General features: G+C 37.5%; 8 protein-coding genes and 1 long non-coding RNA gene across 10 annotated transcripts in view; 2 read left to right on the top strand and 7 right to left on the bottom strand.

Annotated features, from left to right (window-relative positions):
• LOC103423768 (uncharacterized) overlaps window positions 1-921 on the bottom strand; it is a 3,520-nt gene extending 2,599 nt beyond the window's left edge. The window contains exons 1-3 of the mRNA XM_029099866.2: window positions 597-921; window positions 448-488; window positions 290-353 (exon numbers count right to left, since the gene is read on the bottom strand). Of these exons, the coding sequence (XP_028955699.2) occupies window positions 290-353; window positions 448-488; window positions 597-734 (243 nt within the window). The 5' untranslated portion in view covers window positions 735-921. The remainder of the gene's footprint in view (window positions 1-289; window positions 354-447; window positions 489-596) is intronic.
• Window positions 922-1,888: 967 nt separating this feature from the next.
• LOC139194191 (NAC domain-containing protein 71-like) lies at window positions 1,889-3,446 on the bottom strand. Its single transcript, XM_070818581.1, has 2 exons — window positions 2,046-3,446; window positions 1,889-1,916 (listed from the first exon to the last, which is right to left on the bottom strand). Exon 1 carries the CDS (start codon window positions 3,408-3,410, stop codon window positions 2,139-2,141), a length of 1,272 nt encoding a protein of 423 aa, XP_070674682.1. The 5' UTR covers window positions 3,411-3,446; the 3' UTR covers window positions 1,889-1,916; window positions 2,046-2,138.
• Window positions 3,447-5,049: 1,603 nt separating this feature from the next.
• On the top strand, window positions 5,050-8,075 carry LOC139194664 (uncharacterized). The gene is made up of 2 exons (XM_070819561.1): window positions 5,050-6,693; window positions 7,012-8,075. The coding sequence occupies exons 1-2, from the start codon at window positions 6,255-6,257 to the stop codon at window positions 8,073-8,075; spliced, it is 1,503 nt and encodes a 500-aa protein (XP_070675662.1). The 5' UTR covers window positions 5,050-6,254.
• Window positions 8,076-12,481: 4,406 nt separating this feature from the next.
• LOC114825421 (uncharacterized) lies at window positions 12,482-16,133 on the bottom strand. Its single transcript, XM_070819560.1, has 6 exons — window positions 16,122-16,133; window positions 14,732-16,020; window positions 14,444-14,637; window positions 13,532-13,768; window positions 13,291-13,391; window positions 12,482-12,817 (listed from the first exon to the last, which is right to left on the bottom strand). Coding segments are annotated over exons 1-4 (1,497 nt in total). The 3' UTR covers window positions 12,482-12,817; window positions 13,291-13,391; window positions 13,532-13,766.
• A 4,341-nt stretch (window positions 16,134-20,474) lies between these two features.
• LOC103418881 (uncharacterized) lies at window positions 20,475-25,159 on the bottom strand. Of its 2 annotated transcripts, none has more exons than XM_008356990.4 (9): window positions 24,931-25,159; window positions 24,654-24,766; window positions 24,426-24,494; window positions 24,226-24,255; window positions 23,659-23,691; window positions 22,503-22,573; window positions 21,895-21,976; window positions 20,774-20,866; window positions 20,475-20,685 (listed from the first exon to the last, which is right to left on the bottom strand). In XM_008356990.4, the coding sequence occupies exons 2-9, from the start codon at window positions 24,729-24,731 to the stop codon at window positions 20,644-20,646; spliced, it is 498 nt and encodes a 165-aa protein (XP_008355212.3). In that variant the 5' UTR covers window positions 24,732-24,766; window positions 24,931-25,159; the 3' UTR covers window positions 20,475-20,643. The 2 variants fall into 2 exon arrangements, with proteins under 2 accessions (XP_008355212.3, XP_028955698.2); XM_029099865.2 differs by having other exon boundaries at window positions 24,935-25,157.
• Window positions 25,160-30,333: 5,174 nt separating this feature from the next.
• LOC139194434 (uncharacterized) lies at window positions 30,334-31,319 on the top strand. Its single transcript, XR_011579261.1, has 3 exons — window positions 30,334-30,558; window positions 30,642-30,739; window positions 30,915-31,319. It is a non-coding gene; the product is annotated as an uncharacterized lncRNA (long non-coding RNA).
• A 5,116-nt stretch (window positions 31,320-36,435) lies between these two features.
• On the bottom strand, window positions 36,436-40,231 carry LOC108171517 (uncharacterized). The gene is made up of 6 exons (XM_017327717.3): window positions 40,021-40,231; window positions 37,979-38,169; window positions 37,727-37,876; window positions 37,477-37,587; window positions 37,064-37,130; window positions 36,436-36,971 (listed from the first exon to the last, which is right to left on the bottom strand). The coding sequence occupies exons 2-6, from the start codon at window positions 38,138-38,140 to the stop codon at window positions 36,679-36,681; spliced, it is 783 nt and encodes a 260-aa protein (XP_017183206.3). The 5' UTR covers window positions 38,141-38,169; window positions 40,021-40,231; the 3' UTR covers window positions 36,436-36,678.
• Window positions 40,232-56,295: 16,064 nt separating this feature from the next.
• LOC139194663 (uncharacterized) lies at window positions 56,296-57,114 on the bottom strand. The gene has a single exon (XM_070819559.1). The coding sequence runs from the start codon at window positions 57,112-57,114 to the stop codon at window positions 56,296-56,298; it is 819 nt and encodes a 272-aa protein (XP_070675660.1).
• A 5,170-nt stretch (window positions 57,115-62,284) lies between these two features.
• LOC103423856 (uncharacterized) lies at window positions 62,285-69,586 on the bottom strand. The gene is made up of 9 exons (XM_029099860.2): window positions 69,107-69,586; window positions 68,762-68,948; window positions 68,517-68,653; window positions 68,322-68,434; window positions 66,692-66,935; window positions 63,540-63,692; window positions 63,346-63,425; window positions 63,183-63,232; window positions 62,285-62,715 (listed from the first exon to the last, which is right to left on the bottom strand). The coding sequence occupies exons 1-9, from the start codon at window positions 69,491-69,493 to the stop codon at window positions 62,579-62,581; spliced, it is 1,488 nt and encodes a 495-aa protein (XP_028955693.2). The 5' UTR covers window positions 69,494-69,586; the 3' UTR covers window positions 62,285-62,578.
• Window positions 69,587-70,092: the final 506 nt, after the last annotated feature.

Raw genomic sequence — 70,092 nt, 5'->3', positions numbered from 1 at the left:
AACTTAAATAAAAACTGAACAAGACATCACTGAAACTTGCTTTTTAGTGCACATAGTAAAGGCGTCTTCAAATAAGATCATGCCCCATCAGCATGATTTACGAAAGCATAATGCTTCCCCCCAAAAGGCTAATATTACTATCAGTTAGTACTACTTACCACCCCAATTCCAAATTATGAACAAAGAAAAAGGAATTGCCTTTCGGCATGACAATGTACCTGGTTGATCACCCCTAACCCCAAATGAATTATGGATGCAAAATCATATTAAAAAGGTAATGTTTCCTTACCTTCCCACCATGTTTCTTAAGCTCAGACATATCAGCAAAATACCCCCTATTCAACTCATCTGAACTGCCTTACATTACATCAACAATGCATTGATATTGATACATGCCCTCCAAAAAAAAATTGAAAAAAAAAAACAGAAAATGGTACAAGAACTTACAGCCGGGCACGCTCTTTCTCTATAGCTGCTTTATTTACAAGCTGCAAAATCAAATGGGGTTTCCCTAAATTCCATTAACAATACTGGGTATTGGCTAATTTCGAAAAAGAAAAAAAACTAAAAACTGCACATTTAAATGGGTATGGTACCTTGTAAATGTCGAAGAAGCGATTGGAGCTTCTTTGAGCTAAGAAATGCTGGGAAGCTGGAAGCAGCTGCTGCTTCTTGCTCTCATTGGGCCTCAAGATTTGAGAAGCGAATATGGAAGATCGGCTGAATCGGTTCATAATTTCTATCTCACTGTGCAAAACCCTAAATTCAAATTCAAAGATTTTTTAGGGTTTTTGTTGTTGTATCAGAATTTGTTACGTTGTAAACTTGCCAGTTCTCCGACCGTGACGATGGTGATTTGCAGAGGCTGTAGGCCAGGTGATGGGCCAAAGCTCAGTCAAAATGATGGGCTTCTACTTGTTAATTTGGTTGCGTATAATGGATCTATGCACCAAGTACTTATTTAAAATAAAAAGTGCTTTTGACCACATTTAGAAGAAAATATTTAAAATGATTTCGGGCTATAGAGAAACACTTGTTAAGTACTTTTTAAGAAGCACTTTTTGAAACTCCAGTGTTCTATTTTCTCACCCATATTATAATTTCACCCATCATAAAAGGTTAAAAATTGAAATGTTATTTCTCCACTCACTATTATTCCTAAAATAACCTCTAGAATGTATCTAAAATTATAAACTTGTCTCTTAGAAAAAACGAATATAAACAAATAATATATAGAACTAAAACTAAGGACATGATCTTAATAGAATTTCAGTAGTTTCATCTAACATAAGAAAAGTACATGATTGTTTCATATTAATAAGAAAAAGTTTACATCACATGCCACAAAGTCAATACCGTTTATTTTGGACAACTTGTACTCCTCCACGACCATATATGGTGCACTAATTGAGACAGAACCGCGAAGTTCCATAAAATTTATGAACGTCTAAAACCATTATGCATCAATATCAAACTTTTGTCAAAGAAAGCCTTGATTTCAGTGTGCTGCAACTCAAGCAGACCATGCATACTTCCCCATGAAAATATTTGGTTCTTTTAACCTGATGTTTTTTTCCTTTATTTTCAGTTTCCCTGTAGAAACTTTTAGAATAAATGAGCTCAATGTTTATGTCAGAGTTCATGTCTTCTGGAGACTCTCTGCTGGAATCTGCGGCAGACTGTATTTAAGGTTAGTTGAGAGATGGAACATATCTTATTGATTTACATAAACTGTTGTGTTTGTGTGTTTCTGAATTGTGTTTACTCATATATTGTCGGGCGCAGTTCCTTTCACTCGCTTATCAGAGCCTAGTTGTCTGGCAATTCTTGTGTGCTTTTCCTAATGACTTTTTGTTGTGCAAACTAAAAAAGGTAACCAGATTAACAGTAAATTTGACAGGCTTCGTTGTTTGAATCTTTATCGATGAATTTGCATGTAGAAATTAACTAGAAACATGAACAACTTAGAAACATTGCATATATACGAAAAGAAAATACATTCGTCAAAATTTTATTTCAAACATTCACTATGCACCAAGTTCTACAAGCAGTAGTGAATATTACTGCTGCAGCAATGATTACTTTGACAATATATCTTATCCTCCATAATCTCCTATACAGATCAGTACTCCTTTTGTTCAAAATCCCATTAGCTCATTGATAAATGTATCGGAACAGTAGTTGTAGGTGCTGTCTTCAAATGGTTGGTTTAACAAATTCTGAAAGTAATTGCTCGGAATCTGATCGTTTGCTTCAATTGGTCCTCCATCTTCAACAGCAAGCTGGGCAGAACCAGCAGTTGGCAAAGGCAGTTGCTGCTCTTGGTTTCCATCCTTCTGATCATGATCAAAGTCAAGCGTTTCGAAGATATCTTCAGAATCAAAGGTAGGAATATGACTACTACGCAGCATGTTATCGTCTAAGAATAATATATCAATGCTCTCTTCGCCATTGTTGATCACATTCACATTCTGATCCTTCGGTTGATGATCTTCCAATGGATAGTAATGACTTGGAATTGGATAGTAAGTTTCAAGTGGTCCTCCATCATCAGCACCAGGCCAGGCATAGCCAACAGTCGGCAAAGGCACATCTTCTTGGGTTTCAGCCATTTGATCAGGTGACAGATTTTCTGATGATGCTAGCGCAGACTCGCTATCTAGGGGCGCCAATAGTTCCTCAATGCTGAAGGTATCAGTAGGACTAGTAATTAGCAAGTCCTCATTAAAGAATAATGCGGGATCATCATCATAAGCAATATCGGTCATCCTCTTCCTCTTATTGCTCTCATCAGGCAGTGGCAGCACGAGGTGATCAGTGTTAGTAATTAGAGTAGAGCAGCTTTCTTGCGGTTCTTCAACATTATTCGTATTCGGATCATCCGAACTCTTTCTCTTATTCTCACCGGACTTCCTTCTCATCTTACATATCACGAAATCAAAATCATAACGATTCTTTGAGGCCTTGGTGTCACTACAATCATGAGCCGCAGCATCGTAAAGACTATACTCTTCTAAAAGCCACCTACCGTGGTCTTCTGACTTCCATTTATTCTCGAATCGAAATTTCCTTTTCCTACCGATAGGATTAGGGTTTCTATGGCCCTCAATCTCTTTCGACCCACTTTCGCTCCAAGTACCAGCATGCCCCATCTTGCGACTGATGTTCTTACGGTTCCTCTTGAGCTCGGACAAGAAGAAGAGTTGTTGGCCATGGACTTGATCTCCTCCGTAGCGCTCCCAGATCTCAGATGGTTCCGAGTTATGCCCAAACAAACTGCACTTGTGGATATGGCTGTCGTATCCCGCCATCAAAGGGTCTTTCTCTACCACGATCTTGCTGAGAAGGACGACGATTTCTTGGTCTGTGGGATCGAAGCGGAAACCCGGCGGAGGACGGAATTTAGGCATTGCAGACGTTTGATATGTGATGTGATGGATCAAGTGGAGTGCAGCGAAGTAGTTGTCTAGTGTTTGCTCGAGTACTGTTCGATCGGAATAGGAAAGTGTATATTTATAGGAGGGTAAGGTTAGGGTTTCCGGTTTCCTTGGAGACAAAGGAAAAAGAAACTAGCCGTTGGACCAGCCAAGTCGGTTACCCTCAATATTTGTCGTTTTCTGAAATTGTACGCACATTTTTTTTATGAGAATTACTATTGACACTTCAAAAATCTCAATTAACACTCTAAATTTTTTATAATTAGAAAGAAAAATACACTTATAAAAAGTGCAGAATGAGATTTTTGAAGTGCTAATACCAATTCTTTTTTTTTATTATGGCGTGCGCCGTGATTTTGGCCGTTCACTAACTTCACCTTGATTTTGCCGTCCTATGTTTTATTACTTTACTTTTTGTTTGATTGAAATTAAATTTAATTCCAAAGAATATCTAACCTACCTATTAATAAAACTTGGTTGTCAATCAAAACACTAGAAAATTACCATTTTAACCCCTCATCAAAACTAAACTCAAATAAAAAATATGAGCAATTTAGTAATTACGTGAAAATAAATTTGGCTTTGTTTACCGCAATCTCACAACCAGATTAGTATAGCATGCCCTATTTAAAAAAATAATAAAGTAAAAAATAAAAAGTATTCACACGTTAGAAGAAAATGTTCATCATCATCCCAATTTTCATAAAGGAAAACTAATCAAAAGGGCTTGAAAAGTTTAACTTTTAACCAAAAACCACATTAAAAGTTTATTTAATGGTTAGTACAAAGCCCATTATTATATCAGCCCAAATACAATAGTCCAGATTAAATAATATTATGGTTTGTCAATTTTACCCCTAGCGGATGTGGTTAACCTAATTTAACTATTCTGTTAGATTACTCGGTTTGGGGTTAGCCGAACATATAACCTAATTGAATTTTAATTGTTGCCGACCAGTTTCGGTGGGATTTTCAATTTTTTATGAATCTCGTTGAGTGATTTGAGTAATGCGCATTTTGAAATCGTGATCGCCGTTGTTCTATTTTTCCGGAATAAACATTTGTTTCAGAACAGATTCGCAGTGGTTGCATATTTTGAGATTCTATTGAATCGTTGTCATCGGTGTTGTTCGTTGTGCTTGAATATTGTAACTGGAGTGATCGTCTTTCATATTTGGTTAGATTTTCGTTTGAATTCGATTTTGAATTCGATTTTTTGTTTAATTCGAATTCGATTTTGAATTCGTTTTTGTATGTAATATGCTTCGCTTTTATTTGACTTTATATATTGTTGTTGATTTGTTTTCAGATTAGCAGATTGATTCGGTTTGTGAACTTTTCAATTAGGAGTTTCGAAGAATTTATGGTAAGTTTTGATTTGTTTGTTTGTTTGTTTTTTTTTTTTTTTTTTTGAATTGGAATTCGATTTTGAATTCTTTTTTGCATGAATTATGCTTAGCTTTTTGTTTGACTTATATATTGTTGTTGATTTGTTTTCAGATTAGCAGATTGATTCCGGTTTGTGAAATTTTCAGTTAGGAGTTTCTTATTTAGAAGAATCTCAGGTAAGTTTTTTTTTTTTTTTTTTTTTTTTTTTTTTTTTTGTTTATATTGTATGTTGGTCATCTTGATTTTGTTTTCTTTTTCAGAAATTTATTATGAATTAATTCGTGTTATACACATTTTGATGTTGTTAACATTTTTTCAGAAATAACGTTCTTTTTTTATGAAACAGTGTATGAAAAGAACTATTTATCAAACTGAACCATTTAGCAAACTGAACTATTTATCAAACTGAAACATTTAGCAAACTGAACTATTTAGCAAAGTGACTAGAAAACCACATTTTTTTACCAAAGCAAACTGAACTATTTATCAAACTGAACTATTTAGCAAACTGAACTATTTATCAAACTGAACCATTTAGCAAACTGAACTATTTATCATACTAAAGTAGAAAACCACACATTTTTACGTGAACTATAAAACCACACTTTTTTTGTTTTGTTTTTTTTTTGTGATTGTTGTGTTTTATAAATAGTGTTATTTTTGTTCATTTTATATGCATATTGTTTAATTATTAGGTATTGATTTGTTTTACAAAGATTTGAATTTAGATTTGCAACCGATTAATAAACAGTTGTTGTTTATTAATAAACAGTTATGGAGAATGGTAAACTAGCTCGGTTTACATATGGTGGTTTATGCGTCGTTAGTTCTATTTCATCATCTTCTACCTTCAATCAGATTTGCATTGATCTTTGTTCTAGGTTTAAGGGTTTGAGAGTTTGTTGTTTTGAGTTGCGATATGGTTTGAATGAAAATCCTAATTGCGTGTTAGATTGTGATGCCGATGTTCTAAACATGCTGATGGTTCTTGATGTTGTTGGGAAATCGATTGTAGAAATATTGGTTATAGACAAATGTGATGGTTCCATAGTTCAGTTACCTTCGGAAAGCACATCTTCTTCTTGCCGTACATTAGACTCTATGATTGTTTCTAGTGAAAATGATCATTTAGGAAAGTATGGTTCTTACGGTGTGCACAATTATATGTCATGTGAATGAGACAATTACATAGAATCTGAGGGGCAAGTCTTTAGGGGAGGTTGTGTTGATTTCCGAGATAAGTTGAAGAAGTTTTCTGTTGAATGTGGTTTTGATTTGAAGTATTTGAAGAACGATAAGAATCGCATTAGTGCGGAGTGTTCTAGGAAGGAATCTGATGGCTGTCTTTGGCGTGTGTATGCATCCAAGTGTGATATTAATAACTTTTTTGTTATTCGAAAGTTGCATAATCTGCATACATGCAAGGGTATGATTCGAAAGAAGAAAAACAAAGTTGTTGGCCGACAGTTTGTTGCTTCTCTCATCAAAGATAAGGTTCAATCAAATCCTCTTATTAAACCGAAGGAGATCATTTCAAATTTAAAACAGTTTTATGGATTAGATATCGATTATTCTACTGCCTATTTTGGCAAACAGAGGGCAGTTTTTGAGTTAACTGGTGATGATGTTGATGCTTACAAGTTCTTGCCTTGGTATATTGAATCTGCTCGTTCAAGCAATCCTGGATCTGTTTTTGAGCTTGAAGTTGTACCAGAGAGCAATAGATTTCTTCGTTTGTTTATTGCTTATGATGCATGGATAAAAGGTTTCATGTTTTGTCGCCCGATGTTATTCATTGATGGTACTTTTATCAAGAGCAAATACAAGGGAACACTTCTGTCTTGCTGTGCAAAAAATGGTAACGATGGTGAGTTAATAATTTTAGACTTTTATATTGGACATTATTTGTTTCTGTTTTCTTACTGTGCAAAAGAAACATATCCAGAACTAGTTGAAGAACAGTTTAAGAAATAGTTCAATCAGTCTCATAAATAGGTGATACTTTGACTGTATCTGTTTTTATTATTATTATTATTATTATTTTTTTGTGCATTGGTCTTTGATTTTATGTTCAAATAAAGAAAAAAGGTTGCAAAAGTAGTTGAAACAAAGTATACTAAATAGTTCAATTACAGTTTCAGAAGTAGTTGACATTTGACAGTGCATTTTCACTTTTGCTGTGCAGAGATTTTTGAGGTTGCTTATGCTATTGTTGATTCAGAAACGATAGCAAATTGGAGATGGTTCTTGGCAATATTATCTGGTATATTGAGGCCTCAAGGGAGGGTGATCACATTTATGTCGGATAGACATGATGGTATTTTGAAGAGCATTCGAGAATTCTTTCCCGAGTGTCCACATTCATTTTGTATTGTTCATTTGAAACAGAATGTGAGTACTTTATTTCCAAAGGCTGCCGGTGAAGGACTAAAGAAGAAAATGATGAATTTGTTGGCAAATTGTGCGTACGTATGTACCCCATCTGATTTTGATGATTGCATGGCTGAATTCAAGGATAATGGGCAAGGGCATGTGAAGAATTTTTTGTGTGATTTGCCAAAAGAGAACTATGCTATTGCCCATTTTCCTGGTAAGAGATGGGGATCGATGAGCAATGCACTTTCAGAATCTTTTAACGCCATGGTGTCGAATAGTCGTTGTATGCCACTTATGGATCTTCTTGAAGACATTAGAGTTCGGTTGATGGGTAGTATGGCTGAGAAAAGAATATTTGGTCAGAATATTCATACGATTTTGTGTCCAAAGAAAGAAAATGAGATGAAGTTGATGTTGAAGGAGGGCATGCATTGGAGGATTAGTCGTTCTGATGCGGATGTTTTTGAAGTTAGGACAGAGTGGAATCGGTTTGTTGTTTGTCTGGATGATAGGACATGTTCTTGTGTGCAATGGCAACATAATTGTTTCCCATGTTCTCATGCTTTACAGGTGTTGCAACATGATAATCGTGATGTTTTCGATTATGTTGATGATTACTGGAAAGCAAGCTTTTATCGGAAAACATATCAATTTGTCATGCATCCATTTTCAGATTTGGAAAAGCTGAATGTTGATACTATCATAAATGGTGTGAGGCCTCCAATTACAAAGATTCCGTCTGGAAGACCAAAGAAAACTAGGATCAAATCTGCTGGGGAAATCAGTGGGAGTAAGAAGACTGTCACTTGTAGTAGGTGTGGTTGTTCGGGACATAACAAGGTTTCAGGTAAAGTTGTTATACAAGAGGGTTGATTTTTGTTCTTTTTTGTTTTGAGAGATGGGAGTTTTTAGTGATATGTACCAGATTTTCATTTTGGATATTTTTTTTTATTTTGTTTCACTTGGTGTTTGGGAGTATGTAATTGTTGATTTGGAATTATGTTCGAGAAATAAATATGAATTCAATGTTTTAGTATTTCCAGTTTTACGAAACAGTATGTTGAGTTTGATAAATAGTTCAGTTTGATAAATAGTTGAGTTTGATAAACAATTCAGTTTGATAAATAGTTGAGTTTGATAAACAGTGAATACATGTCTATGTTTATGGCTTTGTGGTTTCAATATCTGTTTCGTAGGTTGTATGTAAGTTTGTGTGTTGCATTTTGTAGGAGGCAAGGATGTTGGTTTTCATTCTTGATCTAGTAATCATTTTAGGTAAGAGAAAATGAAAAAAATAGTGAAGCTTTCAATTGGTGTTTGGTTTTAAACCACACTACTTATGAAAACTAGGATCAAATCTGCTGGGGAAATCAGTGGGAGTAAGAAGACTGTCTCTTGTAAAGTTGTTATACAAGAGGGTTGATTTTTTTTCTTTTTTGTTTTGAGAGATGAGAGTTTTTGGTGATATGTACCAGATTTTCATTTTGGATATTTTTTTTATTTTGTTTCAATTGGTGTTTGGGAGTATGTAATTGTTGATTTGGAATTATGTTCGAGAAATAAATATGAATTCAATGTTTTAGTATTTCCAGTTTTACGAAACAGTATGTTGAGTTTGATAAATAGTTGAGTTTGATAAATAGTTGAGTTTGATAAACATTTTGTTGCCAAAGCAAACTGAACTATATATCAAAATGAATTATTTATGATAAGTGAACTAGAAAACCACTTTTTTATCAAAGCAAACTGAACTATTTATCAAACTGAACTAGAAACCCACACTTTTTAAACAAGCAAACTAAACTATTTATCAAAATAGATTAAAATTTAGATTAAGTCATGAAACATATATATATATATATATATATATATATATATATATATATATATATATATATAGAGAGAGAGAGAGAGAGTTGTGTCAAACATGTTTGACAATGACATTTGTAAATCATAGCAAAAGTAAGCTTGAACATGTAAGTATTGCTTCAGTTTAGACCAATACTTTCCACCATCTTTCAGATTTTCATCTTGAACCTTAAAAAGTACATCCGAATGAAAATTACATATAATGCGTATTTTTTATTTTTTATTCTAATGTCCAATGCTTGTGAGTTGTTGTGAGATTTCGATATATGCTTCTTGTTCCCTTGTCCAGCTGAAATCATGGTTCATCAAATCCACGAGGATATGTTTCCTTGCTTTCATTACTTGATGATCTTTGATACATCCTTGAACCTTCCGGTTAGTTGATAGTTGGTCAATGAAGCTCATCATGTATAAGCCGCAATCTAATCTGATTTACAAAGAAATTCATGGAATGATTATGAGTATTAAAATAGGAAAATTAATGAAATGTGTGGTACAAACTATTTCTATAACTGTATCAAATTATTCATATTGTTTCTGAAACTGCAGTAAGCACAAACTATACATATATATAACTAAAATGCTTATAAATTTATAACGTACGATGTTGGTTTCTGTTGTGCACATGTTCTGTCTTCTTTGACTTGGAATTCAAAGTCACTTTTGATGGAATTAATTTTCTTCGTTGTGGCTTGAGTTGAATCCATATCATTTGAATTGCTTGTTGATTTTCTTGCTTTATCCAGCCAATATTGAACAAAGTGGCCCTGCAAAAATTTATAATGTAATAATAAGATGATTGTTTTTCTATAAATATGACAGAGTTTTTGGTTGTGCGTTTTTGCTTACCACAATTTCTGCATTTTCCCAGTAGCAATCAAAGTCCAGATCTTCATCTGTTGTGCTTTGCCGAAGAGAATTGTAGTGAATCATTTCTGCATTTTTTGTGTCCAAAACTACCAAGGAGAAATGGTTGTAATGAAACAATGGGAAGAAAATCTTTGATACTATTCCATATTGGTCCATCAATTGGTTGTAGAGCCTTTCCTTGTTTTGCAGAGTTGTTTCAATGCTTTGTTCATTGATGTTGTGCTGTTGAAAATGAAAATCATCAAACATCATAATTACAGATTAATTGTTCTAATTTTTATATGTATATGTAAATTATTTTTTGCAGAATATTAGTTGTTTTGTTTGCTCACAAAGATTGTTGTGGAGACATAGAAGTTCTTTTGTTTCGTCATGTTCTCTTTTTCTCTTTTCATGTAGCATAAAGAATCAACAATCTGAGTTGATGTAGGTCCATTTGCAATCAAACTGTGCAGGTCTTCTTTCAACACCATTATTCTGTAATAGTTGAAATCTGTAGTTTCAGCCGTCCAGTATTCATCGCTGCAGGACAGTGAAAAAGTATTAGTTATACAATAATTCGTCAGTGCTTATAAAGTTATGGGAGTGTGTAAAAACTTCAGTTAAGAGTTTTGTTTTGTATTACTTACCTGCTGTCTATTGACCAGAATTGAGTTATTCTTCTTCTATCATCTGGTTTCAGCATCTTGTACACTTGAAGTTGTGTCCAATTCACACTGCTGTCTATTTGATTTGTTGCTGGAAGGTCATCCGGTTGTGAAGAAGGCTCATCTTTTAAATCCAGGTTGAATGATGGAATTTCACCCAAGAGTTTCTTTCTGTTTTTTGTCGTTGGCTTTGCTGCTTTTTGGCTGAATGTTTGCTTTTTGACTTGTAGATCATTCTTGTTGAGAGCATTGTTGCTTTTTAGAGCTTCAATATCTGTTTCTTCAATTTGTTGCTTGTTTGATTCTGAAACTGGTTTGGCATTTTCCTTTTTCTTTCTCTTGATTGTTGTTGGTGGTTGAAGTGTTTGGCATCTTTTCTTCTGCATCATTGATTCACAATTGTTCTGTTCTTTAGGTTGTGTCTCCCTCTTCCTCTACCTTTGTAGTGGTTGTTTTTTTTGCACCTTTTTCTTTGCAATTTGCATTGGTTCTCCAACTTCTTCTTCAGTAGTGGTGTCAATCTGTAGATGAATTGTCTCCTTCTTCGTACGTGATCTGTTTTCTATTTTTCCAAGCATTTTCCTTTGTTCTGTCCTCTTTGTTGTTTTGGATATCATTTTGACATTGGCTTTGGTTGAGTTTGACATTTGTACAGTTATTCTAACTGAAACCATCTGTCAATATAGTTTTTATTAGAATGCAACTTGATCGTAAAAAAAAAAAAAATCAGTATGAGTACACAATTAAACTTTAAAAAACACAAACTATTTACTGAATGTAAAAATTATTAACAGACAATCACACTAGTTTGTGCAATAGCGTAATATATGTTTATACTACTTGTTCGTGAATGCATCCCAGATTTTACTATTTCCGTACATTTCAATTCTATTTACAAATGAAGCAAATTGTAAACTATTTCGTAAACAGTGTTTATTAAACTTAAAAATCGTGAACTATTTTACTCAAATATAAAAATTACAAACAGAGAATCACACTAGTTCGTGTAATAGCATAATGTATGTTTATATATTGAACGATTAGCTAGTAAATAGTCTTTTCTTGGGTAGATCTGTGATGGATTCGTACTGATAGTAAATAACAAAATAAATTTAAGCAAATAGTATAATCTGGGTTTTGTTTAAGTTGATGCATATTATTCTATATGCTTGATTCCAGTAGATGTTTGTTATATAAACAATGAACCGTATGATTTTGTGAAATATGTTGAGAAAAATTGTAAGATTGTTACCTTTTGTTTATTTTCTGGGTATTTCTGCGACCAAGTTGCTCAGCGAAGTTGAAATTTGCGTGAATTCGTCCGTAAAAGAACTTGAATGATGTACGAAATCGGGAAATGAGGATTGATGATTTGAGCTGGGGGCTGAGTTTCTGGTTTTTTTTATAGTGCATGCAGTTTCTTCATCGTGGCTTATCTGTGCGTGAAAATGGGAGTGGTGTTAGGGAGAGAAAGTGAAGTTAGCGCAAGAGTGAAATGATGATTTTTACTGGGCGTTAATTATGCGTGAAGGATGGGGTGCTGATTTGGAACTGAAAAAAAAAAAAAAAAGCTGTTATTTTTCATTTTTAAGATATAGTGTGTACATATATTTCAGAAACAGTTTAAGTTATCTAGATTTTTGTTTTGCATAAATTTATCTAATTTGGTAACTATATTTTTTGGATAATAAAAGGGAACTTTAACAAAAAAGGAAGTGTCAAAATGTAAGCATGTGAAATTTTTTAATATAGTTCTCATTCTTACAAGTTATAACTCAAAGAATCAGGTATGTGAAGTTGATTGGCTTCATACTAAACTTCTTTTTCATTTTTATATGGTTTCTTTAGATGAGTAATGGTATTAGGCCCCCTAGGGCAAAAAATTATAAAACGTACGCAAGTATGGGATGGGCACCAGCATACAAGCCCACCTGAGCTCGGTGTTTTGTATGTATATGTACATTGATATAAAATGTAATTTGTAAAACTCAAGCTAATGTAATAAAATCCTCATCAGGAATGTCATCATATTGACCATGTTTATTTTGTTGTCTTCTGTCTTCAAGTATCTTCTTCATTCCATTTGCATAACTATTCTTGTGATTCACAAGTGTAGTTGCAATTTGAGCTCTTTTCGCAAATACTTCTTCCTTCTCAAAGGTGGCTTCTATCGGTTTGCCCTCTTGCACTTGGGTTGCAAATTGAAGGATAAATATGCCACAATCCAATCTGCATTTTTTTTTTGGATAAACAAATAAGTATGACAGATAATGAGATTTTTATAACATTCGATGAGATATTAAAAGTGAAAAATGAAACTATTTCTTGTTCGTAACACTGTTATGCAAACTGGAACTAAATCTGAAACTATATTATGACACTGTTTTGCAAAGTCTAAATTTATAGTATATTTTCCTAGAATGATTTTGTTTTGTCTTCATTTCCATATATTTGTAGTTAGATGACATATAATTACTGAAAAAATGGAATATTTGTTGATTTGTAATACTGTTTCGTATAGTGTAAAGAGTGAAAAATCAACTATTTCTGAAACTTCTTATGACATTATTTTGCAAACTGCAAACTATTTTTTCAAGTATGAGTCTTGTGTTTGTATATATGATTTTCATGGTCCTTCTTATGTGTTTGAATGTATAAATTTGATTGAAAAATATAGAGATCAACTTGTTGTTTGTACTTACGAGTCCTCCTTTTGTTGGGCGCAAGTTAAGCATCTTTCAATATCTATTGTGAGATTGCTGTCTCCTTTGAAATATTTGTAAAATCCTTCAATTTTGTCTCTCTGCCAAAAAAACAAAAAAAAAACAAAAAAAACATAAAAAACAAAAAAAACAAAAAAAAAAAGAAATTGTATTATGAAGTTTGATTTTTCCTATCAGCATAAGAATATAGTTTGTAATTGAATTATAGTTTTGTTCTTACCACTTGAACAGCATGATCAAAGTATATGTCTGTATTCCCATGTACCCTTGGTAGTTTTGAATTGTAGTGTGTCATTTTTCCATTTTTAATGTCCCAAACTACCAAGCTGAAGTGAAAGTAATGCTTGATCAATATGAAGACCTTTCCTACTTTATCCACATTATCTTGCAAGACTGTCTGCAATGTTTTGTCAATATGCTCCTGATCACTCTTGCTTTTCTCAATCTCCATATCATTCTGAACCAAGAATACACATGTATTTATTAATCTTAATTAATGAGCAACACTAATTCTTAAACTGAAGCAAAAAATACACATTTTGTTTTCAATCTCCATATCATTCTAAACCAAGAATACACATTTAAAGTTTCAAACTGAACTAGAAAACCACACTTAGAAAACCACACTTTTTTTACCAAAGCAAACTGAACTATTTATCAAACTGAACCATTTAGCAAACTGAACTATTTAGCAAACTGAACTATTTATCAAACTGAACTATATATCAAACTGAACCACTTAGCAAACTGAACTATTTATTAAACTGAAGTAGAAAACCGCACTTTTTTATCAAAACAAACTGAACCACTTAGCAAACTGAACTATTTATTAAACTGAAGTAGAAAACCGCACTTTTTTATCAAAACAAACTGAACTATTTATCAAACTGAACTAGAAAACCACACTTTTTTACCAAAGCAAACTGAACTTTTAGCAAACTGAACTATTTATCAAACCGAACCATTTAGCAAACTGAACTATTTATCAACATTAAAGTTGAAAACCACACTTTTCTACCAAAGCAAACAGAACTATTTATCAAACTGAACTATTTAGCAAACTGAACTATTTATCAAACTGAACCATTTAGCAAACTGAACTTTTTTGTAAACAAAACTGTTTGGCACTTACAAATATGAATGAAGGAAGATACAGATTTTTTTTGTTGCCTCATTTTTGATTCGTTTTCTGCCATTGTGTAGAACGAAGCATCAATTATGTTGGCATCGATTGCTCTATCCACAAACAATGATGTCAGATCTGATTTTAGGACAACAAGGTCAGTCACCATGGATCCTTGCCTTGGCTGCATCCAGAAGTAGTCCCTGTATCAGAAAATAAAACGTATTATATATCTATGTATATATGTGTGTGTGTGTGTACACATGTATTAAGTTATGATTAATAATGTAAACTTACATTTTCTCTTGTCTGTAATATTCCTTGAATTTTTCTTTTGTCTCATCTTCAAGTAACTTGTACGCCCTTGTTGATGCAGGTAGATGATACCGTTTGTCAAGCTTTCGCTTTGCAGGTTTCTTTGCAGCCTTTTTTGCAGGTTTGTTTGCTATTTCTTTAGCAATTGGATTCAAGGGTGATTCAACCTTGGGCTCCTCCTTTCCTTTCTCAATTATTGGTTCCAATGGTTGGCTTTCTGACGGAAAAATGGAAGGGCTTTCACTGTCACTCACAGCAAATATGTATTTTGCCTTCTTTTGTTTTCTCTGGATGGGGATATAATCATAATGTGGATCAACATTTGGTTTACGATCATCCCTCCTTCGAATATTTTTTACTAGTGTTCTCGTCTTCTTTTTGGCAGTCTCTTTTCCTTGCTTTTCAGCATCCTTGATAGTTGGAGTCTGCATTTGAACATCTGGTTGAACTCCGGAGGTTCCTTTTTCAGTTGCAGTGTCTTTTCCTTCATGTTCTTGATCCTCCATAGCCACATCATTTTCAGTTGCATTCTCTTGAACTGGATCCTCAGTAGCAGTATCCTTATCATGTGTATGCTCTTCAACTTGATCATCATTATCTGGATCTTCTTTAGGTGGTTCATCCTCCTCCGGATCTTCCTTGGTTGAAGCATTTAGATCTGGTACTATTGCTTTATTTTCCAGTAGCTTCTTCTTCAAACTTCCAATTTCATCCAGAAGTTTATTTACTTTCATAGAAGCTGCTGTGTTCTTTAATTGCAACTGTATCATTTCTGTGTTCATTGAACTAATCTTCTGCTTGTCCTCAAATCGTTCTTGCAGAAGGTTTTCAATGTTTCTGTTGAGGGCTCCAGTTGTTTGATTCATTACAATTGAATGTGTGTGTAGGTTGTCGAGTGCATATATCATCATGTGACTGAGGACTAGATACCTCTTTTGATCCATGCTTGCACATCTTTTAAACTTTTCAAAATCTTCCACACCTAATGTGTTATCAATCCCGATGAAGTCCTTTTGATAACTTGCATCAAATTTCATGAATTCTTCTTGGTACAGTTGATCAAACTGTGACTGAGCTTCAGTGATGGTGATGCCTTGATCTTCTTCAGCTCCAACTTCAGTTCTCTTCCTTTTCCTTCCCGTTGTCTTCTTTACCTTTCTCTTAGAAGACTTGTTATTTTGTTGAGGATAAGGAATGGCATTACATTCTTCTTGGTTGATGTTGGAATGCTCGTTTGTTGGTTCTTCAGAACAAGGAATACCTCCACCACTCTGCACAGTGACACATTATTAAAAGAGAATCACACTAGTTTATTAAACTTTAAAAAACGCAAACTATTTACTGAATGTACAAATTATTAAAAGAGAATCACACTAGTTTGCATAATAGAGTAATATATGTTACTATTTATTGAAATACACTTCTTTTTTACACTATTTCTGTTTTATATAAATGACACTTCTGAAACTTTAAACTGTAAAGATCACTATGTTATGAAACTCTAAAGTGCAAAAATATACTGTTTATTGAAATACTTTTATTATTTGTCCTTACCTCAATTTCTTCAACTCGAATGTCTCTGATTGCTTTGTGGATTTTCGTTACGTCCCATCTTCCAATGGCAGGAATCATGTTTTCTCGCCCACTTATTGTCTCCACCAGATTGGTGTGAAGACAAATCCAATACTGCATGAAATAAGAACTTTGAATTACTTTCTTGTGTAATTTATAAGAAATAATTCATGTTTTTTAAATATTGTTCTTATTTCTTACCAAAATAAGGGCAGTGCATCCGCTTGTTGTTGCTGATTCTTCTCCATTTTTCCTCTTTTTCTTTGATTTGTTAATCCTCTTGAACAAGTAGTCCCTCACTCCTTTTGCCCAGTTGTATTTTCTGATTTGGTCCAAAGCTCCACAAATTGTTATGAAGCTCCACGCTATGTAAGTTCCAGATGTTGCAAATAACAATGATTGTAGCAGATGCACACATATAATTGAAGCAGTAGCTTTTGCCCCTTCAGGAGTTTTGTCTTGGACTGATTTTTGGTATGCTTCAACAATGTCCTTTTTTTTAACTATTTTTTGCTTTGCAAAGTATGATTTGACAAAGCTGTCCTTCATGTTCTTTGTGGATTTGTCTGTGTTTGGTAGTTCAACCCCTTGGTTGTTCAATCCAAATATTTCAACGACGTCTTCACTTGTTATTGCTTTTGGCTCATGATCTCCGAATTTGAACTGTTGTTGCTTGGAGTCATAGCATTGTATGATCTTGATCAGATCCATATCAGACTTCTTTTTTCTGTCCGTTGCAACAATTTCATCATCCATGTAGAACTTGATTAGACTCCAAAATGGTGTCTCGGCCAAATGATTGATGACATCTTGGCGTTGTTGAAGCATTGGTCTGTACAATTGCATTGCATTTGCAAACCCGAAAACGTTGCATCTATATTGAACATAAGAAGTTGCAGGTCTTATATTCTTACGTGGACTCTTTACAGCGAAAGTCTTTATTCTTAGTTTCTTTGTTCCGTCCATCTGTAAGAATAAACATAGTTTAATTATTACAACTATTTTTTACCAAAGCAAACTGAACTATTTAGCAAACTGAACTATATATCAAACTGAAGTATTTATTAAACTGAAGTAGAAAACCACACTTTTTTACCAAAACAAACTGAACTATTTACAAAGTGAGCTAGAAAACCACACTTTTTTTACCAAAGCAAACTGAACTATTTATCAAACTAAACCATTTAGCAAACTGAACTATTTATCAAACTGAAGTATTTATCAAAGTGAACTAGAAAACCACACTTTTTTACCAAATCAAACCGAACTATTTATCAAACTGAACCATTTAGCAAACTGAACCATTTAGCAAACTGAACTATTTATCAAACTGAACTATTTAGCAAACTGAACTATATATCAAACTGAACCATTAAGCAAACTGAACTATTTAGCAAACTGAACTACAAAACCACACTATTTTACCAAAATAAACTGAACTATTTATCAAACTGAAGTAGAAAACCACACTTTTTTAACAAAGCAAACATAACTATTTATCAAACTGAACTATTTAGCAAACTCAACTATTTATCAAACTCAACTATTTATCAAAGTGAACTGTTTAGCAAACTGAACTACAAAACCACACTATTTTACCAAAATAAACTGAACTATTTATCAAACTGAAGTAGAAAACCACACTTTTTTAACAAAGCAAACATAACTATTTATCAAACTGAACTATTTAGCAAACTCAACTATTTATCAAACTCAACTATTTATGAAAGTGAACTGTTTAGCAAACTGAACTACAAATTTTTTGTGTGTTTTCGTCTGGATGCAAATCAGAACTGTGAACTGGAAACATAATTCATTTTTTAGAATCTCAAACATGAAAATGCACATATTTAGTAAATTAAAGTAAGAAATCATCAAGAATATCAGAAATTATAGGTTCGTACCTGTGTTTGTCCGATTTCGACTCTGCAAACATACAGTTCAAATGTTTTCAGTTTTTCGTCGTCAAATGTAGTTATATTTAAGTTATTTAAGCAAAGAAAACAACATATGAGGGCAAGAAAATACTATTTAAATGTTATAAGAAAACGAGCAGTTATCAAAGTGAAGTAAAAATATACCATTTTGCAGAAACATTGCTATTCGAAGCATGCAAACTTACATATTACTGTAAAATCACAAAAAATATCAGAAATTTTGTGGTACGTACCTCTGTTTCTTCTCTGTTGCTTTTACTTCCCAAATTTTTTGTGTGTTTTCGTCTGGATGCAAATCAGAAATGTGAACTGGAAACATAATTCATTTTTGAGAATCTCAAACATGCAAATGCACATATTTAGTAAATTAAAGTAAGAAATCATCAAGAATATCAGAAATTATAGGTTCGTACCTGAGTTTGTCCGATTTCGACTCTGCAAACATACAGTTCGAATGTTTTTAGTTTTTCGTCTTCAAATGTAGTTTTTGGGTTGAGAAATTCCGGATTTGATGTGTAGATTATTGCTTGAAAACTTGAATCGAACTTGAAAACGCTTTGATATCTTGACGTTTGGAGTAATGGAGGTTTCGATTTTTTGGTACGGTGTAAGGGGTTGGTGAGCATTAATGGCGTTGGGAGGGATGATGAATTTTAGTAACTTCGGCTAACGGGCCTGGGTTAGGCTCCGTTAGGGGCAATTTTGGTATATTAATTGTTATGCGGTTTGGGCTTTTTGGTGAGCCCGTGTGTTTTAGTTTTGTAGGGCCTAAGATAAAAGTTTTGTGTCCTTATGATTAAAATTTAAGCCCTTTTCATTAAATAAAAGTTTAGGGTGGTTTTTCATTAAATAAAAGTTAATTTAATCCCTTTTCATTAAAGCTCCCTTTTCATAATTGATTTTTTTTTTTAGAATTTTAAAAAACTAATCCCACTTCATTATAAAAAAAATAAATAAAAAATAAAAACAAAATGAAATGAAATTAAGTAGGAAAAAAATAATAATTAGAAAAAAATTAATTTTTAGCATGCCCCATCTTTCTACTGATGTTCTTACAGCACCTGCTAGTATAATGAAAAAATTAATAATTATAACAAATTACACGTGTTAAATTAGAAAATTAGAATATAAATGAAATTAAGTAGGGAAAAAAATTCATTGCTTTGTTTTCTTTTATATTTATTATAAGGGATATTTCTATGTTGAGTTAGGCTAAAAGAAATGAGGGGGGTAAAGGGAAATGGGGAAAATTAGTTTATGTCGACTTAAAGTTCAAGTCTTGTATTAACTTATTCGAGCCCAATAGTCAAACGACACCTAAAAAGGTGTTGCTTTTGAGTCGAAATTCATATGTTAGACGCAAATGAGACCACTGAAGAGATTGTGAAATCCGAAGTTCCATATCTAAATTTAATTAGCGCTTTCTAATGATTTTTGTTAAGTTCACTTGTAAAGGAGGTTTTTAAGTTTGATTCACAAGAATACGATATAATATAATTTTTATATTGAATTCAATATCCATTTATGACTGGTCCATTGTGTTGCTAATATCATTGTATGAAATAAAAAAAATGAGCGGTTTATACATGCTACACAAGAAATCTTTTAATCTTGGTGGCGTCATCGTCATGTAAATGCTTCCTATGTGTTTCAAAAATGTACTACCGATTCACTAGACGTCTAATGTTTGAGTTCAATTTTTATTTTATTTATAAATTTATTTTACCTCATTAATTAAATTGAGAGATTGAAAACAAGTTTTTTTTTTTGGTCGAACGGATTAGCAATTAGTTTATTTCAATTGCTTTTGGCTTTAACTGGTTCAATAGTAAACGGTGTTATATATGGGAGTAAAAAAAATTCCCTTTTAAATCCCACTCCCCTCTCTAGTCCCTTTTTATTTGAATTGTCACAATTAAACCATGTCAAAATCTTATGTTAACTTCTTTATAAAGATAGGAAGACAAAGAAAAAAGTGAGAGAAGAGAAGGGGAGAAGATTCCGAGGAGGGAGAATCTCACTCACTCTCTCTCTCGGTATATATATATATATATGCCCCCAAAGGGCCCTAACCATGAGTCCATGAATACGAGTCTGAGTTAACCCTATGATTGACATCTTTCCTTAAAGACGAAAACCTCCAACTTTGTAATCGAAACAAAATACAGAATATAAGTTAGGGTTTCAGATATTCGTCAATCATACTCTCGTGAGAATGCTTGTCAACAATCATTTTCCAGAAAATAAAAAGAAAATATCGATAAATTACAAAACCTGCACTTGAGAGCTACATTACAATTAGCAACTGAGGATGATTCTGATTACTTGAAAAGCACATAAGACGACCAACGGGGTGTCGTGGATCATCACCTACGGGTATTGCTGCTACTGTCCGACATTTCCGTACATTAAACTCCCACTTCTCAGCTGCATAAGGGTTTATAACGTTGAAACTACAAGACCCTTGAGGGTGGGGCTGCCAAAAAAACGAAAAGATGAAGAGGTGAAAGTGTACCTTCTCAACAGCATTCTCCAAGCCTGACAAATCTACCCGTTCTTTCTTTAAAAGTTGTATACGATCCCGAAGATGGTGGTTCTGTTCCTTAGCCTAAATTTGGAAAGTTCAAACAAATAAATATAAACAAGCAAAAACCATATACTATAATCTGCAACTACAAATAAACATTCATTTTGAACTGCGAGAAAATAAATTCAATGAGGTAAGGTGTTTTTTGTAAGGGAAGGAATTATCCAGAAGAAGGTTTCACATCAACAAGAAATCGTGTGCGTGCAGTTGTGCATGAGTGAGTGAGTCAGAGAAAACAACAAAGAATTTCCACCACATTACGGAGACAGCAACAATCTTGTTTGCATGTTACAAAGTTATAGACCATCAATCCCACGAAAAGTTTCTGGACTGCTAAACAAGAGCAGAAACTAAGAAAAGTTACCATACTGTTCAAGTTAAAGGGAACATTGGTGAATCAGTGAACTTCAATTGAAACCCATGCATTAATTGACAAAGACCCTTTTAAGGTTCGTCTAATCACAGAAGTTAACAATGTCAGAAATGTTACAGAAAATATAATATAACACAGGTTTCAACCTAACGGTGTCTTTAACCTAAGTGGGCCAACTACCAAAAATCATGTGCGGATACGTGTGCATGGACTTGTGCAAACAATATGTAGCATCTGGAGAAATAACACTGAAACAAGAAACCTTTAAAGGGGGTCAAACTTGTATTGGCTGGTTTCTTTTTTAATTTCAGAACACCCGGAGCTTTCTATACCCAATGCATATTGTTTTTCCGCTTACCAGAGCACTATTTGCTAGCAAGACCTCCTTTCATAACTTCATATCCTATTATGTACCAGTTTTATGAACTAGTGAAAGGGTGAAAATCGTTTACTAATACAAGTTCTTGGTAACTATTACACGGTGCATATCCCAACCCCTGGGATTTAATCTCGACTGATCTCAATGGACCAGAAAGAAGAGACCCTACAAACCTTGAATTCTACAACGAAGAAACCTATGAAGATGTCCTTTTTAGGAAAATTCCAACAAAATAAAATAGACGATTTCATCTCTACCAAGCAAATTTTAATTGGATTTAATTACGAATATATCTACCATTCCAAGCCTCTGTGTCAAGTTCTGGATTTCATCCTTCTTTATTGTGGACAGATCACAAGCAACATCCATAAGATTAGTCCTGCATGATTAACTAAACGTTTAAACAATGAAGTTTAGCTTAATAGTAAGAAATTACAAAACATAAAGAATATAGATAAAGATGGATATTCTCAAGGATAATGCTCGCTGTCTACCCAAATAACAAAAGAAAAATAGACAACACTCCCCGTCTGTCATAGTAACATAGAAAATGAACAGTACCCTAACGATCAAACATTTAATATCTATAGTTAAGATGATTCTACAGAAAGAACATGGTGATAAATTGGTCTCTTTCCCCTCTCATTCATATGTTCTGCAGGGACATATATTTTGTACTTAGAACCATTCTATTGAAACATGATGGCATACATCGCATTACGTCTAGGATGATTTATCAATCTAAAAATGAAATAGAAGAAAACTAGAGTACACATACGGTTCTTGGCAATTGAGCAGTCAACCAAAACTTAGTTTCTTGTTCTTTTTAATTTTTGTCTAAGGAGAAGGTGTTACAAAGGAGACCATATCTAAATACATTTTTACAGAATCAAGAAGATACTTACTTATCTGAAGACAAAGGATCCATAGCTTGTTCTTCCACAAGTTGTTCAACGGTGTCCAGAACAGTTCCCACCTGTGAGCAAAAAGAGACCACGTATAAAAAGAAAATATATTGGGTGCAAATAATAAATACAATGATGAATTTGTATCTAAGAAGTTAAAACAAGAGAATCTTGAACTAATAGTTAAGTAAAAAAACATCAGTGCATGGTTAATTTGCTTAATACTTCTAAATGTATGTACAAACACATAAGGGACATCATATAGCCACAGATTCTAGTGTTCTTTACTCAACATTAATCATCTAAAGATTCTGTTAAACATGTGATTCCTTTAAGATTGTAATAATGTCAAAATCCGTAACAATTAGAGAAATACTTCCTGTTGCTTGCATAAAACAATAACTTTAGAACTTCAACCAAGTTAATAGGCAACTCTCTTGATAAAACATAAATGAATTAGGTCTTAGGAATCATCAATAAGCCACCATTACTTCCCTCTTGCCATAAAACCCTTCGTTGAAACTGCTAAGTCAAAGGCACAGCAGATGCATGTCAATAACAGATAACTAAATGTATTTCTATTTTCTCTGTCCTTGATAATTCTCTTTTACTAAATTTTTCATCTGCACTGTCTTCTGATATCAGAACTGACCCCAATTTTAATAACTTGCACTGAAACCAGTTATCATCCTTTTTCTAGTTATTAAAACCATAACTTTTTTATAAAAAAAAAATAAATAAATAAAAACACGTCAAAGCTGATGTATCCATTTCCTAAATAAAAGGTGCAACTAAACAACCATTTAAATAGTGGTGATAGCTCATCAAGTGGCGTGAACATTTCTTGCTAAATTACCTCTACAATAAAGCTGCAATCATTTCAACACAGACACGCTGAAAAGAAATTCATGAATAACGTATAAATTGAGACGCAAATAAACTATAAGACCCAATTGGAACTCTTAATACGACCAGCAGGCTTTAGACACCAGAATATATGCTTGGGCTAATTAAAGTGACCTCCCTCACTTACAACATACTCTCTCTAATTTAGGAAATAACTTGTATCGTAATGGCACAGAAGAACCTATATACTGTAAGTTGTTAAATGGAGTAACTGCGCACTAACATCACCAGCAAATATTAATATGTATACCTGTGTTTCAAGGCATGCTGACTGAAACTCGTCCTGTAAAATTAAAAAGAAGTTCAGAATTCATCTTATAGCATTATAAATTACACATTATGACATATAAATACATAAATAAATATCATGTCTCATGTTGTGGGAGAGAGTCCAAAAAAATTCTGTTTATAAGCTGTTTTGAGTGAAAAATAGAAGTGGTGCTTGTGGACACTTTGTTCATCGATCAGATGAGCCAGAAAGTGCAGATACTATTTCTCATTCAACTAGGTCATGAATCCTCACTAATGGAATCAATTTGGTTCACTTAACAACCTATAAGCTGGCTGGAATTCAAATTGCATTTGTTATGAATGATTAAATATTATATGTCAATCCGTTATCAACTATCATTACTTTAAAAAATGCTTAGCGGCTAAAATACGAAATCAATGTGCACAGAAATAATTCCCCTACACTATACTTTCCCAAAAAATTTAATAGTCCTAATGAGACTGAGAGCCAAGGATACAGACAATTCAACCATATCTTTAAATCGAAACCATTGTTAGTAGTGCAAATTGGTAAGAAAAGGAGTACCTCTAAATTTCCATGCAAAGAAGCAATGACCTGAATAAACGAACGAGCAATTGTTCTTATTTTAAATTCGAAATAATAAAATAAAAGAGAAAAATCTCCAGTTGAATAATACATACAAATCATTGCACATAGAAATTGTGGAGAAAAGAAACAAAATGTGTAGGTCCATTGTAAAATGATAAATATATATTCATATGCACCTGGATAAAAAGCTTATGAAGGTGTTCTTGCTCTGCAAATGTAAAATTCGGAAATGCTTGGCAGAATTCCTTATGTGTTCAATTCATCATACAAGAAAGTCAGTCAAACTACGAATCCGCGAGGAAGAAATGCATAAACTCAAAAGAATAGAATTAAAAAGAAAATCGCATACGCAACGCAGCACAAATCACTGTAAAGAAGAAGAAATTGTTAAGAGAAAAAGACACCTGCTTGGAACAGGGAGTGAGCAGAGAACGTATGGCCAACTTGAAGGCTTTCTTCATGTCCAATTCCTTCGTCCCCATCGCGCGCGCACACAAAAGATTGCAAGGCAAAAACCCTAAATCCACACAAAATACGAACCACAAGTAATTCAATTTCACCACAAATATGTTTTAACAGTAAATTAAATCCGAGCTGCATCATGAAAAATGACTTAACGAAAACATGGTTTTACACAAAATTCGAAAGGGAAAGTGAGAGTGGAAAATCGGAAACGTATACCTACAGTGAAGCTTCGCAGAAATTGAAGTGGCTTCGTGGCCGTATCTGCTTCAAGAGCCGCGCGCCTGTGTAGTGGCTTCGTGGAGGAGATGAGGTTTTTCCAGCGCGGGGAGAATTTGAAGAGACTTTGAGTTTCAATTTGAGTTGGGCGGGGGATGGAGGCAGGGATGGTCACACGGGTCTTTGGACCGATGCGGACCGTTCATCCGGTCCGATGTAAAATCAGGTTTTTATTTTTAATTTTTAAAATGGTTCAAGTAAGCCACTTAGGATTAGTTTGATATTATTGTGCTTTTTAAAATAAAAATAAATTGTTTCTGCTGTGTTGTGAAAATAAAAAGCTGTAAAAATAAAGTTGTTGAATATTTGATAAATTTTACTGTAAATTGATGTGAATATGTTTTTTTTTTTTTTGCCCGGAATAAAGCTTCATTAATGAAAGGGAGATACAATTTGTTCTAGAAAGGCCTAAACCTGAACATAGCACAAAGCCTTACACAACAAAGCAAACATAAGATAAAGGACAAGACCAAACAAAGAGAGCTACAACCCCAGCCATAAAGGGAGACCCACATAGATTTAGGCCCGTAGGCTACAAAAGAAACAATAAACAATAAAACCCTAAGCTCCAATAGCCAAAAACCAATCATAACCGTCGCAACTGCCGCTACCTCTGCATAGGAAGAGATCGCACCAACCTGAAAAATGCACCCGAACCAAAACCTAGATTTGAACGGAATCAATCCACCAAGAATCAAAGCCTTCATAGCCACACTTGTAAGAAAAGTCACCAAACGTAACAGGATGAGGGGGAGGGCGAATGGGGTGTGTAAAACACCCTTGTTCCGACGTGAATCGTTCCACACTTCGCCCAATTTTTTCGGTAAGCTAGATCGACAATGGGCTGTGTGGGTTGAGTCTTGTGTCAAGATAGAGCCCAACACTTTGAGATCTAAATCATGGTTCTGAGTTGGAAAATATGAAGGGCAGCATGAGGGAGGTAGGAGAAAAAGGTGTGATGGGGAGGGATGAGAAGGATCGTGGTGAGCGACAGATGATTGAGGACAGGGTACAAAACTAAGACCAAAGCTCAGATAGATGAGACAAAGCTAAGATAAAAGCATAGTTAAAGAAAAGGAAATGATGAGAAGAAAGGAAAGTAAAAGGAAGCAAGAGAGTTTTGAGGCTACCACAAACCCTAAAGCCAAAGGCTAGGGCCGACGGCTGAGGAAGGTTTTCTCTTTGGGCTTTTCTTTGAGAGAGAAAGCAGCGGCTCAAACTTGAAGTTGCTGTGAATATGTTAAATGATTAAAAATGATATAGTATTTATTGTGATATAATAATTGTCAAAGACAATAATACAGGGTTAAGGTTGTAATTTTGTAAAATGTGGGTTATCCTTGTCATTTGAAAATTTCATTAAATAGTACTATGCTTTGTGTTGATGCACAAAATCAGCGAGGACTTTGGTACAACAGAAAGTGTCAGGTTTTGTGACCTTCGCTTGGTTGCTTGGTTGCTTCAGTCACTAGTGAGGATAAGTACGTAAATGAATAGAGACAGAGAAGCAAACACAGGATGTACGTGGTTCACCCAGATTGGCTACGTCCACGGAGTAGAGAAGTTCTTATTAGTAGTGAAGGGCTTACACAAGTACAAAGGATCAAGCTCTCAATTTAGTGAGTTCTTGTGAATGATTTAACACAAAATGGCATTAGGCCATATTGTGGGGGAATGACCCCTATTTATAGAAAAACTTGTAGCTTTGTCACATTGACATGTGTCATGTTATGATTGGTTCTTGATGTCGACACGTGCTGCGCTCTGATTGGCTTCTAATCTTGACACGTGTCGAGTAGTGATTGGCCTCCTGGTCGGAGGGGAACTCTTCTGGGTCCTTGACAGTATAGCGTTGGCCGGTGCTCGGTAGTTTCGGGATTGGTCAAGTATGGTACAAACAGTGCTCCCCTAAGTTCCCGAGTGAGGGAAACTCCTCGGTTGGGGACTTGCAAGATCCAATCCCTTGAGTAATCACGAAACTTCTAAGTACCGAAGTGTGGTCTGATCTTCATCTGCCCTTCTCTGGAAGTACCTTTCCTCCATCCGGGAATGGTGTACTTAGCTGATGTTGACGCACAAGGTAATGTATCAATTTCACTTAAAGCTTAGTTGTAGTTTCGGGCTTAGTCAAGTGTGATACAAACCCTATAGTAGGAGTCCCCCAAGTCGCCGAGCTAGGAGATCTGCCGAAAGAGGTGACAGACAAGGTAAGCAGTCAAACTTCCAAGTAAGCAACCCAGGATCAGAGGTTTGACTTCGGCTTCCGGTTGATTGTTCTCATTCTCCTTGTCTCTCATTCAACTGCCAGGATAAGGAGAAGCAAATGGATAAGAGATGATATGAGATACTTTTGCTTTTGAAGAAGTAACTTTCCACAGGCTTATTCTTGAACTGTGCTGGAGGGTTTTCTGGTGCCCTTCAGAGTATAAGGCCGACTCAAAAATTTGAGGGTCAAAACAAGTCCATCAAATCTAGAGTACGTTCGACCTTGATGATATGGGATACTTTTGCTGTTGACGGAATAATGAATGTGGTATGGAAAGGTGTCGTGCTGTAGTGATCTGTTTCAGCTCACCGTTTGAACCTTCTGCTTCAATCTTTTGCATGGCAGAAGTGGTGTGCAACCTTTGCATTTAAATGGTCCTTCAGAACATTCCTTCATAGTGACTCATCCACGCTTGGCAGCTTCAGTGTAAAGAGCCAATATCTGATCAACTGTCATGAGGTATTTGCCGGTGGAATTCGTGACCTTGACAGCAGTTAAGGATGAGTACTCGAGAGCAATGCTAAGTAAGCAACCAGGCAAAGGCTCCAGGCAGTCAGTTCCAAATTGGAGGTTTGATTTCAGGTTCCGACTGACTGCTCTCTTTCTCCTTGTCCTGCAGGTGTGGACAAGGACAAAGACAAAGACAGGGAGAAAGCATGATATGGGATACTCTTGCTTTCGACCCTGATGATATGAGATACTCTTGTTCTTGGTGTGGCTTATTTGCTGAGGCATTATCGGGGGGAAATAAAGCTGAGTATTTCGAGAGGTTATGTTGAGGGTGCCTTTTCGAATGCGAGAAAGGGTTGAGCATTTTTGCAGGTTTTTCTGTCCGTTGAGGAGGGAGGTCAATGTATATAGGGATTTCCCAATAACAAGTAGTAATGCTATTCCTTTACCCTTCTTGGTCACAGCAATGTAGTGGGAGCTGCCAGCTTCACGTGTTTTAATTTTGTCAGAGCACTTTGAAAAAGTGGTATGTGGTATCTGGAAAGCTGATGTTACGTGTGAAGATTACAGACAAGCTTTATCTAAGGAAATCTGGCTCTCGAAGTTCTGAGAGTTGTGCCTCTTCGGTTTTCGAACAAGCAATCCCGTCGAGGATCTGACTCTCGAGATTCGGAAAGCGGTGCTACTCCGGTTTTTTAGAAAGTAATTATGTTGGGAGTCTTTTCTCGAATGTGAGTAAAGGTTGGACGTTCTTGCCAACCTGTCTTGCCGCAAAACACGGAGGTCGACACACATAGGGACTTTCCAGTTGTCAAGCAGTGGTGCTGTTCCTTTACCCTTATGGGTAATAGTAGGGTAGCTGGAACTTCGAAATTCTCGTGCCTAAACTTTGTCAGAGATCTTTGACAAAGTTATATGTGGTACCCGAGGAGTTGATGGTGCATATGGAGAGCGGTGATTGAACAGTAAGATTCACGTGCTTTCTACTTCACCAGAAATCTTCGACAGATTGCCCGTAATTTCTGCAAAGCTGAGTGTGCATGTGACAGGTGCTGACGAGGCTGAAAAAGCAGGTGCTTCTTCGATTTCTGAGATCGGCCCTCGTGGTCTCTGAGCAGCCCAGCTTTTGAGAAAGCAAACGCCTCTTCGATTTCTGAAGCTCCGTCGAGTGCAGATTTTTATAGAGGCTGGCATTAAGTTCCACAACACACTTGAATCTCTACCAGTAGAAGCTCATTTCTTGCACTTCTAAGATCTTGATTTGTCTGACCTCTTCCCTCTTCAACACATTTGAAAATGTCTGGACCCTCCGACCGTCGTTTTGACTTGAACCTTGGAGAAGAGACAGCCACGCCTTCTCCAGACAACATATGGCGCCCATCCTTCATATCCCCTACCGGTCCTCTTACCGTTGGGGATTCTGTGATGAAGAATGATATGACCGCTGCAGTGGTGGCCATGAACCTTCTCACTCCCAAAGATAACAGACTACTTTCCAAACGGTCTGATGAGTTGGCTGTTAAGGACTCTTTGGCTCTTAGTGTTCAGTGTGCAGGTTCTGTGTCTAATATGGCCCAACGCCTATTTGCTAGAACCCGCCAAGTTGAATCATTGGCTGCTGAAGTGATGAGTCTCAAACAGGAGATTAGAGGGCTCAAGCATGAGAATAAGCAGTTGCACCGGCTCGCCCATGACTATGCTACAAACATGAAGAGGAAGCTTGACCAGATGAAGGAATCTGATGGTAAGGTTTTACTTGATCATCAGCGGTTTGTGGGTTTGTTCCAAAGGCATTTATTGCCTTCGTCCTCTAGGGTTGTACCTGGTAATGAAGCTTCAAATGATGAACCTCCAATGCCTCCTCCTTCTGGGGTTTTGTCAAGTACTGAGGCTCCGGATAACCACCCTCCGGTGCTTTCTCTTTCTGGGGCTCTACCGACTGCTGAGACTTCCCCTAAGCAACCTTTGTGAAGGCTCCCTTTTGTTTGTTTATTTTGACTCATGTATATGTACATATTTGTGGCTTATCGAAAATATTAATAAATAAGCTTTGCTTCATTTCAACATATTGTGTTAAATACACCAAAGCCTTCTTCATAAAGTTCTTTGAATTTTTGCTTTTGTTGAAACCTGTATTGTTGAAGCTTTGTGAGTGAAACATGTAGTTTGAGGTAGTGTTCCCTTAATTTCCCGAGTGAGGAAAACTTCTCGGTTGGAGACTTGAAAAATCCAAGTCACTGAGTGGTTGTGAGACTGCCGAGTATCAAGGTGCAGTAGCATATGGTGGGAGTCCCCCAAGTCTTCAGGCGAAGAGAGTTGCCGAATGAGGTGTCTCGCGTGTTACTAATTTGTCAAAGTAACGAATCCTTGTTTCGATGTCACACATTCGTATATGCTTTATCTAAAAATATTTCCAACTTTTGTGTGTTTGATGCTGCATGCTATTGACTAGACAAGATCAAGTGCAATTAGTAGCTTTTCTCTCTTTTTCATCTTTTCTTTGGTGGAATTGCTTTTCGTTTCCACTAATCAGCCTGAGTGGATGCAAGATAACACCTTTCTCTATAGCTCAGATTGCAAAGTCGTCTTCATGAAAGTTTTTCCTTATCTTGTGAACTACAACATATCCAAATTTGATATCCATCTGAGTAGTACAACTTCAGAAATTCAAGTATGATGAGTAACTGTTCATCAATGTTCTGTTAATCCGTCAGACTTGTTGTGAGCTTCGAAACTCCATTTTCTCTTGTTCAGATCAACATACTTTCTTCATCGAAGTTGTTCCTCAGCTTGTGAACTACAACATATCCAAATTTGAGATCCCTCGGAGCAGTATAACTCCAGAAATCCAGGTATGATGAATGACTGGTTATTATTTTTCTGTCAACCCGTCAGATTTGTTGTGAGCTTCGAAACTCCATTTTCTCTTGTTCAGATCGGTATGCTTTCTTCATTGAAGTTGTTCCTCAGCTCGTGAACTACAACATATCCAAATTTGAGATCCCTCGGAGCAGTATAACTCCAGAAATCCAGGTATGATGAATGACTGGTTATTATTTTTCTGTCAACCCGTCAGATTTGTTGTGAGCTTCGAAACTCCATTTTCTATTGTTCAGATCGGCATGCTTTCTTCATTGAAGTTGTTCCTCATCGTCTCTTTCATAACATATCAAAAATTCAGAATGAACTAATGGTTAAATATTTCCAGATCTTCGAAACATCACAGAAGCTTCGAAATCTGCAAGAATCCGACTGTCATGTTTGGAGCTTCAACACTTTAATTTCCGTCGCTCAAACAGAAATGGTTCCTTCTTGAAAGTTGTTCATATGCTCAAGAACTATAGGGTGTCCAAAATTCAGCTCCATTGGAGAAGAGCAGAGGTTGCAGAAATTTGATAGATGAAAGGAGGCGGAAGAGGGAGAGAGAGAAAAAGTCTCTTGGGTTGGATTTCTATTTTGGGGCAGATTCCAATTTTTGTAGCACCTTCATTATTGATGAATTGCTTGTACTTTTGTCCATTATGAAACTTGGGACTTTGGCTTGTTGTTGGATCTATTATAATATGTTTGGGAACATATATAAGTGAATAAATAAGAAGGAAAATTTTGGGCCCTTGTGGGTGTAAAACAAAAAATGTTTATGTTTACCCAAGTGTTTTTGTACAAGTTCAAGGGCATCTTGGGTTTTGTGAACAAAATTTGTTTATTTGGAGCAAGGTTTTGTGTTGAAGCTTTGTAGGTGAAGCTTTGGTGTTGAAGCTTTCTAGGTGAAGCTTTGATGGTGAAGCTTTGTAGATGAAGTTTTGTAAATGAAGCTTTCTAGGTGAAGCTTTGATGGTGAAGCTTTGTAGATGAAGCTTTCTAGGTGAAGCTTTGATGGTGAAGCTTTGTAGATGAAGCTTTCTAGGTGAAGGTTTTTGTAGGTGAAGCTTTGTAGGTGAAGCTTTTTTAAGTGAAGCTTTTCGGGTGAAGTTTTTTTTTTTTTTGGGTGAAGCTTTGTGGGTGAAGCTTTTTAGGTGAAGCTTTGTGGGTGAAGCTTTGGAGGTGAAGCTTTTCGGGTGAAGCTTTTTGGGTGAAGCTTTTTAGGTGAAGCTTTGTGGGTGAAGCTTTGGAGGTGAAGCTTTTCGGGTGAAGCTTTTTGGATGAAGCTGTTTTTTTTTTTTTTTTTTTTTTTTTTTTTTTTTTTTTTTGGCGCTTGACACGGTCTTCATTTGCTTGTTTTGTAGTGACTGTGGAAGACGGATTGCTTTCTGATTGAGAAGGGTTCCGGCATCGCTTGCTATGAATGTAAAAGAGTGAGGGCTGAGTTGGCTAAATTACCTCTTTATTGAATTCATTGCCAAATGGCCTTCATTACATAGGATGCCGAACGGCTATAGCTCAACACTTGTACATCGTGAGTCTATTTGTAGTAGTACTTCAAGTGATCAGCGTTCCATGGATGGCCAAGGGTCTTGCCATCGGAGCTTCTAAGTGTGTAAGAGCCAGGGCGACTGATGCCAATGACTTCATACGGTCCATCCCAGTTTGGACTAAGTGTGCCTTCACTCGGGACTCTGTCGCAGAGTAATCTTTTCTTTAAGACCCAGTCTCCTATTTTGAAAGAACGAGGTTTGACCCTAGAGTCATAATAGTTGGAGATGCGCTGCTTGTAGGCGACATTCCTCAAGTGAGCTTGGTTTCTGTGTTCCTCGACTAAATCCAAGTTGAGGGTGAGTTGTTTGTCATTTTCACTTTGAATGTAGTTCTGGACTCGGAATGTTGCTTGCTCGAGCTCAACAGGGACAACCGCCTCTGTGCCAAAGACAAGTGAGAATGGAGTTTCTCCTGTTGAAGTCCGATATGAAGTGCGATATGACCAAAGAACTTGGGGTACAAATTCTGGCCAACAGCCTTTAGCTTTGTCCAAGCTGGTTTTCAAAGTGCGCTTGATTATTTTGTTGATGGCCTCAACTTGTCCATTAGACTGGGGATGAGCTGGAGAGGCAAAGCATAAGTTGATGTTGAACTTAGAGCAGAACAACCTGAACTTCTTGTTGTCAAACTGTCGCCCATTGTCAGTGACTATCGCATTGGGAATGCCGAATCTACAAAGGATGTTCTTCCACACGAAGTCTTCTATCTTTGCCTCAGTAATGGTTGCCAAGGGTTCTACTTCGGCCCACTTTGTGAAGTAGTCCACTGCAACGACTGCGTAACAGACTTTGCCCTTCCCTGCCGGCATTGGGCCGATCAAATCAAGTCCCCACTGGGCGAAGGGCCAAGGGCTGATCATAGGAGTAAGAGGCTCTGGAGGGGAATGAGGAATAGTTGCATATCGTTGACATTTGTCACATGAGCGGGATACTTTGATGGCATCCTGGTGGAGTGTTGGCCAGTAATATCCTTGGCGAAAAGTCTTGTGTGCTAGGGACCGAGATCCAGCATGATCTCCACAGACTCCTTCATGTATTTCCCGAAGGACGATTTCCGCCTCGGCAGGCGTAAGACACCTTAAGTATGGCAGGCTAAAACCTCGCTATTGTGGCGATACCCTTGACGCGGGTTTGACCCACTGCATTGACTGCCTGGGGGCGAGCGCTATTGTGGCGATACCCTTGGTTATCGGGATAGTGTCCCTTACTCTTTTTACTGAAAGGAGAGTGGTGAGGATGGAAATCCTTCCTCTTGCCTTGAAATTGATATGTTTGTTGATTCGGTGAAGCATTATGCAAGGCATGGGGAGGTGCCACTGCTGTTTGGAAAGTCGAGGTCTTCTCATTTAGGTGAGTCTGGCTTCCACCTCCCACTTGTTGATAAAGGATGGTTGTAGGGGGTTTCTCCTGATATGTCTTTGCCTCGGCGGAGGCATGGTTATAAGCCTGCGCCATCACCTCAGAGTAAGTCTTCCAAGTATTGGCATTGATCATGTATTTAAAGAAACAATCACGTAGGCCTGCCGTGAAGGCTTTGAGGGCAGTCTTGTCGTCTGCCTCGGCACACCGGGAGTATTCATGGCTGAAGCGGCCAGCATACATACGTAATGACTCGTCTGGCTTCTGGCGGATAGTGTACAAGTCATCTGCAGAGTGCAAGCGATCGGTTTGGAAAATGTGTTGGGAAACAAATAGTTTCCTCAATTCCTCAAATGAGTCTACCGTCTCAGGTGTAAGACGACAATACCAATTTAGAGCTCCACTAGAGAGGGTGGAGGGGAAGAGAAGACATCGCTCTTCGTCGGTGTGCATCCGGTATGCCATGGTGGACTCAAAGAGGTTAAGGTGCTCAATCGGGTCCTCTTTTCCAGTATAAAGTTGCAAGCCAAGCTTTTGCTTTGTCTTTGCTTGAAGGGGGGTGTTGAGGATCCTCCTTGTAAGAGGGCCAGGCCTGGGTTGGTTCCAGTCAGGTATTTCAGCCTGACGTTCAGCCTTCAACTTGTTTACTTCCTCAAGAAGTTGTAAGACAAGGGGGTCCTGAGCGGAGTTATGTGTCACTGGAGCTTTCTTTCGTAAATCTCCATCTCCTCTTGGAATTAGGAAGGTTTGATCAAGGGCATGTGATTTTTCCCTGGACTCGCTGTACTGGCTTCCAGGGTATGTCTGTCGGAACACCTCTGAGTCCCCTGTACCCTCATGTCTCTCTGGGACTTGTTGCCCCTTCCCCAAATTGGTGGCCGGCTTGGGCCGTGGCAGGGGACCGAGTCTCTCAGAAATCCTTGGGTCATTAATCTTTGAGCTTATATGGATGGAATTCTCTCGACGTTGCTTCAGGAAATCCCGACAATCGCGAAAGACGGCTTTCGATCCTTCTGCCCCTTCAGCAAAGAGGTGTCTCCCTCCACTTCTCATGGTTCGGGTCGAAGCAACTGGGTTAAGAGAAGCCTCATGTTGATTATCAAGTCGAGGGGTAATCTGTTCCCTATCAGGGATATCTATGTCGAATGCATGTGACCCTTCATGTTGGAGGGCACCCAGTTGATGGTTGACTTCCACAGGGGCAACAAGCTCGCGTGTCTGAGCTTGCCTAGCTTCGTGGAGTGTCTCGAAGAGCTTCTCATATTGCTCCTGGAGGACCTCATTCCTCATTGCTATCTTGTTGTTCTGAGCTTCCAACTCATCGACTTTAGCTTGAAGAAGAACTCGTTTTCCTTCCTTCTTTCGTTGTTTCGCACTATGTGCAAGGGGGGTGTCATTCTGTGTGATGTGGCTTCCTTCGCTTCCCATGTTGGAGAGGGATGCCTGATCAAAAGAAAGTGTACGAATGATAGAAACCAGCTTGACACAGCTGAAGAGAGTAGGAATAAGTGTCGTTTCCCACAGACGGCGCCAAATGTTGATGCACAAAATCAGCGAGGACTTTGGTACAACAGAAAGTGTCAGGTTTTGTGACCTTCGCTTGGTTGCTTGGTTGCTTCAGTCACTAGTGAGGATAAGTACGTAAATGAATAGAGACAGAGAAGCAAACACAGGATGTACGTGGTTCACCCAGATTGGCTACGTCCACGGAGTAGAGGAGTTCTTATTAGTAGTGAAGGGCTTACACAAGTACAAAGGATCAAGCTCTCAATTTAGTGAGTTCTTGTGAATGATTTAACACAAAATGGCATTAGGCCATATTGTGGGGGAATGACCCCTATTTATAGAAAAACTTGTAGCTTTGTCACATTGACATGTGTCATGTTATGATTGGTTCTTGATGTCGACACGTGCTGCGCTCTGATTGGCTTCTAATCTTGACACGTGTCGAGTAGTGATTGGCCTTCTGGTCGGAGGGGAACTCTTCTGGGTCCTTGACAGTATAGCGTTGGCCGGTGCTCGGTAGTTTCGGGATTGGTCAAGTATGGTACAAACACTTTGAAAAAAAAGGCACTTTTTTAGAAGCATGTAGACCCTGCTTCTGCTTTTCTATGCTTTCTTTTTAGACATTAGATTTTTAAAAAAGCTTATTTTTTTAATTTTTATTTTATTTTATTTTTTTATCAAACACATTTAATGTTCCAGATTTTTTAATAAGTTGTTTTTTTTAAAGCACCACAATCCCAAACTCACCTAAGTACTGCAGCCTAGTGATATTCTTCTTCACTTATAAGTGACATGTCTTAGGTTTGATTCTCGCCAAAGGCGAATTTGAATCACATTATGCTAGCTTATTGTGAGGCTTAACCCACTCCCTCACCCCTTTAGTGTAGATAAATATTGTATGTAAAAAGAAAAAAAAAAAGAAAGAGTTTTAACGGTTGGAATTGCATCTTCAAACAAAATTGAGTTGCATGAGATCATTTGCACTGCGTTTCTTTGATTTATTTCAGTTAGGGCAATAAGGTGATTGTAGTAGCCTTAGTGATTCCTTGAATTTATGGAGTCTTGATTTCTTTACAACATTTGTTGGTATTGGTTTTGTTAACCGTAGTTTTTTAATAACGAAAACACATAAAGATTGTTTAATGTTGTTGTTTTGCTATATAACATATGATTGAAAACAGATTCGTTCGACCTGTAGGGACCATACGATTATCAAACGGATTCAAATGAGTTGATTCCACTAACAAAAACACATAAGTCCAGACTGGCTTAGAATCATTTTCATAAATAAAAAAAAAAAAAAAAAACGAAAAAAAAAAGAAAAAAGAAAAAAAAAGAAAAGAAAAAGTTGAGCCGGATCAACTCGAGTCGACCCGCGCCCACTGTTTCAATGAAGTAGATGGTGCTGTCATTCATCTGTCTAGCTGAAATAAAGGCATGGTGCAAAAGTAGAAAGAAGTAGAACTATATTATCTCAATGCACCAATTAAAGATAAAAATGACTTGAGATATTCTACATCTAAGCATTTAAAACAAAAGAAACCGAGACAAAGGCCCGCTTCATCCTACTCTTGACACTCTGGTTTTTCACACTTGTACAAGACATTTTATTGAATTGCAACGACAAAGGAGGAGCTCTCGATATGTGTCTCAAAAATCTTTCAAATGTTCAAGCATGGGACGAAAGCTTGCTCACGAAGCCAGACCGCTTGGTTGACTGGTACTGGCTTTGCCTTTGTGATTGCTGGTAACGTAGTGAGAAACAAATTTGTTTTCCTGCTTCGTGAGCCTGAGGCGTTTCTTGAGATAGAGAAAATTGTTAACTCTCTGTTTGGTTATCTCCTCCTCCTCTTCGGGAGCTATCTCCCTTAGCATCACCGTTAGTTGGTAATTGGGTCTCACTTTAGTTCCATCATTGCTTTTACCATGGTAGTAAAGTCTGTTCTTGCGGAATCCCACGAATCCCTTTCCAACCAAGGCCCCCGCTGCAAGGACAGAATGCAGAACAATGAGAATTGATTTTTAAGAAAAATAATAGAATAAATAGAGGAAACATTACTGCACTTGCATTATTTACCAACAAGAAGACGTTCTGGATCCAACCCATGATTATAAGTTGCATCTGCCCGGGCTGAGTGAAGAGCCTGTGAACAGTAGTGTCGGTCTTAATTAATGTTAATATTTTGTTTTAAAAGATTATGACTCAAAGGAAAAATACAAAACCTCTAGAGGCTGTGAAACACATCCAAATATTAGACATTTCTTCATCTGTGAGTTCTAGATGAGCATAATCAAATAATTATGTAAAAAATACCGAAGCCAATATCCTATTCAAAATATTAAATCATTCACATGATGATTACTATAATTTGTAAGAAATGAATATCATTTTGTAAGACAAAATACTCAATGACACACACACACACCGATTATTTATCTAATTAACAGGCTTCCTAGCTTAACAAAGTGTGGAAGGAAGGGCTCTATCACCTGATGCACAGTTTTTGCTGCTTGCTTATCTGTCACTTGCAGTTGCAATAATGCATCTTCAACACGCATACCACGAACCAGTTTAGCAACCAAGTTGACCTTATTAGGGCTCTACAAGCAAGCAGGGAGTGAGCTAAAACGAATAAATGTATGCCCATTTCAATGTATACCATCCCCACCCCCACCCGCAGCAGCAGCCCAAGGAAAAACCATTATTTAAAAAGATGCAACAAGTGTGAAATATGGTAACCTGATTAATTCCCTTTAAGACAAATTGAACTTGTGAAGGTCCAGAAGGTGATTTCGTGTCCCGTTCTTCACTGTTTTCACCATCTGATGCTGATAGAGGAGCAACTCCAGCAGACAAATCTGCAAGCAAGTTCCTTGAACTGGAAATTCCCTTGTGATATGGAAAACAGCGAATACAATAATTACATGGCAATTAAAACAAAAGGAAAGAGAAGAGCAGAAAAGAGAAAATCACAAGAGTTTTGTGCATTACCAACTGTTGACAGTAGTGATAAAGAGGCATTGACATAGTTTGAGAAGGTGGTGTCTGGAGTTTCGGAAAATGACAAGGAGAAAAAGAAGAAGTACTATAATTCTCCATTCTTTTCCCAACTTGACGGATTAGGGACTGCACACGCATCTGCCAACCCACCATGTCTTCAACCAAAGTGAAGAATTCTCCAGCTGCCCAAACACAATAAAGCAGAATAAATCAACCAATAAACTGTTAGGGGAGAGAGAGAGAGAGAGAGAGGGACAGAGACAGACAGAGAGCAAGCAAATGAAGGAGTTGGGGCGGCTAGGGTTTTTAGGGGAAGAGTTAACTGTACAGTTTAGATATATTCAGTATATAACGTACAAATATATTTGTTACAAAATATAATCACCAGTTGACATCTGTTTCATAGATATTTTATTCGCTTGTTTGTCTGTTCAGAATGTCCCAAACTTACAAAACCAGTTTTAAACATACAAATGAACTGAATAAGAAGATTAAAACAATTACACGATGCGAATGAATTAAACACAAGGGTTTAGGAAGACGTAATGAACCTTACCCCACAACAGAGTATTCACTTGCACACACAAAAAGACACAACTCCTTATATACATTACATACATGCATATGTATGATTTTTAAATTAATCGAATACTGAATGAAACTGAACAACAACGAAGAAACATTTTTGAGGTATCCCCCTACAGGGATGTAAGAAACTGAGTAGTCACTTGCATATACAAAATAAATCCCTGAATGGTCATTTTAAGATTAAAAAACTGAGTATGGACATGCATATGTATCGTATTCAGAGCAAAGAACTTTTAAATCAAACTCTTCAAAATAAATTTTGGTAGAGTTCCCCCGATTTTAAAACGTTTTTCAAATTTAAGAGAACGTGTTAATCACCTTCATAACTTATACATGGATTCACACCCATGGTCACTGGTCACTGGTCAAAAGATGCATAATTAGGTAACTGGTCACTGAGTCATTCATGCATGAAATCCAATTCGTTTTTGCATTTTCAAGTTGAACTAATAGAAATGCAGAACCAGACCTAACTAACAAACACAAGATTTTTAGGACCTTATCGAACCCATCTTTCTTCTACTAATTTCTGCACCACAAAAATTAAGGGACCTAGCTAACTGATCATAGAAGAGCTAGCTTACGCTCTTTCAAAGTCTATTCTCCATTCAAACAATTCCACGCTCTATATATTCCTACTACATTTGTCAAGTTGAATGCAAGAAACCCATAGGCTGTGAATTTGATTGAAGTGAGGAGAATTCAATTAGTTTTTTCCCTTCTAATCAAGAAAAATTAAAAATTAGAACGCAAAGTGTGAATTGAAAAATAGAAAACTTCTTGTATTACGTAATTGGTTAAGTCGTATGTAGTGAAGTTTTGGAAAAAAAAACCAAAAAAATCAAGTCTCAATTCATGAAAAATCCTAAAATACTAGCCAAAAAACAGAATCAATAAAGTATTGAGCCCAACAGTTTCCAGAAGAATCAGAAATGAAAACTAAAGATTTTCTCCCGAGACACAAAGGCAAGACATGTATTTTCTTGGCAACAAAAGATATCATAAAAAATCGAAAAAGGTAAAAAATCCGGCCCTCTTTACCTTTCCGGTGGCCGCATTTTTATTAGAAAAATCACATCAAATTAACAGGGAGGGACCACAAAGTTCCCTTTTTTTAAATCTTCAACCAAAACTAGAGATAATGAAATTAGACGTGGTTCAGCGATCAAATTTAAAAGTTCCAATATTCATTTGTGATACCAATTCCTTGCTATTGCAAATCAAAGCACAGCCAACAGAAGAAAGCAAATCTTCTTCCAATGTATTTCCATTACATAGCTCTGCCATGCCTAAACCCTAAATCCCTATATCCTAAACTAGAAAGAAATAGAATAAAAAAAATTAAATTAAAGGAAGAGAAATAGTAGAAATAAAAGTTGTAAGAGAACAAAAGAAGAAATGGATGAATTCCTAACAAGTGTTTGGATGATGAAAAACAAACTTACGAAGGCGGCGGAGGCGGCGGCCGCGGCGGCTGTGGGCACTAGCTGATGGTGAAGACTGGGGAGCGAGGAGTAGAAACCAGTGGGAGAGGGATGTCGTAATGGTGAAGACTGGGGAGCGAGGAGTAGAAACCAGTGGGAGAGGGATGTCGTAAGTTAGTAACTCGTAATTGTTTGTGGGATAATTTCTCTTTTGATTTTCGGTCGCCACATGTTCGCCTTTTCTTCAATATAACCACGGGCCCAAGCCCATCTAAGGATTCAACATAATAAAAGATGGGAAATAAAAACTAGCAAAATACTCTAAAATGAGACAATTTCTTAATCTTGGAACATAAATAGAACAAACTAGTCATGCACAAGCCACGCACACCATACAAAAAATCAAACTTACTAAAATACCCATATATAAATGGGTTATTTCTCCCATTTTCTGATTTTTCTTTCTCTACTTTCTCTCCCTTCCTCTCTCTTCTCTCATACTCTCTACTCTCTCTCCCTTCCTCAGATCTCTGAGCTCCGATTTTGAAGAGATGGAAGTCCAAAGAGAAGTGAGAAGAGTGAGCTGGGCATTGGGTTCACCTCATACCTTTGATTTCGAACAAAGGGATGTGAGAGAGAGGTGAGAAGAGTGAGCTGGGTTTTATACCATATTTTCTGTTTTGGCCAGAAAGTTCCATTTTTTCCGGCAACTAAAGCTTCATCAGGCATAGTAAGGTAGGGTGTTTAGTTCCAAGTTCATTCATCAATGATTTATGGAATAAATGAGTTTTTTGTAAGATGAATTAATACTTAGAAGTTAAATTAGGGTTTGTGTTTCGTGTTGGGGCGTATGTGTGGATGCAAATTTCTTCCTTCTTGTTCTTGGACGAAAATGCACCTGCAAAAAAAATTAACACCTTAGGTCAAGGTCAAGAGCCTCACACGCTCATGATGAAGGGGGGTTTTGGCCGAAGAGCCTCGCGCCCATGATGAAGGGGGGCTTTGGCCGAATAACCTCTGATGCCAAAGTTAGAATTTTTAGGGAAAAGTGTTTGGTGAAATTAGAGAATTTTGCAAGAGGATTCAACTTAGGTTTTTGGAGAAATGAAGTGGTATTTATAGGGGTGTGGCCCACTTTGGAGAGGTGGGAACCGACCACATTTGGTGGTTTTTGGGTGTAATTGCAAGATATTATGTCACCATAATATCTTGCTATCAATTAGGAAATTAATTAGAAAATTAATTAATTAATTTAGGTAATTAATCATATTTTGAATGAATATTTGGAGGTTACCTTGTGGGGAGGATTTGATGAGGATCGATGAAATAGGTTTTGAATAAATACCTATTTTGATCACTTTTGACCTTGATTGAGTGATGATTGTCCGCTACTCGAGCATAGGAGTTCCGATGTGCCTCAAGGGTAATCTTGTCTTTTTTGCCCAAAAATCCACGTGTCGCCTCCATATTTTTCTTGATTATGTTTGGCTCCACAAATGCCCCTACACCTATTGGGCTGCTCGCAAGAAAGGGAAGCAGGTGTAGAGATCTTCTTTCTTTAGGAAACGTAGGATTGTTTCCTATTTTGATGTAGATTCCCTCTTTAATTGGAAATTAAATCCTTCTAGGAAAGGGAAATTAATCACTTCTAAAGTCTATTTAAGTCTACCTTAAGTAGATGATTAAATCAACTTTAGAGATCAATTTATTCTACCCTACAAGAAAGAGAAAGCTAGAGGATATTTGTTCCCCCTCCCTTAGTAATCTTCTACACTTGCCCGTGCAAATGACCATCTTTCGTTGTTTTCTTCTTGGATAGTGCTGTTGCGGGACAGCTGTTGGGGTGCAGCACGTCGGCTAACAGGGGCCAAGAGTTGGCTCGACATGGGCCGATGAGGTGTTGTGGCAGGAACCATTGCTTGGGCTGCTCGGCTTGGCTAGAGCCAATGACAGCTTGTACGGCTGGGGTCGCAGATTGAGGCGCTGAGGAGCAGTGCTAGGCAAGCAGCATGGCTCATGTCATTTGGGCTCTTGGACCTGACGCGGGCCATGCCGGCAATTGAGAGAAATGAGGAGGTCGCAAACTTCTTGGGCTGTTGGAATGCTAGGCATGTAAGCCTCCTACCTGCTGGTCCGAGAGAAAAAAATGAGGGAAAAACCAGTATGGGTTGAGTTCCCTTGCTGAGCATCGTGAATGGAGTTGGCTGCTTAGTCCTCTTCTCCAGGAGAAATGTGGGCTACTCTTTCGAGAAGAGGTAAAGAAGATCAAGGAGGATACATTGGCTTGTCTGATCGCTGTCGTGGAGCCTACTATGAATGAAGGTGGAAAGAAAAGATATTCCTCGCCCGCTCAAGAGATGCCAGTTGAGAAAAAACTGAAGACTTCTTCCACTGCTCGTGAGGGTCCACTTGCTGCTGATAGGCTTGTGCTTGACATGACTTCTTCTAATGGGAAGAAAAATAAGGCTACTAAATCTGAGCCTGTGGCTCCTGCCATGTCGAGAATGGCTAGTACGATTGTTGATAGGATTGCTTAGCATAGAGGTCATGTCATGCTCATAGTGTCAAAGTCTATACCAAGACGTCCATTAGGAGCTAAGTTCGATTCATATTTGGAGAGACTTGTTATTATGAAGAGCGATAAAGTGGACTCTACTGCTAAAGTGGCGCCAATGCCCACTCCCCTTACTGCTAAGACTAATTCGTCTGCTGGGAATGATGAGACTGCTCGCGTGAACAGTTGTGAGAAATCCACTAAGCCTATTTCTGGGGAGGTTGCTGAGATCTGTGCGCTTTTGAAACCATATCTGCTTGAAGACATGGACGTTTGTGCCAAGTTTGTCGATGACGTTATATGGGTTGTTTGCGAAGCATATGACCTAGTATAGGAAGACTGCCCTACTTTCTATGATGCAGAAGACAACTATTCTGGCAACTGAGTCTATGCTTCTTGACCAAAATGATACCAAGGCTGCCAATGATGTGGCAAAGGTTGTGGCAGCCGAAGCTTATTCTTTTGCCGAGAAGATCAAGAGGTTGGAATATAAGCTCGTCGCTTTGAAGGGGTCTAATATCTCTGCTCCCACTTCTTTGCAGCTTGAGATCACTCGCCAAAAGATCGTTGACTAGAAGACTAGGCTTGACGTGATCCAAGTTAAGTATAAAAGTGCAAAGAAGGATATCGGATGTTACATACCTCATATTTAAGATATTGAGCGTGCCGTTTTTGAGCTTTGTTTCGTTGTTTATGCAAAGGATGAAGAGTTGATTACTGCTTATAACCAAGTGATCTACTTCAAGAAAGTCGTTGATAGGCTTGAACCCCAAGTGTTAGAACTCCAAGGTGCGTTAAAGATCAACGAAAGTTTGAAGAAATAAATGGATGAGCTGCAATGTGCCCGTGTTGGTCGGCTCAAGAAGAACGAGGAGCTGAATGGTGTACTGCGTAATGTGCCTTCTCCGTCTCTGAGGCCCAGTTTCCCACAGATTAGGCCAAGAGACCTAAAATCCTTCAGTTAGCTAAGCCTTGAAAAAGACCATTGTTGCTAATTCTAGGAATCCCAGTGCAAGCCATCGTGTACCTAGTTATACCAAGGCACCCCCGCTCATCTACGTCTGGATATTCGGAGTGTAAGTTTATCCTCCCGCCTTGGAGAGCAGACCATATGGGTGTCGGGGAATTGGTTTACTCTCTTGCACTAGAGAGCATGGTTGGTCCCTCGGGGGGCACAATTCCTGCGATAAGTCTCTAAGAAAAACGTGGTCTTCTTTTGAAGTGCAAGAATGATCAGTTGTTGTAAGTATGCAGCCAAGCCAAGTTGTTGATTACTTCTGAATTCCTCATTGAAAAATGAGTGAAACGAACAAGAACTTAGCTATAAGGTAGGAACTTGCGAGGCAGTACCCGTCGAGCTGCTTGAGTCTTCGGGCTTTGATGTGGAGGGAGGTCACACATGGTTCTTTCTCAGATTGTAGGTGTTCCACTACTTTTCGATCTCTTTGTCGTTCATGGTGGCAAGGATGTAACTACCTTTGCTACCTATTTTGTTGATCTTGTACAGACCTTCCCAGATGAAATCCATCTTTTTGGAACCTTATCTACATGCAGTGATGAAGGCTTTTCTTAGGACTAGATCTCTGGGTTGGAACTGCCAGATCTTGGCCATTTTGTTATAGCTGGAGAGGAGCTGCTGCTGGTAAGCTACAACGCGGGTGATGGTCTGCTTGTGGTTCTCCTCTGCCAGATCTAAGCTTATGGCCATCTCCTTACTGTTATGCTCAATGCTTGGCAGTAGAGTGTTGATACTTGGCACGATGACATTTAGGAGGAATGATTGCTTCTGAACCAAATGCCAAAGAGAAAGGAGTCTCACCGGTGGCTCATCATTTAGTCGTGTGATATGCCCATAGACATTCGAAGAGTTCATTTGGCCACTTTCCCTTCTTGTCGGAGAGGGATTTTTTGAGGCAGTCAAGAATCTTTCTGTTGGATGCTTCGGTCTACCCATTACCTTGAGGATATCTTGGTGTGGACATGTGCTGCTTGATGCCATACTTTTGGAAGAACTTCACCAAATCTTTGCCCACGAATTACGGGTCGTTGTCGGTGACGATGGATTGGGGATGCCAAATCGGTAAATAATGTTTTTCTATATGAAACGCTCTATATCCGCTTAAGTCGTGGTTGTTATGGGCTCTGCTTCTACCCATTTGGTGAAGTAATCGGTTGCTACGATCATCATGCCTCTACCTCTAGTAGTGGGCGACATTGGCCCTACCAAGTCGATTGGCCATTGCATGAACGGCCAAGGACTTGTCTATAAGTGTAGCTCGCTGGCAGGCAGTGCTGGTACCAGCTTGTAGCGTTGGTAGCGGTCACACTTTTGCACTAACTCCATAGCGTCTTGATGCATGGTAGGCCAATAGTAGCCTGTGTTAAAAGCCTTTTACGCTAAGGATCGGCCTTTGAAGTGATTTCCACAAATGCCTTCGTTGATTGAGCTTAGAACCTTTAGGTCATTGGGAAGCGTTATGCAGCGGAGATGTGGTCTAGTGTAAGATCTTCGGGTGAAAATGCCGTTCCATATGTAGTAGCGTGCTGCCTTTATTTGGAGCTTTCTAGACTCCAACCTTTCCATGGGGAATATGCCATTGACCAGGTAGTCTATAATAGAACTTTGCCTGTTTGGAGTTGTACTATCCTGTGACACTTTGACTGCCGGCTCCGCCTCTATGCTTTGCTTGTCTAGATTTTCCATCAGGATAGAGCGTTTGAGTTGGTGGTCGAGGGTGGAGCCTAGGCAGGTTAGTGCGTCCGCGTGAGAGTTGTCTGCCCGCGGAACTTGAGTGAGGGTGTACGTCTGAAGTGCCTCAAGTTGCTTGCATACTTTCTCTAAGTATTGCGCCATCTTTGGATGTTTTGTTGTGTACTCCCCAGTAGTCTAGCTGATGATTAGCTGGGAATCGGAATGAATTGCAAGCTTTTTCACCACCAAGTCTTTTGCCATTCAGAGGCCTGCTAGTAGAGCTTCGTACTTTGCTTCGTTGTTGGATGCCTTGAAGCCTAGAGTAATTGCCTGCTCGAGCATCGAACCGTCTAGGGTGACAAGGACCATGCTTGTTACCGAGCCTTTATAGTTAGATGTGCAGTCAACGTGCAAATGCCAGAAGTCTTAGGGCTGGTTTAGTATTGCTGTGCTTTGAAAAAAAGCTGCTTCTGCTGTGCTGTGAGAATAAACAGCTGTGAAATAAAACAGCAAAGTGTTTGGTAAACTTTTTTGTAAAAGTGCTTTTGAAAAAAAAAAGTAGTATTATAGTGTGTAGTAAACTTTTATGTAAAACAGATGTGAAAAAAGCTGGTTTTTCAAAGTTGGGTTTTTCAGCTTCCTGTTTTTGGCTTTTTTTTCACCCAAAACTGTGAAAAAAAGCTGAAGCTGAATGTTTACCAAACACAAAAAAGCTACCAGCTTTTTTTTATACCAGCTTTTTTTAGAATCACCTCAGTACCAAACCAAGGCTTAATCCGGCGAAACAGGCATGGCTAAGGAGTGTTTGGCTACATCCGAAGCGTCGTTATGTTACTCTATTGTGTCGCCTAGGTTAGGCATGAAGGCACAGTAGGGAGCAGTGAAGCTAGGGCTATGTTATACGTAGCAGGAGATACTCAACTACCGGTATCAGTCTACTCTAGAGCTGAATTATGGAGTAAGGGTCGGCTGGGGCCGTGTGATGTGCAGCAGAATGTGGTGTTCAACTTGCCGGTACATGTTGCTTCTATGTAGAATCTTCTAGGGCGACGAGGACAAAACTTGCTTCCGAGTGTCCTTCTAGTGTTCGTCTACCCTAGGCGTGCCTTTTGAGCTGAGTTGTTGCGTTTGTAAAAAAACTTTGCACTGCCAGTGTCTACACCTTTATCGTCGCGCGTCTGGATTGGGCGGAATAGTGCGTCATGAGGATGACTTTGTGTGTCTGAAGGTATAACTTGAGTTTCCAGGTTGCAACAACTGTCGCCAAAGTTAGCTTTTGAATTTCTGGTAACTGGTTTCCGTATCCATGAGAGCTTTTGAATTGTGGAATATAGGTAGTTGGGCCTCCAGTTCTTTTCGTATGAGGGTAGAGCTTATTGCTGCTTCAGATGTGGCTGCCTGTCCAGTCAGACCTTGAATTTTCTTCAGAGTAGTGGAGGACTTCATATTCAAGATCGCTCGAATTTGCCTTGAATGTGTATCGACGAACCTCGTCCCAAAGTGCATGCTTCTCTGCCAAAGCGAAAGAGTCTGCCAGAGTTAGATCTTCTTTCATGATCAATTATTCAAACAACGGGTGGTTTGCTGGGAGTCTTTTTTGGAAGAATGTTCTAGCTATCGAGTCGTTGCATCTGACTATCTTTGCCTTTTCTGTTTTAAACCTCTTCACATAGTTGTGAAACGACTCATTTGGGTTATTTTTGACTTTGAACAAGTGGTAGGACTTTTCCTTGATCGAGCGATAGGATGAATATTCTTTGGTGAAAACCAAAGAAAATTCGTCGAAACTCCGGATGGATTGTGGCGGTAGGGTGTAGAACCAATCTTGCGCCTCGCCTTGTAGAGTGGTGGCAAATATCTTGCACATGAGATCGTTGTTGTTTTGATAGAGGATTGTTGGGCTTTGGTAGTGTTTTAGGTGTTTCTTCGGGTCTCCATCCCTTTTGAAGGATGTGAAATATGGTATGCTGAATTTGCACGGAGGTTCTTCCTGCTCGATTTCGTTCGTGAAGGGTGACCTACTTATGTTGGTCATGTCTCATCGTAGTGCCTAGTTAGTGACCTTGTTGCGTTGGAAATCGTGCAATCGCTCAGTCATGAACCTTTCTACTTCTTCCTGAATTTGCCTTTGTTGGGGGGTAACAAAGCTCTCGGGTGCCCCTGATCGTGAATTACTGGTCTAGGCTGCTTTTCTATGTGTTCGGCTCGTCTATGTTGCGGTTGTGGTGTTTGTGGTTTGTTCTTAGCAGGCGATGAAATTCTTCGTAGGCTGTTGGTTGAGCTTAAGCCGGACTGAGTGACTGCTTCTCTCCGTCCTTCATGCTGCCTACTTCGATGTGAGCCAGATGATGCTCCTTGAGGGCCTAGCCGTGAATGAACACTTTTCCTGGAAGGTTGCTCATGTTGACTATTAGAATGTAGCCCCAACCGTGAATGTATACTAATCCGTGGGCCTAGTCGAGAGTGCACGCTCCTCCGTACCCTAAGATGGGAGTATACATTATCTCGGGGGCCCAATCAGGAGTGTACACATTCGTGGCTGCTGAAGAGGTTCTTCGTCTGCCTTTGTCCTACTTCGAGACACCTCGTTTGGGGCACGTTGCATCTTGGTGCGCTGCAAGAGCTGATTCACCAAGGTCTCTGCTGTGCGAGGGCGATCGTCAATTCTATGACTTGTCGAGACAAGTGTTGTTCTTTATTTGAATTGGAAGAGCTTGGAAGGAATGCATTTCCTTGAGCAATGAAAGTGTGGTAAACTCCGGGTGTAAGATTTGAGTTAGGAAATGTCAAATCCCCGGAGAAATGTGGTGAAAACGCATCTGGTTCAATCGTAGTCCCAGAAATTTGAAGTGGGGACGGTTAAACTAATCTTGGACCGATTTGGGCTGTATGGAAGGCCACGGGAACAGGCTGGGGCACGGGAGCAGGCTAGGCGACTGGAGTGGGTTGGGTCGCATGATCAGGCTGGGTCACGGGAGTGGGCTGCTCGGCGTGTGGCGCACATGGGTGCGAAGCTAGGGCTCGGCTTGGCAGCGCGTTGGGTTTGCGTCGGGCTTGAGTGCTCGGGTCGTCTCACTTTGGGCTTGGGCCCTTGTGGGCTTGAATGACATGACTTGAGCCATGGTTGTGCGCCGTGGGCCTTGCTGAGGATGGCTGCCGTGGTGCCCCGTAAGGGTGGTGCCACTCCACTCATCGTTGTGTTAAGCCTCGTAGATCGTCGCAGTCCTAATCCTTAAACTTTGGAATTTTCGTTCGTCGATGTTTCTGAATTTCTTGCCATTGTACTTTTCTTTTACGTTTTATCGAAGAATTTTTAAAAATAAAAATTCCAAGAATAAGAACGTACGAAAAATCTACAAGTGAACAAGAAAAAGAAAAACCTTAAATGCGAGAGTCTTCTACAAGCGTTTGATCAAGACTCTCAATGAATGCACCAATTTGTGGATGCAAATTTCTTCCTTCTTGTTCTTGGATTAAAATGCACATGCAAAAACAATTAATACCTTAGGTCAAGGCCAAGAGCCTCATGCGCCCACAATGAATGAGGGAGGGCTTTGGTCGAAAAACCTCCGATGCCAAAGTTAGAATTTTGAAGGAAAAACATTTGGAGAATTTACAGAATTTTGCAAGAGGATTCAACTTAGGTCTTTTGAGAAATGAAGTGGTATTTATAGGGGTGTGGCCTGCCCTCTTTGGAGAGGTGGGAACCGGTCACATTTGGTGGTTTTAGGGTGTAATTGCAAGATATTATATCACCATAATATCTTGCAATCAATTAGGAAATTAATTAATTTAGGTAATTAATCATATTTTGAATGAATATTTGAAGGTTACCTTGTGGGAAGGTTTTTAATAAATTCCTATTTTGATCACTTTTGACCTTGATTAAGTGATGATTGTCCGTTGCTCACGCGTAGGAGTTTCGATGTGCCTCGAGGGTAATCTTGTCTTTTTTTCCCATAAATCCACGTGTCGCCTCCATATTTTTCTTGATTATTTTTTGCTCCACAGTATGGGCTGTGGAATAAATTTCAAGTTTTGACATGCTACAAGACTGGGATGGAACAATTTTTGGTTTAAGTGTTCAATTGCAAAAATTTGTGAATTTTTTTCCGTAATGTGCATGTGGTGTGCATGGCTACATCTTAATATGAGAAGCGGGAATGTTCACTAGTTATGATGCACATATGTTGTGCCCTAGAATTTAGCGAGTATGACCACAACCTAGTTGGCCTCGACGAAAAAAAAAATTAAGAAAAAACTTAGAAGACGTTAAGGGTCATGCGTGTCCGTGAAATAACGACAACGAGTATCATGTTTTCTGTGCACGGTTAAGTGGTGGTTGATATACGTAACAAGACATTTAAAACTGTCATTTTAAACTTATATACATAACAAGTATGTTTTAATTGTACCCATTATACCAAGATGTTACCGTTAAAGTTTCTCTCATTTTGTGCATATCATGTGCATGTACTGTACATATTATGTGCATGTGGTGTGCATATAGTGTGTTATGTGTAGATGGTGTGTATTTACATCTTTGATACTCTTCACATTAACATAGTTTACTACTTTTTCCTTTGATTCAGAGGCAGGCCCTGCAAATACGAGAAAAGGGAACAAGTTCGTGAAACAATTTCCTTTGATTCAGTTGGGTTCCTTCGTGCTGCAAGTTTTTCAAATCCTTGAAATATTTGAACCCAATCAAATTTGATACCAAATTCAAAATAATGAATTTTCGATTCTTCATATAAAGTTTAGGATCATTTATCAGATTGCGTCATTTTTCTGATTTCGAAGAGAGAGTTGTGAGTTATGGGTTTTTGGGTTGAACTCAGATATGTGTGCATGTCATGTGCATGTCGTGTATGAGCGAGCTTAATATGAAGAGAGAGAACGAGTACGCAAAACAATTTCGTCCATATTCTTCTCTCTTTCTTCTTTCCACTCTGATTTCTCTATTTTCTCTCAAATTTATCTATTCTCCAAAAGGCAACTGACCTTTAATACATTTTTTCATTTAATTGCAGCAAAAGCCAAACCCTATTTTAGTGCTTGTAAATTTGGATCGAGAGGGAGCAAAGGGAGGGAGAAGATAGAAAAAATGAAAACCCACATATAAATCAGAGAAATGATAAAAAATAAAATAAAAAATAAAAATTGAAGGATTTGGGTCTCCTCCAAGAAACACCAAACCAATCATTTCAACTCCAAAAATTCATCAATCAAAAAGCAAAATTAAGCAAACCCAGTTCACAAAACCTACGAATGAAAAGGTAAAAATTGAAGAAGATTAGTGGGTTAGAGAGAGAGCTCTTGTACATATTTGAAATGTAGCGAGAGGAGACAGAGAGAAAGAGAGAGAGCTTGGATGAAGAAGATGGGTGGGTTATAGAGAGCTCCTAGATGAAGAAGATGGGTGGGTTAGGGTTCTTCGAACTAGAATTGGGGGAGAGAGATTTTCTCTCTCTTTCCTCTTTGTTTCTCTCTCAACAAAATGAGAAATGAGAGCTGGAATTTCTGGATAACCTATTTATATGAGAGGACAATTTGGTCATTTTAGGGTGTAGGAAAAATCCTATTTATGTCCGATTGTTGTGCATGGCGTGTGCGTGGTGTGTGCATATTCAAAATGTCCTATTTCTGTCCCAAGATTAAGAAACTGTCATATTTCTGGGTATTTCCTAAAAAACTATTTTGTTTTCGGAATTTAATATTTAGAGAGATGTATTCAATTGAGATTTTAAAAGGTTTAAAAAATTGTAAACATATAGAGTGTAATGGAGTTTCATAGAATCTTAGCGGGATGTATTGCATATAAAGTTTGATAGACTTTGCTTCACTCTCAAATCCAAGCCTATTCAATATAGACTTTCAAAGTGTTATAAAAGTCACACTGTATTGATTTTTATAACATCTAAAATATCTATAAAAATCTTTTGGTATTCAATTATGACTTTTTGTGAGTCTACAAAAGTCCAGGTGTATTCAAAACTTCATTAATTTTAAAGAATTTAAAAAGTCATGAACTTTGAAGGACTTTTTTTTTAGTACATCGATATTTTTACAAAAGTCATGAACATTGAAGAACTTTGAAGGACTTTGACTGCTTTTATAGTGAGTCTTTTGTTATAACGTATCTAACCTCTCCCCCTAAGATTTTGATGGATTTCAATTTTTTCATTTCTCTGATAATATACACCACCATCCACCATAATGCAATAACTATCATTATTACCACTTCTAACACCATATCGCCACCGCCACCTTACTACGACCATATCCTCCACCCCCACCACCACCGTTGTTGTGAAATCCCATCCTCGATTTCGCTATTCAATTTTTGTATCTCAAATTTTCGCGACTTGATTTTTATTTAATTAATTTTAGAGTTTTAGTTAGTCACAAGTTTGATTTTTCGTAAATATTTATTAAAATTTAGTAGACCTTTCAGGCTCACACTTAATACTTTTGGATAAAGCTCGATCTCCCGAACGCGTATGCGAAAATTGTTTGCATAACTAAGTTTTAAACGAGGTGATGTAAGTGAGCAAAGGCAAAGGAAAAATAGTAATTAGAGACTCCTATATATGGAAAGGCTCCAGGAATCCAGGAGACCTTCCCAAAATGGAAATGTGGCACACAAGTTGACCTGAAGACCTGGTTTTGTCTGCACTTGAGCCGGCGGATTGGCGGGTTTTTAGGTGTCATATTCGGCCGACTCGAACGATGAAATCCGTCAGCCACCATCACAGTTAGAACCCTTTCGTCCCCACGATTAAAACCCACCATTGGTTACCCCATTTGGCTGCTTTTCACGGCGAGCCGAACTCCAGCCCCTACCTTTCCCGGAGTTTCAACGTCGATAATCTCCTACCTCCGTTCACCTCAACATCAGCAACCACCACCAGTCAACTCATCGTGTCCCCATCTACAAAACCTAAGCCTCAGTTGGGACGTTGAAGCTCTGGCAAGGGTGCACCATTTCCGGCGATCCGAGACTTGGACAACCCCTTTCGCTGTCCTCTGGTCAAATCCAGACTCTGGCCAATGGTATTACTCAGAAATCCTTTGTAACAATGTAGTAGTATCCATCTTAAATGTTATCAAAGTAAAGAAGGAACTGATGAGGCCAGAACTCCAATGGCCACATAGAGATACTCTAGCCGAAACCATGAGGCAAGCATTACATGCATGCAAATTAACATAGAAAATAACCAAAAGGGAAAATCAGACATGTAAAATTAAAAAGAAACACGTTGTGAGTTGTGAGGAATGTAGAAAAAGATATATGGGGTAAAAGTGAATTTCATTGATACGTGAATAAGAAATATATAGGGTTACAAGTACATTCCTTGCTATGCAAGACACTATCCTTACAAGTTAGGAATACAACTACAATTAGGATTACAATCATATCTAGATTCCAACTAGGATTCTATTGTCTAACACTCCACCTCAAGTTGGAGAGTGAATGTCAAGAACACCTAACTTGCGTATCAAAGTTGAAAACTTGTCCTTCCCAAGAGGTTTAGTGAACAAATCCGCCAACTGGTGTGCTGTACCCACATATGTTGTCACTATAGTTCCATCTGCAATCTTATCGCGTATAAAATGACAATCCATCTCGATGTGACGAGTTCGCTCATGAAAAATAGGATTAGCGGCTATATGCAACGCTGCTTGATTATCACAAAATAAAACCATAAGACCTTGTAAAGGAATATTCAAATCCTTCAACAAAAAACGAAGCCAAACTAACTCACAACAAGCACCTGCCATAGCTCTATATTCTGCCTCAGCTGAAGAAAGCGACATAGTTTTCTATCCCTTTGTTCGCCACGAAATCAAAGAATTTCCCAAGAATACACATACCCAATAGTCGAACAACGAGTGATAGGACAACCTGCCCAATCAGAGTCACAAAATGCAGCTAACTTGGTCTGGTTGTCAGAACAAAATAATAAGCCTTGACCTGGAGTAGACTTCAAATAACGAACAACACGAAGCGCATCATCCATATGAGGAACACGAGGCTCGTGCATAAACCAACTCAAAACATGCACGGAATATGTGATATCTGGCCGAGTTATGGTTAGAGAAATCAACCGTCCTACTAAGCACCGATACTTTTCAAGATCCTTGATAAGTTCTTCTTAATCAGATAATTTTGTGTCATCCATAGGGAAAGTAATGGGTCGTGCACCCAGAAAACCATAATCCTTGAGAATCTCTAATGCATACTTTCATTGTGAAATATAAATCCCACGTTGAGATCGAGAAACCTCAATACCTAAAAAATATTTTAATTCGCCAAGGCCTTTTATCCGAAAGTGATCACGGAGAAAAGACTTCAGAGAATCAATGGCACTGACGTCGTTGCCTGTAATCACAATATTGTCCACATAAATGAGTAAGGCTGTGAAAGAAGTACCGGTCTTTCTGGTGAATAATGAATAGTCAGCTTTTGATTGTTGGAAACCAGCTGAAACAATGTCAGTAATAAATTTAGCAAACCATTGGCGAGAAGCCTGCTTGAGACCATATAGAGATTTGTGGAGGCGACACACAAGATTCTCCCCCTGTTGACGAAGACCAAGAAGAGGAGACATATAAATTTCCTCATGTAAGTCACCGTGCAAAAAAGCATTATTAACATCGAGCTGATGAAGAGACCAAAACTGACTAGCAGCAAGAGCGAGAAGACAACGCACAGTAATCATCTTAGCAGTAGGAGAACAAGTGTCATGATAATCAATACCTTCAGCCTGTGTGTAACCTTTAGCAACCAAGCGAGCTTTGTAACGCTCAATAGAACCATCAGAATTATACTTCAATTTGTACACCCATTTACAATCAATGGGAACTTTGCCAGGGGGCAAGGGAGTCAGGGTCCAAGTACCATTGGCATGTAATGCTTGAAGCTCCTCATTCATGGCACGACGCCAATAAGGATCACTGGCAGCCTCGGCAAAGAAGGAAGGCTCCACATTCCGACTAACAGAATATATATATATGAAAAATGCTTGGGTGAGTAACGGTGATAAGAAATAAAATTACAAAGTGGATATCGCGTACCTTTTGTAGAACTGGGCTGCGAAGGTGAGGAGTGGTGTGGTGGTAGAATCACCTGCGAGCAGACGTAGTCCTTTAAATAGAACAGGGGTTTATAGGGACGGGAAGAGATGCGGTGGACGTGGGAAATGTCAGAATGAGACGTGATCGATGAGGTGGTGGGGTCCGGAGGTAGGTGGGGTGAACTAAAGGGGGTAACAGGTGGGGCCATGGGTATAGTGTCGGGAGGGTGGACATGTGAGGTGTCAACAAGAGATAAAGCTATGGATGTATAAGTGGATGAGGTGGTAGGAGATGGATGTGGCGTAGTGACAGGGGGTGGGGGATAAAGAAGGTCCAGAGAAGAAAGAAGAGGCAGGGTAGGCGTAGGGGATGAGGTAGGGGTGGGAGGGAGAGTATAAGGGAATGAATCTTCATGGAAGATGACGTCCTGACTTGTGAAGAGGCGGTGAGTGTCGAGGTCATATAGTTTGTATGCCTTTTGGCCGGAAGGGTAACCAAGGAAGATGCAACGATGGGCTCGAGGGGAAAATTTAGTGGGTGGAATGACAAAGGTGGCATAGGCTAAACAACCAAAGACGCGGAAGTGATCATAGGTGGGGACTTTGTTATGGAGGACCTCAAAGAGAGATTTATTATGGAGAAGACGGGTGGGAAGACGATTTATTAAATAAGCAGCGGTAAGGATACATTCACCCAAAAATTTGAGAGGAAGATTGGACTGGAAGCGAAGGGTGCGTGCGGTTTCTAGGAGGTGCCTATGTTTGCGTTCAATAATGCCATTTTGTTGAGGGGTATAGACACAAGAAGTTTGAAATAAAACCCCATGATCGGAAAAAAATGGACGAAGAGAAAGAAATTCGCCGCCATTATCAGTACCAATGTTTTGGATTTTAGTATGGAATTGGGTACTGACATAAGCAAAAAAATCCTTGATTAATTGTTGAGTATTGGATTTATGTTTCATGATAAAGATCCACATAAAGTGAGAAAAATCATCGACAATGGTTAAAAAATAATGAGCTCCAGATAGGGAAAATTGATGATTCGGGCCCCAAATATCACAATGAATTAAAGCAAAAGGAAAATGTGTTGAAATTGAACTTAAACCAAAAGGTTGACGAGTTTGTTTTGCCAAAGGACAAACATCACAAACATGACTAGAATAAAAAGAACAATTTAAAAAACTAGAAGCTAAAGCTTGCAAACAAGGAGAAGAATGATGACCGAGGCGCTTATGCCAGAGGGAAGACGGGATGGTGATGACATTGCAGAGGGGGTGACGAGATGGGATGGAGGAGGCAAGGGCCACAAGGTAATATAGGTCGCCACGTCGCTTACCCACACCAATCATCGCCTTCAAAACCAAGTCCTGCAAAACACACCAAGAGGGAAAGAATGTTATGGAACACGATAATCCATCTGTAAGCTTACCAACCGATAAAAGGTCCACTTTAAAATTAGGGACGCATAAAACATCTTTCAAATGTATAGAGGAATTTAAACGAAAAGTGCCAGTTGAAGTAATAGGTGCGGTAACGCCACTAGGCAAAGAAACATGTGGCAACTGCGAAGTAGAAGTATTAACTAAACACGAGGCGGAAGAAGTAATATGACCTGTAGCACCACTGTCAAGGATCCATTGACCAAGATGAAAAGCTACGGGAAACAAACCTTTGGAAAAATCCTCACTAAAAACGGCATGAGCCTGATGAGGTGAATGAGGGTTGGCATCGTCAGTTAGGGCATTAAGGACTCGAGAGTGTTGGTTGGCCGAGAGATGTGGCATAGCAATCTGGACATCATGTAGCGTGGGCTGCCCTTGCACGTGGTGGGCTGATGGAGGGACTGGAGCAGTGTGGGCCTGGGGGATGGTAGTGGGCCGAGTAGTAGCTGCATGGGTGTTACAAGCAGAAGGAGCAGCACCATTGCTGCGTGAAGAACCAGTAGATGTAGAATGACGAGGTGGCCTTCACGGCTGGCCATGGAGAGGATGACCAACAAGGTAACCATGAAGCTTGTGGCAATTGTCACGGGTGTGAAAATCATAGTTGCAATAGGTGCAGTGAAGAGGAGGACGGTCGGAGGAAGCACGAGACGATCCACGGACCGCCATTGCTGCTGCAGGTTGGTCAGTTAAATGGAGAGAACCCATCGAACGCTGCTTCTCTGCCTGAGACACGTATGAACATGCTTGACGAACGGTGGGCAAAGGGTTCATCAAGATGATTTGATCGTGAACGGTAGAAAATGACTTATTAAGCCCCATGAGAAATAGCATAAGCTGCTGTCTGTCGTTCTTGGTGCCGGAAGAGCAAGTGCAATGGTCATTGTACGAGGCAAGTTCTTCCCAAAGGCCTTTGAGACGAGTGAAATAGGCAGAAACAGATGAAGTGACTTGGGAGATTGTGGCAATTTCACGGTTGAGTTGAAAGATGCAAGGAGTGTTGCTTTGGGAAAACCGTTCACGGAGGTCATCCCAAACGACTTTGGCAGTGGTGGAAAAGAGGACGGACTCGGCAAGGTCAGGCTCCAAAGAATGAAGAAGCCAGGAAAGAATCATATCGTTGCAATGACGCCAGGCAGCATGCGTATCAGGGTCCTCGGAGAAGGATGGTTCCTGAACGTTACCATTAATAAAGCCAAGTTTGTTTTTGGCACTCAAAGAGATCTCCATGCCCCGTGCCCATGTGGCATAATTGTCTCCATTTAATTTTTTGGAGACAAGAACAAGGTTAGGATAATCAGAATGGTGAAGGTAAAAAGGAGTACTGGAATCTGAGTCTCCCATGATGGAAGAATGGGAACGGCAGAAGGAGTCTGCCGAAAAAAAAAATTAAAGAGAAGCTAGAGTTTTGAAACCTGCTCTGTATACCATGTAGAAAAAGATATATGGGGTAAAAGTGAATTTCATTGATACGTGAATAAGAAATATATAGGGTTACAAGTACATTCCTTGCTATGCAAGACACTATCCCTACAAGTTAGGAATACAACTACAATTAGGATTTCAATCATATCTAGACTCCAACTAGGATTCTATTGTCTAACAAGGAAGGATCTGAAGGCTGAAGCCACTCACTTCCACCATACGATCCACCAATAACAATCATCGCAGAATCTTTAGCACGAAGTTGCTTCTTTACATGCATGAAGATCGCTCCATAATTTGCTATTGCTTGAGCTGAAGTGAAGTAACCAAGAGCGCGTGCATTTTTAAATGCTTCTTCCCTTGATCTAAATGGGATTGATTTCCCATAGTACCGAAGCGGATGATGAGAAAAATAGTTGTCTCAAAATAGTACTTGTATGCGTACAAACATGATCCATATCTTTTTCATGCATACCTCAATGTATAATTGGAGAGCTTGAACCGAATGACGTTGTCACTGAGAAAGCCGATGGCAAGTAGAGCATTTCTAATGATGCTTCTGCGCCGAGGTAAGTAAATATTGGTGCACCCCAATGTTAGGAATTGATCACATATCGTTGTTAAAAAGTAGCATAGCTTTCAGACCTATATATAGTTGAAATGATTAAGTACTAGTTTGGTATTGAGGTGCTTTTATTAAAAGTGGGTATAAAAAAAAGCTAAGTTCAAAAATGTGGTAAACACTTAAAAACAGCTTATTTTCACAATTTTGGGTGAAAAAAAGCTAAAAACATGAAGCAGCAAAAATGAGCTTATTCTCACAACACAGTAGAACCAGTTTTTTTTTCAAAGTATATCAATACCAAACCAGCTCTAGTGTTTGGTTGTAATAAAATGTTTGAAAATGAGTTTCATCAAAATCAGACAAAGCTTGAGTTTGGCCGTGTAATATGTGCATCCGCTGGCGGTGGAGCTCAGCCTTGGAATGTTTAGCAGTGTAAAAGAATTAAAAGAGGTGGTGACATATAGAGAAATGATCAGTAAATGGCATTGAAGTGAATATAGAAATGGGCTCATGACAAAGGTTTTGTGGAAGAATGCAAATTAACAGGCTTTAGTTTCAGTTGTGTGTTTCAAATGGTGTAATATATACTAGTCAAGTACTATGCACAATAAACATACATAACGTATAAACTGAAAACTTTGGGGTTTGGCATGCTCACAATAGGCAGTCTTTTCTAGTCTCATTAACAACAACCAGCCATGCATACTCAAAGTTACAAAATGTGTTTAATGGGTTTATTTTCACTTTCTAAATTTTAATCCAACGTTCTCCTTCAATTTTAGTGTTTTCTTCGGCAATGGTTTTACTTTTTTGTTTTTTGTTTTTTTTTTGGTCAATTGGAGATTTCATAACAAAGTCCAAATGAACATTGTACACAGATCACACAGATCACTTAGCTGCAAGTTTACAACTACCCCTTAAAATGGAAGGAGTGTCAACTACATTGTAAAAGATGAAGAAAATGAAGAACTGTGTATGAAGATTTACAGAGAAGAAAGACAGAGAGAATGAAAGAAATGTTTGAGACTTTTCAGATTACTTTTCATAAAAATGTAAAGGTTTACAAGATATGCTATATATAGCATTTTACACTTTGACAGCTCACCTCTAACTAACTTTTAACAACTCAGCTAACTACCAACAATTCTCAACTATATTTAGCTGACATGGCAGTTGACATGGCACACACTCACAGTCTATTTGATGTCTACACTTATCATCCCCCCTTAATCTCAGCTGGGTTTACCAAGCTTGAGATTGCAGCAATGTCTAAAGAAAGCTGAACCAAAGTTGAACAACAGCAGCCCTCTCAATTGCACAATCAATCTCTTCGTGGTGGTTCTGTCAAGTCTGATGCTCCAAAGACTTATACGTTCCTTGTTTTCATCAAAAGATGGGAAAATTGAGTCTTCTCTCCACCAAAGGATGTCACTTGCCCAACAAGTAATGCCAGCAGTAGATGGAGAATTTTACAATCCCCTACAAACCAAACCTTTCAACAGCTACAACTCTAATAAACTAATCTTTACAGAAAACATGGCTTCGTGCCCACAAACTTCAATCAACTAATCTATACAGAAAGCACAAAGAGCTAAACATGCTATCAATGTCATTAGACTCATTTTCTGCATCAACAACCATATCATCTTTTATATCATCAACCACAACTCAAATAGTTTCCTCTTTGTGGACTTCTCTTCAAGAAAATTCACAAACAACTTGCATCTCGGTAAGGCACCATCTTGTTTAATAGAATCCCTTATTAAATAAGTGTGATTTGCCATATCATTCTAAGAACACTTGACGTCATACAAACTGAAAAACTTTAGCAAGTGAACCAGTGGATTGAAATCATGACACCCTTCCTCTGCCTTTAACAAGAGCTTCACAAAGAACATCCTTCTATAAAGGAGTCGTAGCACACCCTCATGCTGGTATACAAATTCTTACGGGATTACCTTTCGTGGGATTTACCGTCAACATCTCATTCAACATTGGCTTCAGCCTTTAATATTTACAAACAGAAAATTAACAAACTATAGTGTGGCATCGGCCTTAACTATAGTACCACGGGATTGCCCTTTGTGGATTTTACCAGAAACAACTCCTTTTAACAATGGCATCGGCCTTCACAATTTTAACAACAAAAAATTAACATCTATGTAGGATTACCCTTTGTGGGATTTACCTACTCATAACACAGGATTACCCTTTGTGGGATTTACCGTCAACAACTTCTTCAAACTTCATCTTTCTCTAAAGCACGTATAACCGGACTTATAGTAGATACATGCTAACAACTGAGCTGGTTAGACTCAACATTATAGGCTGTTATAATCTTCTGAACAATTCAAACCCAATAAAGAGACAATAGAATTTCAGGGAGGCAGAGAGATAGAATTGGACACCATAAAAATTGCATAGTTCATGATTCGAAAATCCGGCATACCAAATGAAGTCCATGACAAACACTGATCTTGAAGCAATGAAGAATCTTGAACCCAAATATCAGAAACAAATTGAAGAACCCATAAAAGACGCACTAGAAAGATGATTTCATGCTTTTAAATCTCAACATCTCAACTTAAATGGCTTCTTGCCCAGAACAACAAACTAATTGATTTATGCAATACTAAAAGAAACAAAGCAAGTAACTGAGAAACTTAACCTTCACCTAAAATTTTTGAGTTGGGCATTTCGTCATACACCTGGGCTGCACATAGGTATAAACTTTCATAAATTGATGACCAGATGTGATTCGTAACACCGCACCATGCCCTGAGCAAAACCCATCAATTTTAATCCTCAGCCGTAACAAATTTCGAAAACCCAGAAAAACGCGTGATAACCCAATGCTCTTCAAGAATCTCATCATTGAATTCTCTCCTTAACAAAGATCACAGCAGTAAATTGCTTCCTAACAACCCCGAGATACAAATAAACGGCAAAAAGGATCATAGCTTTAATGGACCCATCAGAGTCAACTAAGATGTTTCCAATGGCATGATGTTGCCGTGGAAGCGTCCGTGGCCATGAACGGATTGCAGAGAGCAGAAAGTTATGAACTGCATGACCACCTAGAGACGGCGCTTAGTGGTGGTGAGGTTGGCGACATCTTCTTTCCTTGTATCAAGAACTCGATGAAAATCTGAAATTTTCCCGAATTCAAGAACCGAAACTTCAAGAACTAAAAAGAAAAACAAATGGCGACTTCTCTTTGGCCTAAAGAAACAATTTTGACGACCCAGATTTCACCGACAATCTCTGTTCATAGCCTAGACGAAAAATCAACCAAGAAGTTACAGAAAGATCACGGAAGCATCGAAGAACTTGACAGAATTTCTATTGAAAATCAAAATAGAAAATAAAACTAGAAACCGATGAAAACTAATGAAAAAAACGGAACCACCAGAATCTATGGCATGAGCCTGGTGGCTCTAATACCATGTTAACTACATTGTAAAAGATGAAGAAAATGAAGAACTGTGTATGAAGATTTACAGAGAAGAAAGACAGAGAGAATGAAAGAAATGTTTGAGACTTTTCAGATTACTTTTCATAAAAATGAAAAGGTTTACAAGATATGCTATATATATCATTTTACACTTTGACAGCTCACCTCTAACTAACTTTTAACAACTCAGCTAACTACCAACAGTTCTCAACTATATTTAGCTGACATGGCAGCTGACATGGCACACACTCACAGTCTATTTGATGTCTACACTTATCAAGGAGGATACAGAGAGAAAGTAGAGAGAATCAGAGATAATTTTAGAGAGAGAGAGAAAAAAAAATGCTTTCTTGCTTTCATTAAGTCTCAAATGATCCAAGTTTATAGTATTTAGAGACTTCTCATTTATTACTCACGAAGAAACTGAGCTGACTACTCGAACAGAAAATAGCTGACTTAACAACCTAAACAGACTTCTAACAACTTCTTTCTTCAATCTGTGAAACTTGGCAATGTTACAACGGTTGATATCTTTACATCCCCTTCAATCTCATGCTTGGACGAGCCAAGCATAAGATTGGCACAACGTTGATTAAACAGTGGTGCAGAAAGATCCTTTGCCGGTATGTCTACAAATTGTTCCGCAAAAGATACATGTTGCACATTCAAATCCCCTCTTGTAACTCTTTTTCTGACAACGTGGTAATCTATCTCAATGTGTTTCACTCTTCAATGGAATACTGAATTAGAAGATAATGCAATGGCATAAATATTATCACAATAAAGCATTGAAGGAATTTATATATAAAGGCACATGGAGATCAAAAGAGCTGCCTAATCCAAGCCAATTCAGCTACAATGGCAAGAACTCTAATACAAAGGAACATGGAGTGGAAGAAAGCTTATATAGCATGAGTACACTATCATGGTAACGTTTCATGTCAATAATACAAAAACACGTAGACAAAAAATAACACATATTCTTGTCTTATTGACGTGGGGTGCTATTGTGACAGGGTAATCTGTGCCATTGAAGTTCTAGTGGGGATGCCATTGATGCAAGTCCAATATTTTAATGGTGTAAACAATAACGAAAATTTAGGGATTACGTTTTGATAGTAGCTATAAAGTTTGTAAATACCCCTATGGTTGCCCTTTTCAAATTCTAACGAATATGGGATACATCCAAAGGAGAAGAAAACATATATAGGTTCAAATATTACATGCAACTAATAATCAATGGGTGGCCTTTGTCATTGGCAATTAATGGATTTTTCCCTGCAGGACACACAGAAAGTTGTAGCTGGGATTTGCCCTAATCAATTTGTTCTCCGTGGTCTTATTGTTTGAAGGGGTAATTTTCATTATTTGAATGCGTGAAGGTCGGCATAGTACTTGACCAACCATCCTTTGATGATATGCACTTCAGTTTTTCGCTGCTCCACCAACCAGCCTGGATCAGTAGTGTGGTTTGCACGAAGTATATCCAAGCAATGAGATCCTGTAAAATAAAATTTAATTTTGTACATTAATTTAAACAATTTCCGTATGTCTATATCCTTTTGGTATATCCGTTTCTTGTAATATTTTAAGCTGAATGAATTATATTTAGGTGGGATTATTGCCCTATCAATTTTTTTTTCAAATGTAATATATTTGAACAGTCTGTTTGATGACTATTTTAGTTTTAAATTTTTATTTGACGTCCATAAAAACTGACAAAAACATTTTTCAGATTTTAGTTTTTAGAAACAAGATGAAAACTGGAAACCAATCTTGTAGTTTTTGTTTTTAAATACACAAAAAAAAAAAAAAATTGGAATGAATTTGAAATCACTTTTCATTTTCCTAAAACTTAAAAACTGAAATTGGTTACCGAACAAATTTTCAAAAGACCTCAAAATATAACATTTTGTTTTTGGTTTTTGGTTTGACCCTTCTTCTGAAAATATTGAGTTTGACATGTACCATTCTTTGTATGGACGGCAACAACAGTGCGTGATATGTCCTCCAACACCCTGTGTAATGAGAGTTAAAAACAACGGTTAACTTTGCCAGGTACATCATGAATTTTGGTTTATCAAAGCAATATTCCCTTTATTTGTGTTTATATACTAATTTTCATGCTTACCCGCCACTACTGTATGGGTCTCTTAGCCCATTGGAGAAAATGATGTTACTAGCAAACCTGTGGAGAGCTAGTTTTATATCCTGTGTTTGGTATAATTTTAGTCAGCAGCAACATATTGAAGTGAATTAATATTGTATATATGAAGATAGAAACTGATGTTAAAATGTTGAATATAATATAAAGAGGACACTTACATGGCCTCCGAAGTACGTAGTGGCCCAACGTGGTCGAGGAGGGACACCATACTTTGCCTTGCAGGATTTGATGTAGGCTTCCAGATCGTACAGGTGAGGTTGAAACATGGTGTCGTTGCTGATGCTTATGGGTATCACCATGTCACTACACGTCTAATACAAATCAGAAAGTCATGAGTCACATCTAGAAGGTCTAAGGCCCCATTTTGTTGTCGAATTTTTACAGCCCTATAAACCCATCTGTCTGTGTGTGAGAGAGTAAAATTTCCCACTAAAATATATATTTATCATTGTTAATATTGGCAATGACTGATGTTTGTATTAAGATGGTTTTTTTTTTTTTTTTTTTTTTAATACAACAAGAAATTTCTAACTATAGGGAATTTGGGTCAAAAGCTACACAATGGAAAAATAGGGAAGGATTGTTGAATATTTAAAAAATATAATATATATATATATATATGAGGCTGTTTGACGGAAAGATGGGTCATTGACCTGACAATTATATCTTTTCAAATTAGCATTGCAACCTTTTTGTTAATACCCAACGGTTGCTGCATGTTTTACAACATATATGACTTTTGGGTAATTGGTGTTTGTATCAGATATGTCCATTGGACATAATGCTGCAATGTGTTGTATCCCATGGTGAAAAGACATACTCAAATCAAATGATGTGTCTAAAGGGTGTAATTATCTCTATATATAGTGGTGACATTAGTAGAAAAGCATAATTCAGAAATTTGTTGTTTACATAATTTCTTTGCTCTCTTTTCTCTCTACATCACATTCATACAATTTCTTTCTAGTTATTTCTAAGGGAATATAATTCGGTTTTGCTAATCGAATATTCCATACTTTGTTGTATCCTGGAAGTGATTTGCCAAGAACCCTTTAGCAAACTCATTCGAGTGGGGGCAAATAACACTTTAAGAAAACGATTCAAGTCGTACCTCAAAGTCATCATTCGGATTATTCTCTATATTTCTATATTTACTCTAACAGGTATCACCATGTCACTACACGTCTAATACAAATCAGAAAGTCATGAGTCACATCTAGAAGGTCTAAGGCCCCATTTTGTTGTCGAATTTTTATAGCCCTATAAACCCATCTGTCTGTGTGTGAGAGAGTAAAATTTCCCACTAAAAGATATATTTACCATTGTTAATATTGGCAATGACTGATGTTTGTATTAAGATGGTTTTTTTTTTTTTTTAATACAACAAGAAATTTCTAACTATAGGGAATTTGGGTCAAAAGCTACACAACGGGCTCACCGTAGTAACTTGGTATTGAACATGCTATCTACGTAATTCAAATCTAAGTTCTTAGGAATATTAAGATCGTTATTAACATTAGTGTTGCCTTGAGAATCCATATTCACTCATGCAAATTTTAATTTTTTTTAATATATGCGGTCGTCTTATTTCTTTTCCGTCGCTAGCTAGAATAAGAATCAGATTTCATTTGCAGTCAATTTCTCTTTCTTTCTCTGCATTGGTTTGTTAACAACTTTCAATTGTAATATGATAATGTTTAGCTCAAGTACTAATTAAACACTAAACAAGAAAGAAACAGTCTGTGTATGAATGGGATTCTATAGCATTATTATGTAAGACAATATTAGTAACAATACTTAAGTTATTTCTATTCGACCATTTAATCAAGTTTTCTTGAATAATTTTAGGAGGAAACTGATCATCTGTGATCTTTCCTATACATAACATAGTACGCCACACACATTTCTTCCATGATTTATTGAATTTCTACTTATTGTAAAATTATCAAGTTCTTTATATTGGATTATATTATCATAGGTAAAGAAACACTTTGTAGTTCTTTTTCGGAAAACATTTTCAAGTTCATATTTTAAGAAAGCACTTATTAAGTGTTTGTTTTTTCAAGAAACACCTTCAAGTGTTTTTCAAAACGCACTTGAATTTCTAATATAAATATCTACACGTTCTTCTAGATGCAATCACAAACAAACTCGAAGTACGATATATTAGTTATACATGGTGTCAACATAAATGTGACTTAGTAGGGGGATCTAGCTTTAGCTTGAAGAGGAAATGAGTTCTCGTTCTAAACTGTACCGGGGGTTGCTTCGGTCAGTTACAGGGATGGTCAGTAGGTAAATAAAAAATAAATGTGACTTAATGTAAAATAAATGTGACTTTATGAAAATTGGAATTATGTGATATGCAAATGCAACACACAAAAGAAAAGGCAGTATGATCCACACGAACTTGTGTATCTTCAAAGGCAACTCTTTGAACGATGATTACTCAATCTTGGAAAATTATTTGGTAAGCAACCTAGCTAGCATGCGCGCGCATGTCAATGCATGTGACCACATGAAGGCCATCTGATTTTATCAAGTGGTGGTGGACTACTCTTTTGAACAAATCAGCATCAAGAATATTTGACTATTCTTTAGAATAAATCAGTATCGAGAATATATAGTCCACTCTTTTGAACAAATCAGTATCTAGATATTTGACTATTCTTTGGAATAAATCAGTATCGAGAACATATATTATCCTCCAAAAACATGTACATGTGTTTAGGTGGGCTTTGCACAGTTGCGCATGCGCGTAGTAGGGTATGTGCGACAGGAGGATGAAGATTCAAAGTCTACGCCTAAATTCGAAGCTTCGAACTTGAGACATTTTTTTTTTAAAATTTTAAAAGCAACCGTAAACTTAATTAAATCAAAGGTCAAGATACGAAACCATTTTAAAACTTAGTACTGTGGTGGCATTAAACTTTGGAATGCTAAAAAGATCCTTCCAAGGGTTGAAGGGGTTTTAGATTCAAACGCCCTCCTCCGCCTTAATTAAAAAAAATCTAGTTGATGTTTAAATGTTTATCCTTAACATTAATATCCTAGTAGATAAGGTGTTGGATTTCTGCCTATAAGTCTCTAGTTCGAAACTCCTCCCTTCCTAAATTATTGTAGTAGTTTCTAACTCTCCACCTTCTCCTAATAATAGTAAATTGTAAAATAAATACAAAATTGAACAAAAAATTTGAGCTATAAAATTGGTCTTGTAATGCATGCAAGCATTGGTATTACTTTTTAAGTTTGTCATAATTAATCAATTATGAGATGGTGACAAGATAACTAAATTGATGTAACTAATTACCTGCCATCTCCACCCTATATCTGTTTCAGATAGGTTTCCGGGTTGATTAACATAGCACGACCTGTTTCCTGTGTATGCAACAAGGCCTGCAAATATTTTGCTTAGAGTATCATTTCCAGAAGAAGCTCCATCAATTCCTCCACAGACAACAGTAACTGGATATCTTGGTGGATGATCGTATTGAGCTGCCCGAGCATAGACCGACTGCAAGTAGTCCTTCAGCTCAGAAGAATTGTTCAACAAACTAAAAAACAATAAAACAATGAATTAATAAGTGATCATTAATCTTGGGAAATTGACTAAAATGAGGCTTTTTATAAACGAAACTGTTATTGACACTCTAAAAATCTCATTTTTCAACCCTCACAAATGTAATTTTCTTTCTAAATATAATAAGTTTAGAGTGTAAAATGAGAATTTTGGAGTGTTAGTAACAATTCTGTTTATAAATCTCAAATGTTGAAATGATCATCAAATAATGAGATATCAACAAATCTCAAAAAGTAACAAATTCATCAACTGAGATTTGTATTTTTTTTTATCGTTTCAGCCAATTTCTCAATAACAATAAAGTTTCCCCAGACTTATGTCAGGCTCGGCCCAGGCACAATGCGGGCAGGGCAACCGTCCGGGGCCCAAAAAAATTGGGGGCACCAAAATTATTAGGGTGATATATTTATATATGTTTTTATAAGAGTATAAATTTATAAAATTTGGTTTAGTGATAAAGAAATTTAACTAGAACTGGTGGTTTTGTTGTTTAAAATGAATGAGGAGGTCTTATGTTCAAAACACCATGTGTGCTTATTTACATTCCAATTTTTTAAAATTTCTTTTCATAATAGTATAAATTTATAAAATTTGGCTAAATGATCAAGAAGTTTAATTAGAAGCAATGGTTTTTGTTGTTTAAAATTAATGAGAGGTCCTAAGTTCGAAATGCTATGTGCATGTTTATTTTTTTTTTCAATTTTTACAAATTTTTGTTTGGTTGTTAATTTATTTACTAGCTAGTAGCTATGTGGGTTGCTATTTTTAAATATTCATTCCAATTCAAGTCAAATATTCAGCAAAGAGTAATGCACAGACTAAATTTTTAGACCAAATTTGCAAATAATATTACGTGTCATCAAAATATTTAATTTAGTGTTCATTCATTACTTATACATATCCTTAAAGACTCAAAAAAATAAATATTTTTTTAGTCTTATATTGACGAGGTTAGTAAATAAGAAAAAATAACTCACGATTTATACAAAAACACTTTAAAAGTTCAGATGGAAAACAAAACTCATAATCTATCTACTTATAAGCCCGAAGTTTTTTAGTTTCCTTCTCTTGATACAAAATAAATTAATTATTCCGTGTTTCTAAATTATTGAGTTTGAAGTGTTTTTCTAAATATAATTTTATTGATGTCTTACGTGTTAAAACAAATATTTTTTTATATGAAATGAGGGCACATTTTTTTACGTCGCCCCGGGCCTTAAAAATCTCTGGACCGGCCCTGACTTGTGTAAATGAAAAAAGTACAAATAATTCTTAATGACACAAAGAAATATCAAGCTAGCTAACTAGTCCAGAAATTATGTAAATCCCAACATACAATGTCAAGGTTTGCTACACTAACCTGCAAGTGTGGAACTTCTTGCTAAGAATTGAGAGGCCTCCATGCTTAGAGGCAATTTCATCAATTTCAGACCATGATTTCTTTATTGTTTGGTAGCAAGTCTCACTCGCTTCCTGCACATGCATTCCAAAAAGTTATATAACTCCAATTGATGACACATTGATGTTAAAACGTCATCAAAGAGAAAGACTTTACTTGAAAATCCTTGGTCACAATGGAATAATATCCCTTTTCTGGTGGGATAATGTTATCAAAGTAAAGAATTGGTGCTGACGATGCTAGAGCTCCCACTGCGACATGGGGATATTTGAGCCGAAACCATGAAGCAAGCACTGTATCAAAAATTGAAAATCAAAAGGGAGAATAAAAAACATGGCCAAAAAGTTACCTATCTTAATTACTAAAACAATATTCGTGAAGGTGAATGTGCAGTCACTCACTTCCACCGTATGATCCACCGATAACAATCACCGGAGAATCTTCAGCGTGAAGTTGCTTCTTTACATGTATGAGGATCTCTGCATAATCTGCTATTGCCTGGGCTGAATTGAAGTACCCAATAGTGCTTGCATTTTTAAATGCTTCTTCCCTTGATCCGAACGGGATTGATTTCCCATAGTACCGGTGCTGATGAGAAAAATAAGTGTCTCAGACTGAGTAATGCAATAGAACTCACTTGATCAACAGTCCAAATTAATAATAATCTTATTACATGTTAATTAATGTCCGGCAAGAAACTACTTCCCTTAGTTCTATGTTGCGCCCGGAAATTCTTTTGTACATACCTCAATGAATATCTGGAGAGCTTGGAACTGATTGGCGTTTTCACTGAGAAAGCCGATAATAGCAAGATCGGTGTCAATTGAGTCTTCTGCGCCCAAGTAAGCCAATATTGGTGCACTAACATTGGAGCCACCCCAGTACTTGGAGTTGATCAAATATCTTTGTTGAAAAGTAGTGAAGCTATCGGGCCTGAAGTTGAAATGGTCAAGTGTTTGGGTGTAGTAAAATGTTTCAAAATCATTTTCATTTGCAAAATAATTTCCATGTACAAATGTTCCTCCAGTAGGACTCAGCCTTGGGATTTTCAAGGGTGAACCAGAAACTGAGGTTGTGATAAATAGAGAGATGATTGGTAGAAGGAATAGAAGTAGAGATATAAATGAGTTCATGGCAAGGTTGTAGAAGAGAATAATTTTAGGGTTTCAGTTGTGTGCTTTGGAATCTGGTACTAAGCACAGCCATGCATGTATAATACATATACACAAATATATAATACATGTAAATGTACAATGATCGACGTCTCGAAGAAAGGAGACTTTTGCATTGTATTGACTGTTGACTTTAGTGGTGGGGGACAATTGTTTAAAGGTACAAGAACTTAATATTAAAACAGTTAGAGCATCTTCAAATAATATATCAAATATAGTATGTCAAAATTTTATTTGATGGCTGATGTGGCAAATTAAATACAAATGCTAAATCTTCTTGTTTTCCAATGGATGTGTCAAATATTTATTTTATTATTTTATTGGGCCTAGAGTTACATTAACTATTAAAAAATAATCAAAATTAGTTTTAGTTTGTATTCTATTGGTTGTTAATGGGACCCGTGTATTAAAAAAATAAATTAAATATATTTGACTCCTTCTTTGTTTGCTGTAAAAAAGGCAGCTAGAAAGTAAGGAGTCAAATAACTCACATGTCACATCATATATGACATATCCATTGGAGAACACTTGAATGTTTTTTAATCATATTTGGCATATTT

The sequence above is a fragment of the Malus domestica genome, chromosome 03 (genome assembly GCF_042453785.1).
Source record: "Malus domestica chromosome 03, GDT2T_hap1".
In the NCBI taxonomy this organism is placed as follows: domain Eukaryota; kingdom Viridiplantae; phylum Streptophyta; class Magnoliopsida; order Rosales; family Rosaceae; genus Malus; species Malus domestica.
The sequence above is the reverse complement of the archived record's forward strand: the minus strand, read 5'-3'. Positions and strand labels throughout refer to the sequence as shown.

Coding starts and splice junctions, on each gene's coding strand:
- LOC139194191 (XM_070818581.1), bottom strand. CDS start 3,410: ATGCCTAAATTCCGTCCTCCGCCGGGTTTCCGCTTCGATCCCACAGAC.
- LOC139194664 (XM_070819561.1), top strand. CDS start 6,255: ATGATTCGAAAGAAGAAAAACAAAGTTGTTGGCCGACAGTTTGTTGCT. Junction 6,694..7,011: donor TGCAAAAAATGGTAACGATG/GTGAGTTAATAA, acceptor TTTGCTGTGCAG/AGATTTTTGAGGTTGCTTAT.
- LOC114825421 (XM_070819560.1), bottom strand. Junction 14,638..14,731: donor TATTACAGACAAGAGAAAAT/GTAAGTTTACAT, acceptor TTTCTGATACAG/GGACTACTTCTGGATGCAGC.
- LOC103418881 (XM_008356990.4), bottom strand. CDS start 24,731: ATGGGGACGAAGGAATTGGACATGAAGAAAGCCTTCAAGTTGGCCATA. Junction 24,495..24,653: donor TCACTCCCTGTTCCAAGCAG/GTGTCTTTTTCT, acceptor TGAACACATAAG/GAATTCTGCCAAGCATTTCC. Junction 21,977..22,502: donor GATCCTTTGTCTTCAGATAA/GTAAGTATCTTC, acceptor TTAATCATGCAG/GACTAATCTTATGGATGTTG.
- LOC108171517 (XM_017327717.3), bottom strand. CDS start 38,140: ATGGTGGGTTGGCAGATGCGTGTGCAGTCCCTAATCCGTCAAGTTGGG. Junction 37,877..37,978: donor ATCACTACTGTCAACAGTTG/GTAATGCACAAA, acceptor CCATATCACAAG/GGAATTTCCAGTTCAAGGAA. Junction 36,972..37,063: donor TCCAGAACGTCTTCTTGTTG/GTAAATAATGCA, acceptor CTGTCCTTGCAG/CGGGGGCCTTGGTTGGAAAG.
- LOC139194663 (XM_070819559.1), bottom strand. CDS start 57,114: ATGGGAGACTCAGATTCCAGTACTCCTTTTTACCTTCACCATTCTGAT.
- LOC103423856 (XM_029099860.2), bottom strand. CDS start 69,493: ATGAACTCATTTATATCTCTACTTCTATTCCTTCTACCAATCATCTCT. Junction 66,936..68,321: donor AAGAAGTTCCACACTTGCAG/GTTAGTGTAGCA, acceptor ATTGTTTTTTAG/TTTGTTGAACAATTCTTCTG. Junction 63,426..63,539: donor CTACGTACTTCGGAGGCCAT/GTAAGTGTCCTC, acceptor TACCAAACACAG/GATATAAAACTAGCTCTCCA.